We start from the raw sequence: 71,180 nt of genomic DNA, 5'->3' as shown, positions 1-71,180 counted from the left end.
TGATATCGTCTATTAGTGTTCTTTTTGCTTTAATGATGTTATGACCAAAAGAGGCCCCAGTTTTAGATTGCAACTTTATACTGTTTCTGGGCCATATTTATGGTACAAGTCTACCCGTTGTGTGCCACTTCGTATGGTGTATTTGGGGTCATTCTTGGTAGGTAGTTGCAGAAATTTAGTGCTTTAGCTGGAGAATACAAATGATTTGAGATATACCATTGCCAAAAATGTAATCAATTTATTAGTAGTGACTAATGTCATTTCAACTGACTTTTTGGAAACTCTTAAAGCTATACGTCAGTGATGCTCTCGCTAATCTCAATTGAACCTACGCGTTTCTCACCAAATGGCATAAGTCAAGATTAGGTTTCAAAAAACCCAATAAAGCATGCAATTTCAACAAACAAAAATGGCTTTAAATAAACACATGCTTACTCTTATATCGAGGAGGAATTAGCACCTCAAAGGTTAGTAATCAAACTGGTACAGCACAAAAACAATTACCAATAAAAAATGCCACGAAAATGCACCATTTGATAAAATATACAAAAGTACATACAAACACCTACAATGGAAAATCCACTAAAGTTGATTTTAAGGGTGGACGTAATTCAAATTTAACAACAGTTATACTATACAGGCTTTCATTTCATCATTGTAATATAAATACTATTTGGAGGTTGATTTGGGTCAGACTGAATCATCAGATTCTTCAGAATCACTCCTGTCAGGCTCCCCTGCATTTGTAAGATTCTCTGGAACATCATGCTTTGGTGCAGGCTTAGGTGCAACTTTTTTGTTAGCACCTCGGGCATTTTCCTCCACTTCTTGTTCAGCGGCTTCTGCATGTGAATCTCAGTCAAGGAAATAACCAAAGTGAAGATTGTTTCCACTATCAAGAAGGCAACAAACTAAATTTTATCCTTTATGCAAACATAGACTCTAGTTATCCCACAAACCCCGTGTCTATAAGTGAGGAAAACAATAAATAAAAGGGTGGTACGAAAAAACCAATAATAATTTCATAATAATTTCAATAACTATCCATTATTTCAATAAAATAATTTAAAGCACAATCATAGATTAAAGATTAAAAAATGAAAACATCACTCATTTGCTGTTTGAGACAACAAAGACGTTTAAGGATATCAAGATTTTCAGCTGTTCCTCGAGCCATGATTTTGAGGAGATCTTTCTCAACACGGGACACAAGCTCAGGCTGGAAAATGAAATATTAACAAAAATGTTAATATGAGATCATATACACATACATATACATATATGGAGGAAGAGAGGTATGTCAATGTTTGTCATGTGAGTGAATATAATACATTAAGATCGGGCTCCCTGCGAAATCTATGCTTGCGAGCATCTCTCATCGGCGGGGTGAGACCATGCCTGTACTCAATTACATCTGGAGCAGCATCACCAGATTCCCGAACCATAATCATCTGTTAGTTGGAGTCATAAAAAATCAGACACACAGTTATTAAGTTACATGAATCAAAGATGTGATTAGGAATGAACAAACTATTTGATTAATGATGCACAACTGACATGACCAATGTCAGCAGTCTTAATCAAAGAGTTATCATCATATGTCTTGTAGGATTCAACAACACAAGGAAGGTCCAATAGAGAAGCTGGGAAGTGTTCATTCCCAATCATAAACGTACCACTCCTTCCATCCTCACTAAATGATAAATCTAATGACTTGTCTTCAGATGAAGAAGGATCAGTTTCATTCAAAAGCCGCTCTATTCTCTCTGCCACATTCGGTGGAACTCTAAGTATGAATTGCTCCTCCATAACTAAAAACATTAGGACATGTCTCAAAACACTAAAATGTAAAATGACTTGATTTAAAAAACACATAATGGAATTGAATTGATTTAGAAGTCAAATCCCATGTTTTGAAATTCAAAAAAAATGATTTAGAATTTAAATCTTTTGTTATTAAATAAAATAGACTTGATTTCAATTCTGCATGTTTCACTTTCACCATTTTAATACAAAGTTATTAACTCGTCGAGTGAAACGATAAACTCCCTCTCTACTCCCAGCATAAAAGTAAACAAGTAAAAAAGCATCATAATTCAGCAACATAAAACTGTAAGACAAGCTGAAAAGTGATAGGTACTGACCTAAAACGAATAAACCCACATAATCTTGGAGTCTTTATTAGAACAACACCAAAGGATTCCATCAATGTGGAAGAACCAAACACACCACACTCCTCTGGTCTTTCGAGAGGACCAGACTTTCCTCACCTATCTCTTTACAGAAATACCAAGAATGACAAAAACTAAAGAAAACAACCTCCCAAAAAGACTTTATAATAGTCTGGCAACACAAACCCAACCCACAAACAATTATAACTGTTTGTCCCTCTTATTTCTTCTAACATAAACTTTTCCTTTGAACCTATCAAAAAGTAATATTCCTGAACAGTTTGTTTTATCTGATACCACTAAGGATATTGATACAAGACTTAAAAAAAGAGTGTACACCATTTTTTCGTTAAGCCCTTGTAGAAGAGATGCATTAATCCATGTTTTAAGAACTCATTTAGGACATAAGCTAGAATGATGATTGCACAATGAACAACAAGAATCGAAAAAGAGAACAAAATATTAACCTAAAAGTCAAAACAAAAAACAGTCAAAGGCAAACCTACAACAAATAGCAGTTGCAACAAAGAGAATTAACACTGTTACATTCATATAAATTACAGAAAGAATTTATTCAGAAGTAGGCTTCCCAATGATAACCATTCCATGATCAAAGATAACATGAAAAATAATTCAGTATCATCACTCGACAAATAAAAGACAACATTGAACTTAAATGAAAAACAACATAAAAATATTTTTATAAAATCATTAGCGCTTTGGTTTTTCATCAATCATAAGTATTAAGCAAATTACCTAACAACAAGCTAGTATACATAATAAAGCAAACCATGAACAAAATGGAGAAAAATGTGTGTCAATGGCATGCATCTCACAATCTGTGGAATGTCAAGGTTCATTGATTCTTGACTCAGGTGCCTCAAACCATTTGTCTGGTAACACTCGTTTATTTTCCTCCATTACCCCTCAAAAAGTTCCTCAATTAGTTACTGTTGCCAATGGATCCAAATTGACATCTCAAGGAATTGGCAAAGGATCCTTATCTCCTTCATTAAACATAAATTTTGTTTTGCATATTCCTCATTGTCCTTATAATTTAATCTCCTTGAGTCAATTGACACGTTCATTAAATTGTTCTATAACCTTTACTGCTACTTCCTTTGTCATACATGAACATGGTACGGGTCGTCAAATTGGAGAAGGATATGAGTCAGGAGGACTGTATTTCCTAAAACCTAACTCTTTTGTTTCCTGCATTTCAACTTCATCTCCTAAATTTTACATGATCGTTTGGGTCACCCAAGTTTGTCTAAGCTGAAGTTGATGGTTCCAAGTCTTAAACACATTCCTGTCTTAGATTGTGAGTCTTGTCAGTTTGGAAAACATGTTAGATCTTCTTATCCAAAGAAATTCGAGACACAATGTAAGTCTATTTTTTCTACCATTCACTCTGATATTTGGGGACCGAGTCGAGTTACTTCCTTTGGTTTTAACTATTTTGTAACCTTCATTGATGAATTTTCTCGGTGTACGTGGGTTTATCTTATGAAAGAGAGATCTGAACTTTTAGTCATTTTTATGTCCTTTGTTAATGAAATTAAGAATCAATTTGGAAAGACAATTAACATTCTCATAAGTGATAATGCTAAGGAATATTTTTCTGCTGCATTTTCTTCATTTTTATCTTCCAAAGGAATTTTACATCAGGCAACATGTTCTCACACTCCACAACAAAATGGCATAGCTGAGAGAAAGAAAAGACATCTCATTGAAACAACACGTTCCCTGATGTTAAATACTAATGTTCATGTTCATCATTGGGGGATGCAATCCTCACTGTTTGTTTTTTGATCAATAGGATGCCTTCTTCATCTCTTGACAATAAAGTTCCTCACTCCGTAATTTTTCCAAATGATCCTCTTTACCATGTCTCTCCACGTGTTTTTGGGAGCACTTGTTTTGTTCATAATGTCTCCCCAGGTCTTGATAAACTTTCTCCCAAGTCTATTAAATGTGTCTTTTTGGGATATTCTCGCATTCAGAAAGGATATAGATGTTATTCTCCCTCCACAAGAAGGTATTATATGTCTTCTGATGTCACCTTTTTTGAGGATACACCTTTCTTCTTGTCTTCCAAGGAGGATCGTTCATCTATTCAAGAGATATTTCCTATACCATCATGTGATCCCTTGGTCATTCCCGCTTCTCCATCTTCAGCTCAAACTCAGAATGCAAAGATATTGTTCAACCACCTTCCTCCTTGCCTGAAGATCCTCGAGACTCAGCTCCTTCTCCATCAGATTCCCAAACCATGGATCCTTCATCCTCCTCGTCCTCTCTTGACTCAAATCAGGCTTGGCCTATTGCTCTTCGAAAAAGTATTCGATCTACTCGTAATCCTTATCCTGTTTATAATTTTTTAAGTTATCATCGTCTGTCTCCTACATATTTCTCCTTTGTTTCCTCCCTTTCTAACATCAAAGTTCCTAATAATGTTCGTGAGGCACTTGATCACCCTGGATGGCGACAAGCCATGATTGATGAAATGCAGGCACTTGACAATAGTGGCACTTGGTAACTTGTACCTCTTCCTCCCGGTAAGAAACCCGTGGAATGTAGATGGGTATATGCTATTAAAGTTGGTTCTACTGGTGCAATTGATCGTCTTAAAGCTCGTCTAGTCGCAAAGGGATATACTCAGGTTTATGGTCTCGACTATTGTGATATTTTTTCTCATGTGGCCAAAATCAATAGTGTTCGTCTATTTCTTGCCATGGCTGCCATTCGGCAGTGGCTACTTCACCAATTGGACATTAAAAATGCCTTTCTTCATGGTGATCTGGAAGAGGAGATATACATGGAGCAACCTCCTGGATTTAGTCGTGTTGCTCAGGGGGAGTCTAAGTTTGTAAATTACGTCGTTCACTCTACGGCTTGAAACAATCACCTCGAGCTTGGTTTGGTAAATTTAGCCATGTTGTGCAACAATTTGGATTGAAACAATGTGAAGCAGATCATTCAGTGTTTTATGGGCATTCTACTCCTGATAAATGTGTTTATCTTATGGTTTATGTTGATGATATTGTGATTACAGGAAATGATGTTGCGAGAATTGTTCAATTAAAGGATCATTTGTTCAACCACTTCCAAACCAAAGACCTAGGTCGTTTGAAATACTTCCTTGGTATTGAATTGGCACAATCAAAAGAAGGAGTCATCATTTCACAAAGAAAATATGCCCTTGATATTTTGGAGGAAACCGGTTTGACAGATTGCAAGCCAATTGATAGTCCTATGGACTCAAATCAAAAATTAATGAGAGACCACGATGTTCCTTTCTCAGATCCAGAAAGATACAGAAGGTTGGTTGGAAAACTAATCTATCTCACCATAACAAGACTTGATCTTTCTTATCCAGTGGGAGTTGTGAGCCAATTTATGCAAAATCCTCATATTGATCATTGGAATGTCATGGTACGCATCCATAGATATGTAAAAGGGAATCCAGGACATCGACTGTTGTATGAGAATAAGGGAAGTACTGAGTTAGAAGGATATTGTGATGCAGATTGGGCTGGTTGTCTGAATGATCGAAGATCTACCACATGATATTGTGTACTCCTTGAAGGGAAGCTTGTATCATGGAAAAGCATGAAACAAAGTGTTGTTGTTCGATCTAGTGCAGAAGCTGAATACCGATCTATGGCCATAGCTACATGTGAACTTATCTGGATCAAACAACTCCTTCAAGAATTAAAATTCTGTGAAAATAAGCCTATGAAGTTGTATTCTGATAACCAAGCAACTCTTCACATTGCCTCCAATCCAGTGTTCCATGAGAGAACAAAACATATAAAAATTGATTGTTGAACAAAAATAAGACTGACAACTGAATGCTGGATCACGTGGCGCAAATTAGATATTCCTATCTTTGTGGGAGATGATGTGTTTGGCTGGACCAACCAGTTGGAAAGATACTTTCATCTCCAAGAAGTATCTGAAATGGAAAGAATGCAGACTGTGATGATAGCTTTGGAGGGGAAGGCCTTGCAATCCCACTTGGGAATCATTCAAATTGGCAGTGGTTCGTCGCATCCAGTCCAACATGTTCAAGAATCCTTTCGAGGTGGTTATTGCCTTAACTCATACTGGTTCGGTTGAGGATTATGTTGAAAATTTTGAATAGTATGCAGGGCTGCTAAAGGGGATTGATCAAGATTATCTTATTGGGATATTCTTGAATGGATTAAGGGATGCTATTAAGGCAAAAGTGATGTTGTATGATCCCTCAACTCTGGCATAATTAATGATGAAGGCTCAAATGATGGAGGAAAAAATCCAAATTATGTCTATAAAGGGAAGGGACCAGTGGAGAATAAAGTTGGGTCGGGTTTCAAAATCAACTGGATAACTAGAAGTTTCTCCAATGACGTGGGAAATTCTATTGTCTCAAGTAATCATAATAGAGGGAAAGGGGGGACCCAGACATAACAAGTAGCATCATTAGTCACCAGGGAGGGTAGCCAACCACATTTACCTAACCCTTGTCTCCTCCACTTACCGAAGACTATATTCTGTAAGTATATCCAGAACAACTGCTAGATACTAGAAAGACCACTCAAGGTGGCTTAGAAGTTCTTGTCAAATGGAAACATCTTCTAGATATTGAAAATGGTTGGGAATTTAGATATTGAGAATAGTTGGGTATCTATTGCCTGCATTCATAAAGAATTTCACCTTGAGAACAAGGTGAATCTTCATGGAGGGGTATTGATAAGTTTGATACAGTTTACAAAAGAAGGAAAAAAGAAAGTAGTTAGTACAGTTGTAATTACGAAACTGTAACAGACTATTATAAATAGTCTTATTAGGAGGTGAACAGGAAGTTCTTTTGGGGCTTTTGGAGGAAAAGGGGAACTAGGAGAGTTGGGGTCCTCTTGAAAGACGTTTGTTTTCTGCTATACTTTGTTAATCAAACATTCAAGAATCTGTCTTGGTATTTTCTGTAACTCTGGGTGTTCTATCAAAATTGCTAATGTTTATCTGCTTGATATGTACTTCTGAATATAGTTCTCACTTAAATTAAAAGGACATGTTTTTATCTTTTTATTTTGATTACATCTTGCCTGAATGGTTTCTGCAAATGTGGCCTTCAATGTCTGAATAAAACCCCTTCACCTCCACCTCAAAAAAGAACGAAAAAAATAATGCAAGAATATATCTTGTCTATATTGTAATTTATTTTAAATTAAAAATATTAGTGATAAAACAAGAAAACAATACGTTGACTGCTTCTATATTTTGTTTATGTATCTTTCAAATGTTAGGCAAGGATCACCGAAGGACACGTGTTGCAAATGCTTATTTCTCCCTGTTTATGGTTATTGGTAATATTCTTGGATATGCAGCTGGATCATACAGTGGTTGGTACAAGGTCTTTGCTTTCACCATGACCCCTGCATGCAATATTAGTTGTGCAAATCTCAAGTCCGCTTTCTATCTTGACATTGGTTTCATCGCTATCACCACTTATATAAGCATCATGGCAGCTCATGAAGTACCTCTGAGTTTTAGTGGGGCACAACCTGTTGAAGCAGCAGCAGGGGAATCGGGTGCTGCTGGAGAAGCTTTTCTGTGGGAGCTATTCGGGACAGTCAGATATTTTTCAACCCCAGTATGGACAATACTGTCCGCTACTGCCTTAACTTGGATTGGGTGGTTTCCATTTCTCCTTTTTGATACTGATTGGATGGGCCGAGAGATTTATGGTGGTGAACCAAATGAAGGCCCTAATTATGATACTGGAGTTAGAATGGGGGCAATAGGCTTATTGCTTAATTCAGTTGTTCTTGGAATAACGTCTGTACTCATGGAGAGGTTATGCAGGAAGCGGGGGGCTGGGTTTGTGTGGGGAATCTCAAATATCTTGATGGCTGTCTGCTTTATTGCAATGCTTATTGTAACCTATCTGGCAAAAAGAATTGGCTATATAGGCAAAGAACTACCACCAACTGGCATTGTGATTGCTGTATTGACAATCTTTACCGTTCTTGGGTTTACACTTGCAGTAAGTTGCTCTATTTCCTGCTAAAAGCCTTTTGTTTGTTCTTTTTCTGCCAATATTGAAGGCACCCTTTCTGTCTCCCATGTTCCTTAAAACAAAAACTTAAATTCTGTCTTTTTGCATGGTTTTAGTGACTCATCATATAAAGTATCTTAGTTCATTTGATTTTGTCTGCATGATCTCTTTAGCTCAAACTGCCTTCTGTTCTCCTATGTACCTTAACATAAACAGTACTATTATGTCTCCTATAGTGTCTTGACTCAAGCTTGGCAGCAGTTTTTAACACAAACTGGCATTTTCTATCTCGAGAATCAAGACATGTCAAAATTTAAAATTTGGACATTACCCCATTAATTGTGCATGATTTTGCCAATATATTATTTGAGAGTTCTGTGTAAGTTAATCTGGCTTCATGGATCAATTATTTCAGATCACTTACAGCGTTCCATATGCCTTAGTTTCCACACATATTCAGTCATTGGGGCTTGGCCAAGGTGAGCAGGGTTGATAGCTTATTCTTTCTTGTGAGTATATTATTGTATTTTATGGCTACTTATTAACTGTTAGTATTTCCAGGATTGTCAATGGGGGTCCTAAATTTTGCAATAGTGTTCCCACAGGTATTACTTTTCGAATTATCCCCTATTTCTTGTTTCTTTTGTTGGATAGGGTGAGGTGGGAGGTTGAGAACCAAAGGAAGTTCTTTGCAATTGCTTGTTTGGCATTCCCAGTAGATTTTGTGAAGAAGAATCTTTCTACTTAAAGTCTAACTCAACTTCACAAAATTAATTTGTAAAGTGAAATTTGCATTCATATGTATCCTATAATTTGTCTATATATTTAGTCAATGTCAGATTTCTAACAAAAAAAAAATCAAACCGAGACAATCAACAAAGAGAAATTAAGAAATGTGGTTGAATTTGTAAATCAGTTTACCATTATAGAGTATTATTATAAAAGTCAGTGAACCTCTGTTGCAGAACACATGGTTATAAAGATAGAGGAGCACTACATTACATTACGTTATTCATTTGAACAAACTACAGCTATCAGCTGTTTACTTCTAACTAATAACTGACAACTGTTCTATGTGTTTAGCCTTTGGATGTAAAACATGATTGTGCATTGAATTTCCATCACTGAGTGATCACATTAAATAATCAGAGTGCCACAAGGGATTGCTTGCTAAGTGAGTCGAGTTTGAATCCATAATAGAGCAGTAGTAGCAGAAGCAAGAATCACATTTATAAAAGCTAATTTCCATTACAAGAGAAGAAATTAAAAACACCTTTTTGTGGTTCCTTCGGCCTTCGCAGCACCAAGTTCTACGTCTCAGCTTATACCGCAACACAGCAGCCTCAATCGATGCCTCGTCAAAATCCAACTACGTCTTCCCAAACGAACCAAAAATGGGGCAATGAAAATCAAATCAACACAGATTAGGTTTCAATTTTAAAGATTTCTAACCATTACAGATTACCATAAACATGAACGAAAAGAAGAATCACTTACCAGATTTAGGGCTCCAGAGAAGAATGATTTACAGCTGCAGAGAAGAGACGATCCAGAGGGGACGTGACTGAAGGTTTCAGACGAAGGCTCGACACGGGAGCTGACTGAAGGTTGGAGAGGAGAGGTGAATGAATGGTTGATGAAGGATTGATGAAGAGGGGAAAGAGAGTTCGAGAGAGAGAACAAGAGTTCTAGAGTTCGAGAACAGAGTTAGGGTTCGAGAAAGAGGGGAAAACGCTTCTTCAGAGTGTGATATGCAGCTCAACATCCAATTAATCAGAAAAAAAAAAATTTTAAAAAATAATTTCCCACATCTGTATATAATATCCGCAGTTAACAACTTCGTTCTAACTGCATACGGATACTACGGGTTATATACGGATATATCCTTGGATAATTTTCCCGCCACCACGCGCAAACTTTATATACAGAATTTATATACGGAAAATTCCGTATATAAATATCCGTATATAATATCCGTATATAAAGCTTTTTCTGGTTTCCGTACATAAATTCCGTACATAATGCCTCATTTATATACGGATATGAATCCGTATATAATTGTCCGTATGTAATTTCATTATTTCTTGTAGTGTTCATTAATTTTGAAATAACCTACAAGTCAGAAAAATAACCTTTAGACCCAAAAAAAACTTATTTGGGGTCATTTAATGATAGAGATGGATTATTTTATGATAAGATTATAAGTATATTTGCCATTGAGAACATAAAAATGTTTTATTCTACATTTATTTGAAGTGTGTCACCTTTTTTTTATACAATAAAATCATATTATACAATTTATACTCCTAGAATAAGGTTTACCTTTTTTCACCCATACCCTTTCTAGTCTTGTATTCTTATTCTTAGGAGCTTGCTCGTTTTTATGAAAATCTTTTTTCTTAAAAAATTGTTTTTCAAAACTTTTATTTTTAGTTGCATCTACAAGTAATTTTTCAAGAATGTCAATGTTAAACATATGGCTATTACAAGATGCACACTCAACCAATACATTTCTACTTTCTTGTAAAATTGAAATTTTGCTATTTAAAGTTTTCACTTCTTCCAAAGATTTTCCAAAATTCTTTTACAAAGCTTTATAATCAAATTTCAATTTTCTATATATACAAAATTTAATTTTTCAGATTTAACACATAATTCTTGAAATGCAAAATGTAATTCAACATAATTATTTGACTCGATAAAAATACTAGAACTACAACCTTTGTTCCAGCTTGATTCAGTTTCTGCTATCAAACAAATGTTAGCTTTTTCATTTGAATCACTAGAGAGATTGATGAAGAGCTTGAATCATTTCCCTCCCATTTCTTTTTCTTGGAAGATTTTCTTCCTTTCTTTTCTTCAATCATTTTAGCACTTAGACAGTCCACTTTGACATTTCTCGATTCTCGATTCTCCATACCCGTAACACCTAAAATTAGAGGAGGATCCTTGATTCTTCTTTTTGTGATTTTTGTGATGTCCTTTTGTAAGAACCTCATATTTTAGAGAAGTGGTGGGGGCATGGTGGTCACCCACCTTTTGCATTATTAGAATGCAATTATTGGAAGTGCATTATTACTGAAGCATAGCAAAGGAGAGGGTCTCTTGTTTTGGCACGGGGGAGAGTAGCTCACAAGGAAGGAAACCATTCTTTCTCTCTCTAAAACTTCATCTCCAAAATTCTCTCACTTCACTCTAGAATTCCAGCACCTTGAACCATAAGAATTCTATTCTGATGCTACCATGGCCTCCACGGAGTAGAGGGCTTCATTTCAACCGAACGTTTTCGTCGTTCCGATCGGGGCAGAGTTCTTGGCTGTAGGATGGTTGTGCTTGGAGAAAACCAGGTAAGGGGAGCTAGATTTGTTTCTATAGATGGTAGGAATATTATGTTTGAGATCATATTATGATTATTTGATGAATAATTTTGTGTTTAGAGTATTCTGTGCAAGAACATATGAGTGATTGTAAGACTATATTGTTGCAAATCTGGGAAAAAGGGGTGAAACAATGGGTTTTCTGGGTTTTTCTGGAATCTGATGCGATTCTGCAGAATTCTGCAGAACGCACGTACGTCCAATTCTGGTGAAATTGGACGTTCGTCCAAATTGCTCAGTGGTCGGTCATGAGCGTTCGGTTTTGGACGAACGTCTCTGTTCGTCCGTAAAGTCAGTAATATATGAGACGCTCGTCCAAATCGTATTAAAATAGTGAATTAATGACTTTTGGCGTTCGTCCTTAACTTAGTATTTTAGTGAAGTCATCTTGAGCGTTCGGCCTTGGTATGGTTGTGATGTGAGCCTTCGGCCTTGGTATTGTTGTAATTATGAGCGTTCGGCCTTGAGTTAGTATTCTTAGGTTTCAATCATTGAGCGTTCGTCCAAACAATAGTCGATTCAATATGACGTTCGGTTTTAGCGTTCGACTTGATAGTGTTGAATTCAATATGGTGCTCGGATTGTAGCGTTCGGCCGAATAGTGTTTGATTGTGGTGCTAAGTGTTAGCGTTCGGCCGAATAGTGTTTAATGACGGTCGGTTTTGGCGTTCGGTCAAATAGTGTTCAAATCTAATATTGTGCTTGTTTTGTAGCGTTCGACCTTATGCTTGATCTTTAACGTTCGTCCCAACAGTGCTCGACAAATTAGTGGTCGACCAAACTAATATGAGCGTTCGGTTCTGTATTCTTATGTAACGAGCGTCAGCGTTCGTCCTTGAGTTATGTAAATTCTAGACGTTCGTCAAAATATTTTCCAGTGATTTAGATATGTTAAGCGTTCGATCTAAATTTGATATTTTTAGGTTTGAATCCTGAACGTTCAGTTTTTGGGTATAAGTGAGCGTTCGGTTTTAAGTTGCTTATTCTTAAGTTTTGAATCTTGAACGATCGGCCTTGAGGTATTAGTGACTATTGAGCGTTCGGTTAAGTTTTGACTTTAGCACCGTTCGGTTAGCTGCTGATTTATGTCGTTCGGTCATGCTTCTTTTAATGTCGTTCGGCAAAGTGACCTAGGGGTTCGACTAAGTATCAAAACGTTCGTCCTAATCGTGTTCGGATTTATAGTGTTTGATTTAAGAGTTCGGTATTGAGATATTAGTGAGTATAAGAGTTCGTTCTTAACTTGGAATTCTTGGGTAGCAATCTTGAGCGTTCGGCTTTAAGTGTTCGGTTTGGATTTTGGACGTTTGACCTTGGTTTAATTGTGATTGTGAGCGTTCGTTCTCGATGATATTAATCGTCATGAAGTACTCGTTAGAGGTATTGTTATGACTACGCTTGCTCTTGAGCGTTCGTCCTTTGGGGCTCGGTTTAATAACATTTGGTGTCCATAGGCAGCGTTCGGTCGTTGATGATGATGGATCCCAGAACGTTCGTCCAGACAGTATCCGAGTTGGAAATAGCGTTCGGCAATAATGTATAAATCCGTGGGAGTATTTTGAAGCAATTATTGAGAATTGTTGGTTATTTCCTTGATCCAATATTGATTTATTTATACATGTTATTGAGAATATGTATGAATTCGTGATTGAGCACGTTTATTCTGTTGGAGGTGGTACATACACTATGTTATTTACTTGTAACTTCGTCTGTCTTTTTTTAGCATTTTTGCTAGTCTCGCGTGAGACGAAGATTCGAGTGTCACCTTCTTCTGCGCGAGGAGGTGAATGTCTCGCCCAATGACTTCGGCTCGTGTTGAGTATAGTGCATTGTTACGCGTAGTATCGATGTTTTTACTCGTTAGTCCTTGAGGAGTCGGGGAGATAGGTCTGAAGTCGCGATGGAAGACGGCTCGGGTCGCCTGTTATTGAGAGCAGGTTATGACGACGAATTACAAGTAAACGACATTAGTTTATGAAAGTCTAGTCTGCAATGTCATGGGTATCGATTTATTATGGAAATTGTTATGGTTTATATGTAATGGGTTTATGATGTGATGCTTCTGGTTATTCGCCTTGCTTGTTGTGGCTGTGGTTTCCAACCGTGATGATCGTACTGGTACGGGAGGGATGATAGTGCAGATAAACGGGATTTGGAATAATACTTCGAGAGAGACGGGAAGTAAAACTTGTTGGATCTATAGGTAGTAGCGAGCGTTCTTATTAGTGACGTTCGGTCTTGGTGTTATTTATTTTCAGGTAGCGAACGTAATTAGGTAACTGTTGATCTTGATGATAGTTGTTCTCAGGTAGCTAGTGTCCGGTCTTAATTTGGTACCCTGAGGTTTAGTTTGTTTTAGTTCAGTCAGTACCTTAGGTGTTCAGCAGAGTACTCTAGGCGTTTAACCCAGACTCAAACGTTCATTATTATAGTGTTTTGTCTTGTAGCGATCGTTCTTAGAGAATGATCTTTATTGGTGATGTTGTTCTGAGGTTGCAATCATTTATGGGGAGTAACCGGCCTTAATATTTGCTGAGGTAACGGTCGATTAATAAGTAGTGATCAGTCGTGATGATGCATGATTCAGGAAGTGATCATTCATAGGTAGTGCTCGGGTCGGATGATGCTTGTCTCAGGTAAGGATCGTTAATAGTTAGTGGTCGTTCGTAGGGAACGTCCAGCCTCGATGATGTTGCCCTCAGATAGTGTTCGTTAGAGGCAGTGTTCGGCGAGATTTGATCTTTGAACGTTCGTTCGAATAGTGTTCGAAATAATAGTAATTGTTCTAGTAGAGTACACTGTCTTAACGTGAAGTCTAAGTACTTGATCTTACTTAGCGTTTGATCTTTTGGTATTCGACCTAATGGTATCCGGTATAATAGTGTTTGGTGTTTAGTGTCGAGCCTAAGTGATCAATTTTAACGTTCGTGTAAACAGTATTCGATATAATATAAGTTCGTTGTTTTAGCGTTCGATTCAGTAATGATATGGTATCTGTGTATATATTGATGTTGAGGGTACTGTAGTACGATGTCCTGGTCTATGTGCCGATTTTGGACATAGTGAGGGGACTAAGGATGGTATCACAAGTGGAGAACCTTCCGTTGAGTTACTCATCAATGTATCATCTGGATGAGAGTCTATTATGTACTGTGTTGATTATTGGGTACTGTAGGATGAGTGTCCAACAGGAATTGTGGTACGATGGTATGAGGATGTCCGACTTAATTATTATATGACATTTGTATTGAAATAATTATGCACGTTTTATAAATGATGTATTGCAGGTTAGCTCACCCTTACTTCGTTTTATATCGAAAAAACCATATTTTTGGCGATGATCGTATAACGTTTTTGTTATACGGGAGCAGTTGAAGGATTGTCGCGTGATCCTGTGCAAATGAAGGAAGAGATGGAAGAACGAATTAGAAGGATTCAATGTTATCCTTGCAGTTACGTCTGAGCTTAAAACTGATGTATAGATTTTAGTATGAGGTTACGGGATGTTACCGTAAATGTATTATTACAATATTTAAGTTTTGAAAAATTTTTTTAAGGGTGAATTTTTGGGATGTTACACCTTTTCTCTTCATAAACTTTAACATTTTCATCAATAGGTCCATATTTTCACAATCAGAGTCATCATCTTCTTTGGAGTTTTTCCTTTTGAAGACCTTGTATTTAAAAACAATATTCCTTTTTCTTCATTGATCCTCTTCTTCATTCAACATTCCAAGTTTAAGCTCGTGCTCCTAAAATACAGGAAAACACTAGAGGAGGTGAATAGTGTTTTTAAAACTCTTTCGCAAAGTAGTGTCTAATGGATTCTAAAAAGATAGATGATTTAACAAAGATGTTTAGACGCTAGTTTTTATGAAGGGCATATAAAGGAAAACATTTTTAAGAAGAAAAGAAATAAATCACGAATTTTATACTAGTTCACTTAACCTGAGCTACATCTAGTTCTTTCTCAAGAACTCTTAAGGGGTTTCACTAATCTTCAAGAAGATTATGCAAGTTTTACTTCTTCAAGTTTACAATAGGTATTCTCACCACTCTTGGTTCACCTAGTAAACGTGACTAGTCCAAACCACTCCTGGTATACAAGCTTTCTAACTACTTCTGGTTTCAATCATAGACAATTGTCTAGACTGTTTAACTCAAATAAGCTAAACACCAAGTATTTTATTTCTCTTCGGAATGTGCAACACAATCAGTCTTATGTGCAAATACAACTTGATAAATATCAAAGAGAAGATAAAAACAATATAATGAAATATGAGATTTTGTTATGTTTCTTTCTCTTGAAAATATAGCTTTAGAAAATATATTAATAGAGTAACAACAAGCTTGTATGGGCATTCAAAGGTTGTCTATATTATCCTTTCTTTTCTTCTCTTCAAGCTTTTGTCTATTTATAGCTTTCTTGAGAGATGACTATTAGACTGAGAGGGTGACTTCATGTATAACAAATAGCCTTTTTAGGTGAGAAGTCAAACTTAAGTTTACTTTGCAGAGATATAGTGTTTTGTCATAACTTTTAGCAAAACGTAGCTTGTACGATGTGTTAGAGCAAAAGTCTTCAAGGGAAACATTCCAAAAATGTTCTTCGTATCTCTCAACGTCTTTTTCTTGGATGTAGTGATTCTGATAAAGTCTTTGTACTTTTGTGATCTGCACAAATATCAAGAATAAGGTTTATAAACATCAAAACACTTTATCGTACATGCTTTTAATATTTTGAGCGTTGATAAACATTAAGATGTATAACATGTTCAAAACATTTTATAATATGTCAATTTATTAATAAATGCATCATTTAGTTAAAGCGTTCAACATATATGATCATCAAATGATGAAAAACATTAGATGCTTTATCAAAAGTTGTTTGAGATATGTAGCGTTGAGCAAGCTTTTGTTAAACGATAAATTTTGTAAACCACTTGCTTGAATAACACTATTTGAGTAAAACATATTTGAAGCTTCAGTGTTAACATTAAGATGGATGCTTTTGTCCATAAAACGCTTGCTTGTAAGACGATGTCCATTTAGATGTTTAGACGTTGTTTGTAAAACTTGTTACACATATCGTCTATTAGATGATTATTTAATAAAGACTCTTTCTATCTCTAGACGATGTTTATAAAACTCTGTTCATCAAACACTATGGTCTAGAAAATGTTATTATAAGCTAGAACAGATGCTACGAAGGATGGTCTGTTTGGTGATAATGGTGCGGAAATGGTGGACAAAGGGGTGTGAAATGTGAAAGCAATGGTTGAAAAGGGAAGAAGACTCAGGACCTAGGGTGGTGTTATCGTGGTAGTGTGGTGTTTGAAGGCTCGAAGAGATGTTTGGCCAACTCTAAGAGGAAGGTGACTAAAAGGGTCTCAGGGTTGCTCTAGTCTTGATCTTAAAATGAGTAGTATGGCAAAAAAAGGGCAGCATAACATTACTAAACATCAAAGATGATTACAAGGGAGGAGACACCTATATATATAAGAAAGAGTGTCTCCTAAAAATCCTAAAAGCATGATTTCTCACCCTTGCACTCATTGGCAAAAAATGAGGCCTTCTAAGGAGTGGACAAGTGTCCACAAATCCTCTCCAATGAGGGGAGGACATGTGGCCACTCACAAAGCACAATCTTCTTCATTCCTAGAGTGTCATGTGGCTACGTACTAAACTTAAATCCTCTCCAATGAAAGCATGACACATGACATATACTTTTCACAAGCCTTAAACAATCCTACCTACTTGACTGAAATACATGGCCTAAAGAAACCTATACTACTTGACCGAATACATGGCCTAAATAAACCTAAACTACTTTTTAACCTCCATGGTGGCCTATGAGAAAGAGCTTGCTTCACCTTGCATAGATGACTCTAGCTTCTTCTTCAAAGTGCTTGGGTCATGGCTAGGGATATCCCATCATATAAGGTTTTGCTTTCTACAAGTCATTTATAGTTATAGTAGGTAGAAATAAACCATTTAACATTGCATCTCAAACACCTCTATCAACAAACTCTAAAAAAATTTCATCCTAACTTTTCAGAAAGGATAATTTGTTCATAATAAGACTTATTAACATACTAAACTACAAGTCTTTCAATATCCTTTTACATTTTTGAGTTCTTAAACTTTCTTTTATCATCATCAAAATATCCTAATCTTTCAGTATCTTCTCTTTTGCCAACAATCTTCCTTTTTTTTTATGATGATCAAAATATGTTTTAAAACTTTTTGTAATATCCTGCAAATACACAACTAAACAATAGAAAAACATAAAATGGTCCTAAAGATATTTCATAGAAAAATTACATGCTTTAATCTTTTTCTCCCTATTTTTTATCATAATTAAAAAAATTCTTTTTGCCAACACCAAGTAGACTCCAGGAGGGAAAAGTGAGTCAAAACGGACAAACATAAAACCATTGTCTTTCCTAAACAAAGTTTTCCTTATATCACTTTCACACATCTTATTTCTAACTAAGATAATGAAACTCGTTCCAAAAATTCACAGTTTTTAACAAAATAAAAACTTTTAGAATTTAAAAATCAAATTCATAGAACAAATATTGTACACAATCATCACTCTTCCGAGCAGCCTCCTCGACAAAGTGAAACACATCGCTCTTCTAAGCAACCTCACTACAAAAAAATTAATATTATGTGGAGGTTTTTATTCGAATTTGTAGGGGATTTTACCCTTTGCAAATTAATTTGTGAGGATTTTTTAAACCTCTGCAGTTAGAGTCGTCACAACCTTTTTGAAGAGGTTTATGATGACCTCTGGTATCAAATTTATATTTATGAAGTTTTTTTTGAAGGCTTTTAATTTCTTTTATTAGTGACTATTATTTTATGGAGGTTTGAAGCTTCCTTTATTTATAATTATCCACGTACATTCATAATTTCTTAATTTAATGAAATATGCTTTTTATAATAAGAAATAAATAAAATATATAAAATTGTAAAATACAAAAAAATTAATCAGAAATAATTTTATTGATGATTTGAGATAAATTACATCCATTGACAATTACACTGTAAGCATAAAAAAAAATACATAATGTTAAATTGAAAACATGGACTAATGTTGTTGATTGTAACATCCCAAAATACACTAATTATTATAATTCAGAATTAATTACAATTAACAGTAAAATAAACAGTCTTTACATTAATAAAACAGGGTTCAGAAGCCGAACGACTTCAGTACAAACATAACGCACTTAAGGCGTATACAAGAAATCTAGAACGAACGGCTTTACAAAATTAAACAGCCGAACGTCAAAAATAAACTAACAACTAAGCTGAAAAGTAAACGAGCGGTCTAAGGCTCGGCCTTGACTTCCACCTCGACAAGATTTTCCTCTTTAATGACGTCTTCCAGAGTGGCCTCGCCTTCTGCTCACATCCACACGGATGATCATTGCAAGACAGGACGAACGTACATAGACAAATGGACAACACAAGAAAAAACGAAAGGGTAAGCTTATATAATTTAATTCATACAATCACCACATACATTCAACATTACAAATCACACAAACAGCATGTAACTTAACATAAGATAACATAGAAATTTATATATATATATACTAGACCGACCATCCGGACTGTATGAATCTGTGTAGTTACAAGCGTCCTTGCACCCGAGTGATGTAATAACTGATACATTCTCACAGCTGCCACTCGAGGTTAGTCCGTTCTTACGTCGCCCATGTTAACTTATGGACTAAGGACCTCCTGCCGTTCCCACACATGACTACCCTCCTCTACATGAAGATGAGTATCACGGAACATCAGGATGGACAGCGAGTCCTAACTTATCCACAGTCATACTTTACCAAATTTAATATTTAACATATCTGAGACGTTCCTCCCTGGAACGCTCGTCCAAAATCCAATATCATAATATCGATTCATATAGTGTTCACACTTTAAGTTATCATCATTCATTATCATTTACATCTTTAGATTGAAATGCATAAAATGACGAACGTTCAGTCCTCTGAAGAATTAGGACGAACGTCCATATAAAGATACTGGATACACAGGAAATATATATAACGAACGTAATTTTCTGTTCGATCAGTTGAATGAACTGACTCGATTGGAAGTATACTGGTACTTAGAAAAATTTCATAATGAAGATCTTGGACCAGATCTAATGTAAAACGGAGGGTCAAGAATACTTAGAATTATCTTTGAAGAAGTTTGCATACCGAAACCGATGCCAGTAATTTAACGAACGTAAGAAAATGAATATTTTAATGCTTGAACGAACGCTATTTTATTCAAGGGTTTATTCAATAATACGAGCGCTTGGTATAAGACCGAACACCGTTTAGGACGAACGCTTGGTATAAGACCTAGCGCGATTTAGGACGAACGCTTGGTATAAGACCGAGCGCTATTTAGGACGAACGCTTGGTATAAGACCGAGCGCTATTTAGGACGAACGCTTGGTATAAGACCGAGCGCTATTTAGGACGAACGCTCGGTATAAGACCGAACGCTACTCATTTCAGTATTATTTCATTTAAGGTGTACGACATCTCTATGCCGAGCCGAACGCTCAAACATAGTAATTTAAATGAGCACGCTCGTTCTCAAACCGAATTCTTCCCAAATGAAAGAATTCTACTCTAAGTCTTTTCAGGGAAAACCGAACGATATAAGACCGTACGATAACGAGCGTAATTTATCATAGGGAGTAATTTACGGTTCAGATTGTTCTTCTATCTTAACTCAATATTTCTCATACAATTCATACTTTATAGTTTCATATCAATATCAATTTCCAGACTTTATACAAATCACATTAATCATTCATAATCATACGTATCAAACTTGATCATACATCACAGCCAACATATACTCTATTCATTCAGTTCATCATCAATCATACATTTATACTCATACTATACACATACATTCACTCGTTCATCAACAGGCATGCGTTATCATCAATCATACAACAAAATATGAATTAAATACATAAGCTTCCCTTACCCGAATCAATGAAGGAAACGTCCTAACACAAGATTTTGGTTTCGTCCAGCTAACGTTATTCTACCCTCAATGCCTCTTGACTCTTCTTAAAACAAATCTAACCACAGAAAAATGAAATCCTTTAGACTACACATTTGCATGCAGCCAAAAAACCTGGTTTCCAGAAAACCTAAGGACGAGCTACTGAAGGAGAACTTACCAGTTTCAGTTCTTGAAACTGTTCGGTCCAATGTGTAGCTCTCAGCTCAGCGAACACTCCTACGGTGCTGAAACGTGATCGGAGAAAGGCTTGGTGAGTTACAGTAGAGAGAAGTTGGGAGGTTCTAGAGAGAAGGTGGAGAAAAATGGAGGTTTGAGCTCAGAGGAAGATGAAGAGTGCGTGCAGGTGAGTGGAAGGGTTTTTCGAAAATCCAATTTTGTTCAATCCACGTTCGTTCGGACGAACGTCTCCCAAGCCGACACCTGCACACCCACTTCTGAATTGGAAGCTTCTCTCGTGACACGTGGCGTGCGTGCATACGGTGCAAAGTGCGTTTTTAATGATACAAAGGAAAGACGTGGTGCGGTTTTCAGTGCACGGCAGAGTGATGTATCAGATTAGGGGGTGGGTTTTTAATGGGATGAGCATTGATGTGGTGTGCATTAATTTGATGTGACAGATAATTGCAGTGTTAATTATATATGGCCTCACATTGAGCTATCAAGATATTGCTACTTAATTGAATAAAATCATAGTTCATCTCTAATTCTTGGAGTCCAATAAGATTATGAAAAGAAACTGGTAAGAAAAGAAAAGAAATTTATGCATTAAATATATTATAGATTTAAAACAAAAATAAATAGATAAATCTACACTTAATTGATGAAATTAGCATTTTAACTTTAGTAGCATTATTATTTAAATTAATATAATAAAATGAATATTTTAATGAAACTATACAAAAATATTTAGATTTAGTTTATTAAATAAAATGGTTAAAATATATGAAAAAATTACACTTAATTTGGGGTTAAATTTGTTTACACAAGATTTTGTCTTGATAAGAGATGTGAGTTATAAGTGATAATATCTTATTTATTAAAATGCAAGTAATCAACTATAAATCTTATCTTACATTTATCTTAATTATCTTTTCAATTTTTACTGAAGGATTTAGAAGCTTATAAAAGGAGACAGATTCTAGAGGGAATGCTCACCCAACTCTTTTATTCGTCTTTATATTCACACATACTATAATTCTTCTCAACTCTTACCTATTTTGAAAGTTAGAAAAAACCTTTTAAATATGGATTTCCTTCGATATTTATCAATAACTTGACGTGTATAAACTCGACTTCTTAAGAATATTATTCTTTCCACCTCGATAAATCACACTTTTTTTTCGCAAAAATAATTATTCATTTAGAAATTAGTATATTTAAGAAAATGTTTAGGAAAGAGTTATATGATTTAATTGTAAAAGTTTAATTATAAATGGGAGATAAATATAAATGTTATAATATTTGTTAACAATTATTAAAATTAGTTTTTAATTACAATCGTTAATATTAAAGCATGGGACTTTTTTATTTTCAAATAAATAAAACATATTAGAATCTGTCACGTCCCATTTATTTTTCTGATGAGTCACCACTCTGCTCCCATAAATGCATCGTGCCACGTGTTGCGATCAAAGAAGTTGTCTCCCAAGTTCGTGGGGCCGTACCAGATCTTGAGGAAGATTGGACCAGTTGCATACGAGCTAGCTTTACCTCCCCAATTGTCCAACCTTCATCTGGTGTTTCACGTTTCTCAACTCCGGAAATACATATCGGATCCCTCGCATATATTGGAGCTGGAGGATGTTCGTCTTCGACAAGACCGAACGCTAGAGATGAAGCCGGTTCGCGTTGAAGACGTTCGTACTAAGTTATACAAAGGAAAGGACGTTCGGTTGGTGAAAGTGGTGTGGGACGACAAGACTGGCGACTCTACTTGGGAAGTTGAGAATGCCATGAGAGACTTATACCCTCATCTATTTCCTGGTAAGATTTAATTTTCGAGGACGAAAATTTTTGTAGTTAGGGGGATTGTCACGTCCCATTTATTTTTCTGATGAGTCACCACTCTGCTCCCATAAATGCACCGTGCCACGTGTTCTGAGCATTTAAAATCCACCCTCAGAGCCCTGCATGCACGCCACTTGTCAAAGTGGAAGTTTCTGAAGTGAATGGTGGGGTGCAGGTGTCAACCAGAGAGACGTTCGTTCGTCTGAATGTGGGATTTGATCAAAAGTAAAATTTTTGGAAAAGCTCCCACTCTCTACGCGCACCTTCTCCCCTTCCAAACTCAGAAATTTCATTTTTCTCCTCCATCTCTCTAGAACCTTTCTTCTTCTCTCTTCTGCAACTCACCATCCTCTTCTCCGATCACATTTCAGTAAACGCAGAACCGTTCCCTGCACCGAGAGCTCCATATTGAACCGAACAACTTCCAATTCTGGTAAGTTCACTTGGACGCTCGTTTCTGGAATTCCTGCAAACCGTATTCAGTTGCATGCAATGGTGTAGACTAAGCCATTTCGTTTTCTTTTGGTTAGTTTTAGTTGGAGAGATTAAGAGAACCGTTGAGAGAGAACCATAATTGGAAGAGTCAAGATCATTCACTCTTTGAACGTTCACCCCAATCCGGGTAAGGGAAGCTTATTAGATTTAATTCTTGTGTTATACTGTAATGTATGAATGTTTTGTGAAATTGATGAGTTATACTGCATGCGCGTTGCGTGTTGAATGAAGTTTGATTTATGATAAGTGGATTTTTGGTGTATGAATATGATATTGAATTGATTGTATGAAAATAATGAAATGTTCTATGGTTGAATTAAACTGAAATGTGAGCTGTATGATGAGATGATGCATGAAAAGTATAGATTTTTGCTATGATATGCTTAATTAAATGTATGAAAGTTATACTGGAAAATGAGTTTACTGTAAGTGAGAAATTGAAAATGAGATTTGTATGATAACAAACGTTCGTTATCGAACGGTCCTTGACCGTTCGGTATTCTCTGTAAATTTTCTGAAAAAGCTGAATCCTTTCATTTGGAAAGAATTCTCGTGGAGGACGAACGCCCTCTTATATATAGCTTTACGTTTGAGCGTTCGGCCAAATGTAAATATCCTGAGTGTTTGTGAGAAATTGAGAAGCCTGAGAATATATTCAAACACTTATTCATATTGTTAAAAATGTAACTTCAACATTATAACTTATGAAAATTCCTATTTCAAAGGTATTGAATTAGCGATGGGTATCGACCCAAAGCGTACGTCCTAAGTGGCGCTCGGTCTTATACCGAACGCTCGTCCTAAATGAGTAAATGATAAGTAGCGCTCAGTCTTTTACCGAACGCTCGTTCTTTCCGTAATCGCCAACCAGCGGAAATAGCGTTCGTCTTAAATTCTCAAAACGTTCGTCCTGAATTGTAATAGCGTTCGTCCATAAACTTAAATAGCGTTCGTCATAAATTTCAGTAAATTTGCGTACCGCGTTCGGTCATTTACTGGCAGGCGGTTATTCCAACTAAATTGTACTTGGTACATCTAGTACTAGTATTTTATCTTCATTCAGTTGAATTGAATCTGAAAGCTTGTCAAGTGAATTATTCTAAGTATGGTTGTTCTAGAATCAGTTCTTCTAATTGATTCAAACTTTAATCATGTTCGTCATGACAGAAGAGTCAGCTTTACTCCTTCATCAATGAATTCCTTCGATCTCGCTCTTGACGTTCGTCCTCGTTATGAAAGGGAGTGAACGTTCGTCTTTTTATGCAAGTGAAACATAGAATGAAAATGTATTTAAGAGGAGGAATTAAGATGTGCGAACACTATGAGAACTGAAATTGTGATTGTGGAATTTGAACGAGCGTTCCAGGGAGGAACGACTCTTGGTTGGAAATTGAAATTGGTAAAGTATGAATGTGGTAAGCTTAGCTGGCGGTTCATCCTGATATTCCGTGAGTGCTCGTTCTCAAGTAGAGAGGAGTATGTCATGTGTGGGAATGGCAGGAGGTCTTAGTCCATAACTGTAACTTGGACAGAACGGACTAACCTCAGGTGGCAGCTGATGAGTATTCCAGCTCTTCCACCTGGGTGCACGGACGTCGTAGCTACACATAATTCATACAGTCCGGACGGTCGGTCTAGTATCAGGATTTTGATTGAGTTAATGGATGAATTGAATGTATGTGTTGTGATTCATTTGATGTATTTGATATGTATGAAATGTATGTTTAACTTGAATTAAATTCAATAAGCTTACCCTTGCGTTTTCCATTGTGTTGTCTGTATATGTGTATCCGTCTTGTCAAATGCAATGATCATCCGTGTGGATGTGAGCAGAGGGAGATGCATCTTTGGAGGAAACACTTGAAGATGGAATCATTGCTGAAGAGAATTTAGTGGAGGTTGAAGTGAAGGCCGAACCATAGTGCGTTCGGTTATATTGTTAGCTTAGTATTGTTAGCGGGCCGTTTTAGAACGAACGCCCTTTTGTCTTGTGTAAATACTATGACGTTCGGTGTCTATTTTTGAAAACCGTTCGTCCTCCTTATCTTGTGAGCGCTCGTTAAATTGTATATGTAAGGTCGTTCGGCCATTCTCGACTATTATCTCTTTTATTATTAAAACTGTTTTGTCATATTAATACCTGTGATTATTCTAAGTATATAGTTGATGACTGTATAATTTTGGGATGTTACAGAATCTCTTTTTTGACGTAGAAAAATTGCCCTGACATTTTCTATATATTCGTTTGAAGCATATATAATAATTAAATATTCTATAATTAAAAAAATTGAAAAACACCGCGCCGAAAAGAAGAGCAATTAAAACTAACAAAAGTTGTATATCCCTAACAATAAATGGCCTAGGCGTTTATTAATTGAAGAAAATGGTTTTATTCAATTAGTGAAGAAAATGGGTTTTCTTTTATTTTTAATCTTACTTTCTATATTTTTTGTTCCTTTGTTCGCGTTATTCGTACTTCATATTATACTATATAATACAATTTATTGCCTTTTAGATTTCATTCCATATTTTAAATAAATTTGCCTTTTAGATTCAATAAGCTGAAAGAAATTAGTTGATTATCCTTATTTTTCATGTTTTATTCATCTAAATGATGAGACTTGTAACATCCCAAAATACAGTAATTATCATAAATCAGAATTAATTACATTTAACCAATGCAGTCTTTATATTAATAAAACAAAGTTCAAAAGCCGAACGGCTTAAGTACAAAAATACAAGTTAGGACGAACGGTTTTACAAAATTTAAATAACCGAACGTCCAATTCACAAACGAACATCTAAAACTAAAAAGGGAAGGCGGACGTCCTACTACTCTGCTTTCACTTCAACTTCAACTAAGTTCTCTTCCTCGATCACGTCCTCCAAGGTGGCCTCGCCTTCTGCTCACATCCACACGGATGATCATTGCAAGACAGGACGGACGTACATATACAATAGACAACAAAAGGAAACGCAAGGGTAAACTTATATAATTTAATTCATACATCAACATATACAGTTAACATTTCTATTCACACACAGCATGTAACTTAACATAGAAATATATATATATATATATATATATATATATATATATATATATATATATATATATATATATACTAGACAGACCGTCTGGACTGTATGAATCTGTGTAGCTACAGGCGTCCTTGCACCCGAGTGATGTAGTAACTGGGATACACTCAACAGCTGCCACTCGAGGTTAGCTCTATCCAAAGTACCCATAAGGAATAGAACCTCCTGCCATTCCCACACATGAACTACTCTCCTCTACGTGAAGATGAGTATCACGGAATATCAGGATGGACCAAGCCAGAATTAGCATAACCACAGTCATTCTTTACCAAATTCCATAATCAATATATATGAGTCGTTCCTTCCTAGAACGCTCGTCCAAAATCCATAATCGTATAATCACTCAATATAGTGTTCACACTTTAAGTTCTTATAATTTATCATCGTTTTCATCTTTAGATTCAAGAGCATAAAATGACGAACGTTCAGTCCTCTGAAGAACTAGGACGAACGTCCAGAGAAAGGTATTGAACGAACGGGGAAGTATATAACGGACGTTACTATCTGTTCGGTCAGTTAAATGAACTCACTCGTCTGGATGTACCCTGGTACTTAAAGAGAATTTCATCATGAGAACCTTAGACCAGATCCAAGGAAAGAAAGAGAGTAAATAACGTTTAGGATTATCCTTGTAGCAATTCGCATATGGAAGACCGATATCAGTAATTGAACGAACGTGAAGAAAGGTGAATATTATTATACTTGAACGAACGCTAGTTTATCAAAGCGGTTATTCAATAATACGAACGCTTGATATAAGATCGAGCGCTATTTAGGACGAACGCTTGGTATAAGATCGAGCGCTATTTAGGACGTACGCTTGGTATAAGACCGAGCGCTATTTAGAACGAACGCTTGGTATAAGACCGAGCGCTATTTAGGACGAACGCTTGGTGTAAGACCGAGCGCTACTTAGGACGAACGCTTGGTATAAGACCGAGCGCTACTTATTTTAAAGTATAAGGGTGTAATTTAGTATTATTTAAATTAAGGTATATGGTATCACTATGCTGAGCCGAACGCTCAAACATAATATTTCAAATGAGGACGCTCGTTCTCGGACAGAATTCTTTCCGAATGAAAGAATTCCATTTTTAAGTCATTTACTAGGAAACCGAACGGTATAAGACCGTACGATGACGAACACAGTTTATCATAGGGGGTAATTTACATTCAGATTTTTCATCTATCTTAACTCAATATGTCTCATACAATTCATACTTTATAATTTCATATCCATCATTAATTCACATACTTTATAGAATTCATCATATTAACAACTCATACTATACATTAATCATCCATCTTTCAATCCATACGTATCACAATCAACATACAGTTCAACCAACAGAAATCATATTCATCCAGTACAACAGTGCTCGTTCAAGCATACTCATTCAGCCCATATACACACACACACATATATATATATATATATATATATATATATCATACCTTCAATCCATATCATGTTTTCATACAACATACAAGTATAAATTAAATTAATAAGCTTCCCTTACCCGGATTTGTACGCAACTTGTCCTAAACGCAAGATTTTTGGCTTCGTCCAACTACCGTTTTTCTACCCTCAATGGTCACTTAAGTTTCTTCAACTAAATCTAACCAAAGAAACGCAGAAGAAATCAGCTTATACCCTTGCATGCAACTGAATCTGGGTTTGCAGGTAATCCCGAAACGAACGTCTAGGTTCGGGGCTTACCGGTTCCAGACTCTGAAGCTGTTCGGTCCAGAATGTAGCTCACGGCGTAGGGAATGTTCCTATGGTTCTGAATGTTGAACGGAGAAGAAATGGATAAGTAACAGTAGAGAGAAGTTGAAGGCTTTCTAGAGAGAAGGTGGAGAAAAATGGAGAAATCAGTTTTGAGGAAGAAGGTGAGTGCATGCAGAGAATGGGAAGGAGTGTTTCAGAAAATTCAGTTCTCTTCCCCAAGTCAAACGGACGTTCTCTCACACGCGGACACCTGTCTTCCACTACTGATTTCAGAATGTTCCAACTTGACACATGGCAGACGTGTGGCAGAGAATGTAAGTGTGTTTTAATGATACTGAGCAATGACGTGGGTGCGTTTTCAATGCACGGCAGAGTGGGTTTTAATTACTCTGAGCAGTGACGTGGTGTGCATTAACTACGATGTGACAGACGTTTTGCAGGGTTAATTATCTAGGGTCTTACAAGACTAATTTTGTTCCAAAAGAAAACTATAACCCTCTATTATGACAATAAAGCTGGCTTTATTAAAAAAAATTGTATAATTAGTACGTATTTTTCCAACACTGAATTATAATTTAAAAATATATTAATAACTTTTCCAAAAATGAGAGAAACATTAAAAAGAACAAATATTTTACTGATAGATAAAATGTAAGGACCGTGCGTCCTTTTTAAAAGAAGGAGATGGAGGGGGGTGACAGCTGCACGTTCGTGATGGGAGAGGGGCTCCACATCCAGCAAGGAATTGGGAAAAGAAGGGAGCAGCTGCACGTTTGAAGGAAATGGAGGGGGCGCACGTTCAGCAAAAGTGGGCAGCAACAGTTGGTGGTGGGTCTCTCCACCTTGAGTGCTCCAGCTAGACTTGGCACTGAGGAATGGAAGGAACGACTGAGGTTCGTCCAGCTGGCACAGTGCATGCTTCTTCTTTCCCTTTAAGAGAAGAAACCATGAATTGAAGGGGTTGGGTTCTGCATCTGGAGGAGTTAGAGAGCTTGCTGCAAGATCTGGGAGAGGAGAAGTAGAGAGCTTTTGGAGTTGGAAGGAGATCCGCACACTGCATTTCAAGATTCAAGGAAGTCTTCAAGAGGTAAGGTGTAAGGCCTCGTAAATTTACTCCGCTAATCATTTATCAAATCACAATAAATGCACTGTTGAGTCACCAGGCTGCTTCCATTAATGCGCACGCCACGTCACTACACTGGGTAATTAAAACCCACTTTGCATTGCATGCACGAGCGCCATGTGTCGAGTTGGAAACTTCTGAAATCAGAAGTGGGGGTGCAGGTGTCAGCACACGAGACGCTCGTTCGTCTGGAATTGGAATGAACAAAAATGATTTTCGAAACTCTCACCTGCACCACTCATCTTCTTCCTCAGAACCAAACTCTCATTTTCTCCCGCTTCTCTCTAAAAACCTCCAACCTCTCTCTAGAAACCCTTAACTTCTCTCTACTGTAATCCTCACGTTTCTTCTCCGATCAACTTACAGCACCGTAAGAACGTTCGTCCAACTGTGAGCTTCATTTTGGACCTAACCAATCCCGATTCTGAAAAACGGTAAGTCTCTCAACTTAGGAGTTCGTTTCTGGATATTCTTGCGAGCCCAGATTCAGTTGCATGCAAGGGTAGGAGTTGATATCTTCTACATTTCTTTGGTTAGATTTAGTTGGAGGAACTTAAGTGACCATTGAGTATAGAAGAGTCGTAGTTGAACGAGTTAAAGTCTTACTCTTAGAACGAACACTGCCATCCAGGTAAGGGAAGCTTATATGTTTAATTTATACTTGAATGTGGTATGATCTGATTTGGATGTATGAAAACGTATGCATGTTGATGACTGAAATGCATGTATGTAGTATGAATGCGAATGTATGATGTATGATGATTGAGATGTGTGATTATGAACATGGATGTTTATGTTGTATGAAGTAAATCTGTATGATGATGTTGAATATGAAGTAATTGGAATGAATGTTATAAAGTTTATAAATTGAAAATCATATGCATTATAAAGTATAAGTTTAAATGTTGAAATCTGAAATCTGTCATGGTTGAAAAATCTGAAACGTAAATCACTCTCTATGACAAATTACGCTCGTTACCGTACGGTCTTATACCGTTCGGTTTCCCTGAAAATAACTTAGAATGGAATTCTTTCATTTGGGAAGAACTCCGCTTGAGAGCGAGCGTCCTCATTTAAATGTCTGAGCGTTCGGTTCAGCTCAGCTGTTTGTAGATACCTTAAATTTTAAAATAAGTAACGTTCGGTCTTATACCGAACGTTCGTTCTAAATAGCGCTCGGTCTTATACCGAAGCGTTCGTTCTAAATAGCGCTCAGTCTTATACCGAAGCGTTCGTTCTAAATAGCGCTCGGTCTTATACCGAAGCGTTCGTTCTAAATAGCGCTCGGTCTTATACCAAGCGTTCGTCATGATTGGTGCTTGGTCATCTACCTAGCGTTCGCATTAATGAAGTGTTTGGTCTTAGATTGAACGCTCGTCCTTATCTTTGATTCCTTAACGAACGTAAATAGCGTTCGTTCAAATATTACAATATTCATCCTCTTACGTTCGTTCACATACTGGCATCGGTTCTTTATATACAAAATTTTACAAAGAAAATTCTAAGTATTATTGACCATCCTTGGTACATTGGATCTGATCCAAGATCTTTATTTTGAAAATTTTCTAAGTATCATTATACCTTCAATAGAGTCAGTTCATTTAACGGACCAAACAGAGAGTCACGTTCGTCCATCCAGTACTTTATTTGGACGTTCGTCCTAATTCTTCAAAGGACTGAACGTTCGTCCTTTTATGCTCTTAAAGTTAAAGATGAGAATGATGATAAATTATAAGATATTACCATGTGAACACTTTATTGAGTGATTCTATGAGTATGGATTTTGGACGAGCGTTCCAAGGAGGAACGTCTCAGATATGTTAAATATTAAATTTGGTAAAGTATGATTGTGGATAAGTTAAGACTCGCTGTCCATCCTGATGTTCCGTGATACTCATCTTCATGTAGAGGAGGGTAGTCATGCGTGGGAACGGCAGGAGGTCCTTAGTCCATAAGTTAACATGGGTGACGTAAGAACGGACTAACCTCGAGTGGCAGCTGTGAGAGTGTATCAGTTACTACACCACTCGGGTGCAAGGACGCTTGTAACTACACAGATCATACAGTCCGGACAGTCGTCTTACTTATATATATATATATATATATATATATATATATATATATATAGATGTTACATGATTTTATATGTTAAACTATGTGCTTGTGTGGAATGATATGTTCATGGCAAGTGTTGTTGTATGAATTAAAATATATAAGCTTACCCTTTCGTTTTTCCTTGTGTTGTCCATTTGTCTATGTACGTTCGTCTTGTCTTGCAATGATCATCCGTGTGGATGTGAGCAGAAGGCGAAGCTACCCTAGAGGAGGTGATCCAAGAAGAAAACTTAGTTGAAGTGGAAGTGAAAGCGGAGCAGTAGGACGTCCGTCTTTCTTTTTGATTAGAGCGCTCGTAGATGTTTAGATTGTAAATGTTAGCTTATTTGGACGTTCGGTTATTTCTTTTGTAAAACCGTTCGTTCTGATTTATTTCCTGTTGCTATGATACGCTCGTTATTTTTGTACTGCAGCCGTTCGGCTCTTGAATTTCAATATTGAATATAAAGACTGTTCATTTTACTGTTAATTGTAATTAATTCTGATTTATGGTAATTACTATATTTTGGGATGTTACATAAGGGGAGCTAGATCTTTTGTTTGATTGTTGATATATATTGTATTTGATGCAAATCTGGGAATTTGGGGATGAAAAATGGGGTCTCTGGGTTTCTGGAAAACCAGATGCGATTCTGCAGAATTATGCAGAAACGCGCGCTCGTCCAAACGGTGCTCGACCAAATAGTGGTCGGCCAAAATTTCAGAACGTTCGGTGTTGTATTCTGAACGTTCGCTCGAATAGTGAACGATAGTAGTACGCCAAATCTGAGCGTTCGTCCATATGGGGTTCGACCATGTGGTCGGCCAATTTTGAACGTTCGGTCTTGATCTGATATTAATGTTCGGTTTTGTAGTAACGAGCGTCAGCTTTCGTTCTGGGTTTGTTTAGTGAAGTGTTCGGCGATCGTTTTCGTGTACTAGAGATTGTAGCGTTCGGTCTTTAATTGGATTCTTAAGTGTAAATCTCGAGCGTTCGGTTTTGCGATAATACTGATTATAAGCGTTCATCCTAAATTGTTATTTTCAGGAAGTGATCTTGAGCGTTCGTTTTGATGAATTAATGATTGTAGTCGTTCGTTTAAGTTGGTATTCTTAGGTTTGGATCTTGAGCGTTCGGTCGTGGTTTAATTCTAATTTTGAGCGTTCGTTCTTGGTTTTATTCTGATTATGAGCGTTGGGCCTTAATTTGATGTCCTAAGTTTGATTCCGAAACGTCAGCACTAAGGTAAAACTATCCGTCTTTGAAATTCTATTATGGCCACATTTAGAGCTCGAGTATGTGTTTTATCTGTTGCCACAAAAGTGCCAATGTGGATATTTTGAATGGCAATGATACATAACGTGATAGAAAAATTTCGGCTCTTTTAAATTGTAAAATATGGTTGTGAAACAAGAATGATATACTATTAGGCTCATTATGGGGATCTTGTGGCCCCTTACATGCTCTATATTCCCTATGTAGCATACTTGGCAAATAAGCCATTGAACTTGTGGCCATGGTGGGGACCCAAGGTAGAGAGTCATAGAGGAAATTATTAGATGGTTGTGCTAAGATGCATATCACATTTTGCTCACATTAGGAACCATGCCTGTGCAATGAAAACATATTGTGCTTGCATGTTTTTTTCTTAGTTTCATACAAAAAGGATAATATTTACTAACTAGTTTGTAGTTCAATTCTTCAAATCCAGAGTCCCAGGATATGCACATACATGTCTGTACTTCTTCATATACATATCATTCTGACGTTTGACATTTTTCCTTAAACAATATGGAGATTCCTAACCCATGGCTTCATTACCTGAGAAATCCACTGTAATCAAGTTACTGTGCCTCGATTGTGTTCTGGCATTTGAAAGATTGCTGGTTATACTGCTAGTTGTTATCATTTATTTAAAGAAGATATATAATCTATCAATTAGCTGTCAAAGAAATATTTTAAAGTGGCTTTTTGTTAGCCTCCTATTGCCTATGAAGTGCGATGACCGTATAACGTATGTTATACAGGAGCTCAGATAAGAATGCAAATGACTATACAGTTGTAGAAGATTATTTTGAAAAGTGAGAGATGGGATAAAGACTTGGGAAGATTTATAAGTGTCATGCACATTAAATGCATGGTTTTAAATTATTCTATAGTGGTATACTTTCATATTTAATCACTGAGTTGTAAATATTAAATAACTATGATGTGGAATATGAAAGAACTTTCTTTTATAGATTTCTGATCAATTAAAATAGAATGATTCTATTCATGATTGTGAAAAGTTTAAATTTTTACACGTTTTTATGAAATTCAAATTAGGGGCATTACAATAATCATTGGGTGGGTGCTTGTTGATATCACAGGGTGTAATTCCAGGTGTAATATTCCTCTGTAATGTATAAAAGGGTAAGTATAGCATGTAATATGACAAATGCTTCCATCTAAATTTTATAGTTTTTATTAATTTGAATTTTGATTTGCATCTTTTTTAATCTAAAATTTTTATTGAAGTAAGCACATTCTTGTCTCTGTCTATTGCAGGAACTTCATGAACAGTAACTCAGTTTATGTGAAGATCATAAGAGGAAGATGAAAAGACATTATAGGCTTTGGTGGCCAAAGGAACTTATATCAAACCAAGAATCATCCCCTAGTATTTTGTTTGGGTGGTTTGTCACCTGTTCACCATCATCATTTGATGTGATTGTAGCCTTTACTTACAGTGAAGGCTTGCTTTCTAGTTCTACTACTAGCATTGAGGTACAAAAATGAATTTGAGTTCACAATTCCTTTTCCTTGCATACAGGTTAGAGTAAGGCACTAGGAAGCACTAACACTTCTATAAATAGCGTTTTGTTATGTCCCACACTTTTTGGACACGACAATTGTCAAACACTCCTTCAAAACATGGTTCAACATGTGTCCAACACTCCTCAATTGTGTCAGAAGTAAACAGTATTTTTTCAGATTAGACACCTCCATACATCTTGGACACCTCTTAGAAACGACCTGAGTATGAATACAAACAGTAAACTGAAATCTATTATTGGTTAAACACTTCATAGACACTATAATTGTACAAAAGTAAAAAGAAATTAAAGAAAACAAATTTTACTTTAAACAATGCAATACTAATTGTTAAGAAGTGATTTTTAAGTCTAATTCAACCTCACAAAACTGACTTATAAAGTGAAGTTTGTATTTACATATATACTCATTGACTTTATTTCTAGTCGATGTGGGACTTCCAACATACCTCCTCACACCAAGGTATTATACATCTCGTACATGAAACTAGACATTAATGGGTGATCCGATAGCGATCTGATAATGGGTGGAATGATATCCCAACAACACAAATCTCGCTAGGATAGGCTCTAACACATGATTCTGATACCATGTTAAGAAGTTAATTTAAACCTAACTCAATCCCACAAAACTGATTTGTAAGATAAGGTTTGCATCCACATGTATACTCTAATTGACGTTATCTCTAGTCAATGTGAGACTTCCAACACTAATAACATTTTTTGAGGTTTGTTTCTATCAAACTTATCTAGTTATTTTAGCTACTAAGACACATGTTTCTTAGTTAGAATTCTATTGTGAGGCTGTTATTATATGGAAAGTGCAGCAAATATGTTTATAAGGAAAGTGTGAAGTATATTAATGTTAAATTTCAATTGAAATATTTATCATGATTATATATATGTATGTATGCATGGATGCATATATACATGTGCGTAGATATATGCATGCATACACATATATATGATATCAGCTTTTGCCATGTCCACTATTTTGGATATTAGCCGTGTCCCGTGTAAGTGTCGTGTCTGTGTTGGAGTCCATGTTTCTTTGGTAAATTAAATTGAATTGCAATAGAAGCAATCAATGTATTGGTTGTATGTTAGAGCTATTAATTGCAGAGGAAATTTTGGGTTTACTTTTTTGTTATAGTCGTCTAGTTACTGCAAGAGTTTCGACATGAGCATTTTTTCTCGTAGAATATTCAGTTTGGTTTGTCGTTGTGTGTGTGTGTGTATTTATGACGTCATTGATGTTGTCGTGTTGTAATTTTTTGACACTAACATGTCCGTTTGGGAATCTGAGCCAACAAATGGAATAACAATACCAGCAATGAATATATTGATTGTATGCTGTCACAACTATTAATTGTAGAGGAAGTTTTGGGTTTCCGTTCGTTATTTAAGTAACAACAAGAGTTTCAAGTTTAAATGGACATGAATATTTTTCCTCTTAGAATATTCAGTTAGGTATCAGTTTTATGGTTAATATTTACCCAAATATTAGGTTCATGTGTGTAAAATTTATTGGAAGATATGTTCACAAATTTGTGGAAAAGCCGTGAAAAAGTTTAATGGTAAAATAAAATGATCTGGACAGGCATTAAATCATACTTGAAATGGTGCATAAGTACTTTGTTTGTGTTAGTTATTAAAATCTTCATTCTTTGACAATATGAATGGGGTCGGAGAAATCCCACTTTTAAGTCCTTGTAATGATTCTCTCCTTCCTACATGTTGTCTTTGGTGGTTTCTGGAATAATCTAGGGTAACAAGAATGACTGACAAAGAACTTCTACTCTCTCTAGGGGATCATTCATGATGCATGTGGGAGAATGCCTTCATTTCTTGAGGATAAGTCCAAGTTCTCTGTACTTGGCCTGTCTGTCACTGACCCTACTGCTAGTAATAGTTTGATGAATGAGATGGAGTATGACAAAAAGAAGTTATCTGAGTATGGCAATGCATTGGAAGAGGGAAGTACAGATACAAAGAATTACTGTAGGAGTTGTCGTTGCTTCCAGTTAGATTGTTCATTGAGGAAAAGTACACAATATGTTCTTGGAAAAAGTAACTGGGTCCTGCTCACATTTGATTCTCTTGAGCATAGTGATCTAGGACTGCAAAGGCTTCCGAATCTGGACCACATTCATTGGAATGGGCAAATTCTGTCACAATATGATGTTCACGTATGTAAGTCATTATTTCTTCTACTTGCCTTTCTGCAAGTACTAGCGCTTTCTGAAGACTTTTACCGCAATCTCAAACAAATATATATGATATTCAACTACTTGTAGGTCATAATTTATGAAACACCTGCTTATGCTGCTCATCATTTCTCATTATGTCATTTGAGTTCGTCGAATGAGCAAGCTAAAGTTTCTGTTAAACATCCTAAGTGGGTCGAGAAGCTTCATAATAAGCAGCAATTCATTGATTTGGTAATGAGTTTACCTTATTCATTTTTGGGTATACAGGTTTTTTTTTTCTTGTTAACCTGCCTTTTTGAATTTTCACCCCAGGATACAGTTATTCTGGAAATTAATTGCACAGTTGCTGCTAAAAGAACTTTTGAGACACACCTGGTCCCAAGATCCTCAAGCCGGCTCTCGATATTTCCTGTGTACACACTTTAACTACTGATGCCTCATCTTTGGCTCACTTTTTTCTTCAAGATCTAATGATTTATTTCGTTACTTTTCAGGCTTGTTGTCATAGGGCATATGTTTTCCAAGTTTTTGGCTTCGTTCTCCACCATGCTTTATATTGTTCTCCAGTTTTTCCAAACGCATTTTAATAATGAATCCGAACCATGGATGTATGTGACATCAGCAAATGTATTCAAGAAAACTGCTTGGATAAATATGCAAATCCGCTGTCAGATATTATATTGGCCAATCGTTCTTCAGAAGAATGCCCTCAGGTAATATTAAATTTTAGGTAAACTATATCACTTTGTGTGATTGGTGGTGGGTTTCAAATTTTGGATATGTCTGGCTTTAATATTTGACAAAGTCATTGTAAATTAGTTTCCATAGAAGACAAGTTTTAGTGGGGGGTGTTAACGGAACCAAACCCATCTAAACTGGTAAAATTTTATTATGTTTCATTTCAGTTTCTTTACAGTAGAAAAAGGGCATAAGGCTCCACCAAGTGGGGTTTGGGGAGGATAGAGGTGTGTAGTCTCAGTAGGTTGTTTCAAGGATTTGAAGCCATAATATCCTGGCCATGATGTGGAAACCTTATAGTTATCCAAGGCTCACCCTTTGTTTCCTTACTGTTATCACATAATTTTGGAGGTTAGATTAAATCATGTGAACTCAATCTATTGTGAATACAATCTGATGGGGTATGGGATTGGAATAACATAACATATAATATTGATATTAGTACTTTTAGGTGTCTTGACTATGGTAGCTGAATCAAGGTTCAAATTGTAAATGTAGGGGGTGGGCTTTTTTCCTATTCATGAATCATGTGGTCTATGATTAATAGTTAAACATACATATTCATTTCACAAGGCACTTGACAGTGCAAATTCATGATAAATAAATAAGAAACATAAGCCTAAAAGCATTTAATAACATATTTAACTTACAGAACAGAACATGTAACATCCCAAAATTATACAGTCAGCAACTATATAATAGAATATTAACATGTATTAATATGATAAAGCAGTTTTAAAAGCAAAGAGAGCAGAGCTCATAAATGGCCGAACGGCCTTACATTTATATACCTAAACTAACGAGCGTTCACAAAATAATGAGGACGAACGGTTTACAAAAATAAACACCGAACGTCCAAATATTTACAACAAACAAAAGGGCGCTCGCTCACAAGTGGCCCGCTATCCTAACTACACTAATTAAAAACCGAACGTACTACTGTTCGACCTTCACTTCCACTTCTACGAGATTCTCCTCAGCTAGGATTTCCTCTTCAAGCGTTTGCTCCAGGGAAGCATCTCCATCTGCTCACATCCACACGGATGATCATTGCAAGGACAAGACGGATATACATATACAGACAACACAATGGAAAACGCAAGGGTAAGCTTATTGAATTTAATTCAAGTCAAACATACATTTCATACATATCAAATACACAATCAACTAAGTCACAATACATACTCAAATTCATTCATTAATTCAATCCAAATCCTGATACTAGACCGACCGTCCGGACTGTATGAATCCTGTGTAGCTAAGGCGTCCGTGCACCCAGGTGGGTAACTGGAATGCTCATCAGTAGCCACCTGAGGTTAGTCTGTTCTGTCCAAGTTACAGTTATGGACTAGACCTCCTGCCATTCCCACGCATGACATACTCCTCTCTACTTGAGAACGAGCACTCACGGAATATCAGGATGAACCACCATCTAAGCTTACCACGTTCATACTTTACAAATCTCAATTTCCATTCAAGAGTTGTTCCTCCCTGGAACGCTCGTTCAAAATCAACAATCATAATTTTATCTCTTACACCATTCGCACATCTTAATCTTTCATCTTATTCACACTTTCATTCTTAGTTCCACTTCCTTAAAAGAATGAACGTCCAGCCCTCTTTGTAATAGAGGACGAACGTTAATACAATACCAAGAAGGCTCGTTCACGAGTAACATAAAACCAACACAGGTTATTAGACGGACTTCATTGCAACTTGAATCAGTTAGATGAACTGACTCTAGTACGCTCTGGAAAATACTTAGAATAATTTAAATTCAATAACGCTAGAGCGAATCCAATGGATAGATACATCACAAGTTGTTTAGATAAATAAACCGAGCACTATTTAATTCAGGAGACAAACCGCCAGTCAATGACCGAGCGCGAAAATAGACATTTAATGAAGTTTTTGGACGAACGTCACTAAAGTCTTGGACGAACGTTACTAGATCTATTGGACGAACACTATTTAAATTTATGGACGAACGCTATTACAATTCAGGACGAACGTTATGAGAATTCAAGACGAACGCTATTTCCGCTTGTTGGCAATTACGGAAAGAACGAGCGTTCGGTATAAGACCGAGCGCTACTTATCACTTACACTTTGGGACGAGCGTTCGGTATAAGACCGAGCGCCACTTAGAACGTACGCTTTTAGATTGAGACTATTCACTGATCCAAAATCATAGAAATTCGGGATTTATATAAGGTGAGATACTTAAAGTTTATGTTTTAATAATTTGACTAAGAGTTCAAAGGGATATTTTCAGGCTTCTCAAATTCTCACACAACACTCAAGATGTTTACGTCTGGCCGAACGCTCAAACGTAATACTATATTTAAGAGGGCGTTCGGCCTCAAGGATAATCCTTTCCAAATGAAAGGGTTCAGCTATTTCAAGAATTTACTAAGAATACCGAACGGTCAATGACCGTATCAATAACGAACGTTCATTTTCATAGAATTTCATATTCCAATTCAACTTACAGTACACACATTTTTCAGTATAAACTTTCATACATCAAATTACTCATATTATAGTACAAAATCCATACTTTTTCATGCATCATCTCATCATACAGCTCACTTTTAATTTAATCAAACCATAGAATATTTCATCATTTCCATACATCAATTCAGATCATACTCATATACTCCAAAAATCAAATATCAAACATCATACTGCATACAAATTTACAGAACGCTCATACAGTACAGAACATATAATTCCCAGTACATTCATACATCACAGTAAATCACAAGAATTAAACTTAATAAGCTTCCCTTACCCGGATTTAGTAGTGTGCGTTCGTTCTTCAGAAAAATCAGATTCCAGTACAATCTCTTCTACCCTTAAAGTTCAACTCAAAACTCCTTAAACTAAAAATTACAGAAAACCAATATTGGTTCAGAGAAGGTGCATGCAAATTCAGAATGAGGCTTGCATGTTGATAATGAAGAGTAGTTGAGGACGTGAAACTTACCCGTTTCAGAATCCAAAACCGTTCGGTTCAAGATGAAGCTCACGGTGCAGGGATCGTTCTCACGGTGTTGAAACGTGAACGGATCAGAGAATGGTGAGTTGCAGAAGAGAGAAGGAGAATGGTTTTTAGAGAGAAGGTAGAGGATTTGGGAAGATCAGAAATTTTGGGGAAGAAGATGAAGTGTGCAGAAGAATGGGAAGAGTTTTCCAGAATTCATTTTCTCTTCCCAGGCAGGACGTGCGTCCATTCTTCTGCTGCCACATGGATTCCACTAACGGTTTAGAATGTTCCAAAAGTGACATTTGGCAGTTGCATGTAGAGTTGTGTGTGTGTGCGTTTTTAATGGCACTGATCACGTGTCACAGTGCATTAATGGAAGCAGAGAGGTGAATCATCACAGAAATAATGAGACGTGACAGAACACATTATACAAAATATACATTTTAGTAAAATGTGTTATTGGTGTGCCAGTGGTGGCCCATATCCACATCAGTGAAAAGCATGGTAGTTGAATCGCCAATCGTATTTCGTATCAGAGAGCTTAAATTTTGAATCGTGAATTGTAGGATTCATAAGCATTAAAAAATGTAAAATATACTTAAATATATAAGATACATAAATATGCAAAATGCATTTATTAAATTAATTTATTATATACATTTTTACCTTAAATATACATGTTTTATTATTATATAGCATGGTACTGTGTGAATAACAACAATGCCTCAATGAATGAAATTTGAATTTTCACAAACCTAGAATTCTGCATTTCAATTTCCTGTTTCTCTGATGGTCACCACGACATTCAAATTTTCACAAACCTAGAACTCCCGTGGGAGCCTCCTCTGCCGATGGCTCCTCTTCCTCCTCCTCCTCCCTCTACCATTGTCGCTTCTAGTGCCTCGCTTGCCACTCACTCCCCTCTTGCGACAACGAATGAAGCAGAAGTGGATCCTGGCAAAAAGCAATCCAGAACTCGACCGACTCAACTCACTTATGTGGAAATCTTCTCTTCCTCAAAACGATGGCGAAGACACTTTTTCCTTGTTCATTGGCTCCAACGAATAAGAGGTGAGAGGTGAGAGTTGAGAAACCAAAAAGAAATTAAGGATTTACAAACCAATGGAGGTTGGTTTGTAAACCAAATTAGGGTTTTTACAAACCAAATTGGACAACCCAACCCAAAAACCCAAATTTATGGAGGTGCGGTTCAAGCCACAATTCCCAATCCAAAACGGGATTAATGTAATTCGAAGAACGAATTGTGATTTGATGACGATACTAGAGCAAAAGCAATTCTTCATGTGATTCGTATCATCGCTTTTGAGAATCACATTATTTTGTGTGGATCTGAATCGTTCGGTACTTACTACTTGAGCATAGCCATTCTATTTCCTCCCTCCCGTTAATTCCTTCCCCTGTTCTACTTGGGTTCCCCTTCCTCTCCCTTAATATTTCAAACCCAATACATTCACGTGCAGGATTTCTATTATGCTTCAATTGCATATATAATATAGGAGTTTTTGCAGCTTGTAGTTTGTTTTGCTTTGGATATTGTATTTATCTTTTGGTAAGATGTCTTACATTGATTGGGAATATGGCCAGAGTATTCCTTATAAGCCTTGACCAATCTTCCTCTCTTGAGCTAGCTTTTAGGAGTACCTATCGGTCAATGTTATGATATCAAGGTTCTGTGATTAAGTGATCTAGAGTTTCTGAGGTGTTTGTGTGTGACCATGCTTTAAACCCAAAGGGCTCTTGTACGAGGGAGTTGGTCTGAATTATAATGTAAAACAATTAATGTGTCTTCACCTAAAAGGATTTTGTTTCTTATCATTGTATCTATTACACATTATAAATAAGGTTTAATCCTTTTCGACATCCTTATTTGTGTACGAATGTCTCAGATGGGTCCTCGTTTTCTAAAGTGTATCAAAATGGTCCTTAATTTTCAAAATTGATATCAATTGAGTCCTTTCCGTTAAGTTGGCTGGACGGCGTTAAAAAAATTGATGAGTGGATGCTGAGATGACGAACGAACGCTCGTCCACCAGCGAACGAACGCTCGTCGACCTCTTACTGCTGGACGACCGTTCGTTCCACACTGGACGATCGTTCGTTCGGTGGTCAACGAGCGTTCGTTCGCTGGTGGACGAGCGTTCGTTCGCTGGTGGACGAGCGTTCGTTCGCTGGTGGACGAGCGTTCGTTCGCTGGTGGACGAGCGTTCGTTCGCTGGTGGACGAGCGTTCGTTCGCTGGTGGACGAGCGTTCGTTCGCTGGTGGACGAGCGTTCGTTCGCTGGTGGACGAGCGTTCGTTCGTCATCTCAGCATCCACTCATCAATTTTTTTAACGCCATCCAGCCAACTTAACGGAAAGGACTCAATTGATATCAATTTTCAAAATTAAGGACCATTTTGATACACTTTAGAAAACGGGGACCCATCTGAGACATTCGTACATAAATAGGGATGTTGAAAAGGATTAAACCTTATAAATAAATATACTTGTGTGTACTTGTTAGGGATTCTGAGAATAATTCCTATCCAGCTCTCGTTCTAACTCAAACACCACAATCAAGAATAGGAGAAGACAGAATAGAATGAGTGGTATTCACAACAAAGAATCACGAATACAATGTAACTAGGAGCTTAACCTCCTTCACCAGGTACTGAGACCGGTCTACACAAACAAAACTATCCAACCACCCCCTGAAACACTAAGGGTCCTAATATATAGGCCCCTTTTCCCGCCCTCTCACTTAACTGATTAGCAGTTAAGTAGTTACGTGTTCTGTTTCCCCTTCCTCCTCTCATAGACTCTTCATGTCCTAACATTACTTCCCCCCTGGAGATTAACCTTGTCCCCAAGGTTAAAGTCGGGAAACTGCTCCTGCATCACCACCCGATCCTCCCAAGTAGCGTTCTCCACTCCTTCATTCTGCCATTCAACTAAAACTTGCTCGCGTGGGTTTCCTTCTTGTTGCTGGACCCGGCTACTGATCACTCTGCTTGGCCAACATGTGGGTCCATGTACTTGTAAGTCAGTTGGCAATTCCTTCTCCACTTGCTTCGTTCCTATTGCTAGTTTGAGTTGGGACACGTGGAACACGGGATGTATTCTAGCATTCTCTGGTAACTGTAGCTTAAACGCCACCTCCCCTATCTTCTGAAGTACCTTAAATGGTCCGTAGTACCGTGCTGCCAGTTTTGGGTGTAGTCTTACCGGCATAGAAGTTTGTCGGTGTGGCCTAACTTTTAAATGCACCCAATCATCCACCTTGATGGATACGGGTCTCCTTTTACGATTGGCTTGTTTCACCATCATGTCTTGCGCCCTCTCCAAATGAAACCAGAGTTGCTGCAAGGCTTCATCCCTCGTCTGCAACTCTTGCGCAACTGCCTCTACCATGGTCTCCCCTGGGATGAATCTGGTGATTGCTGGTGGTGTCCTGCCATAAACTACTTCAAATGGCGTACACTTGGCCGCTCCTTGATAACTGGTGTTATACCAATACTCGGCCCAGGGAAGTATGGTACACCAGTTCTTTGGCTGCTCCGAACAGAAGCAACGTAAATATCCTTCCAGTACGCGGTTAAGTGTCTCGGTCTGTCCATCGGTCTCGGGGTGGTATGCAGTACTCATCTGGAGACGGGTTCCCTGCATCTTGAACATTTCTTTCCAAAAGATGCTGAGGAATAAAGGGTCGCGATCACTTACTATCGTTTTTGGCACCCCGTGCAACTTAACAACCTCCTTTACAAATGCTTCAGCTACAGTTCGCGCCGTGTATGGGTGTTTGAGAGGAAGGAAATGACCATATTTGCTTAAACGGTCCACTACTACGAGGATGGCGTCATTCCCTCTGGATTTCGGTAGTCTCACAATAAAATCCATACTGATGTCTTCCCAAATCGCTTGGGGAATCGGTAATGGTTGCAGCAGACCTTGGGGAGATGCTGAAAGGTACTTATGTTGCTGGCACACTAGGCATCTAGCCACATACTCCGTCACGCTCTTCTTCATCCCAAGCCAGAATAACGATTGGGCCATCCTCCTATACGTTCGGTACACCCCCGAATGCCCGCCCGTCGGGATCGTATGAAACTCAGCGAGCAGTTTTGGGATCCACTCCGACTTCGCTGCTAGGACCAGCCGACCCTTGTAATGTAGCCGCCCATGCTCAATCGTATACGCGGGATGCGTGTTCGGGTCCTTGGAGATGTCCTCCTTGATCTTCTGCAGCTCGGCGTCTTCTTCTACCTCCCTTATTACCTCTTGGAAATCTCGCCAGTACGGTCGCACTACTCCCATTAATTCGACCTCCCCCTCTTCTGATGCCGATTCATCCTCTTCCGCTCGCTCCTCCCTTTCTCTTTGAAATAACGCATCAGCTACTACCCGGTTCGTGGCCCCTGTTCTGTATACGATGTCGAAGTCGTAGCCAAGCAACTTGGCTATCCAGTGTTGTTGGGCCTGCGTCGTCACCCTCTGTTCCAGCAAGAACCGTAAGCTCTTCTGGTCCTATACACTACAAACTTCCGCCCCAATAGATAGGGTCGCCAGTGCTGTACTGCCATCGCCACCGCCATGAGCTCTTTTTCGTATATTGACTTCCCCATATTTGCACCCGACAACGCTTTGCTATAATACGCTATCGGCCTCCTCCCCTGTGACAGAACCGCTCCAAGTCCTCCGCCAGACGCATCGCATTCCACCGAGAACGGCTGCGTGAAGTCCGGCAATGCCAGCACCGGCGCCGTCGTCACCGCAATCTTCAACTTCTCCATTGCTTCCTTGGCCGCCTCTGTCCACACAAAGTTTCCCTTTTTCAACATCTCTGTGAGGGGTTTCGCTATCTTCCCATAGTCCCGAACGAACCTTCGATAGTACCCTGTCAAACCCAAAAACCCCTATAATGCCTTCAGTGTTTTGGGTTCTCCCCATGCGACGACCACCCCGACCTTTTCTTTATCCATCTTGACCCCTTGCTCCGTGATGACGTGCCCTAGATAGCGGATTGACCTCTTTCCAAACTCGCTCTTCTTCCGATTGGCCACCCAGTTCTGTTGTTGCAGACGGTTCATCACTTGCTTCACATGCTCCAAATGTGCCGCCCACGTCGTGCTGTAAATCAGAATGTCGTCAAAGAAGACGAGCACGCACCTCTGGAGGTATGGCCTGAATAGGTCATTCATGGCGTTCTGGAAAGTGGCGGGGGCATTGGTGAGGCCGAACGGCATCACCAAAAATTCGTAGTGCCCCGAGTGCGTTCGAAATGCTGTTTTCTGAACGTCCGCTTCGCTCATCCGGATTTGGTGGTAACCGGCCTTGAGGTCCACCTTCGAGAAATAACGTGCGCCTTGGAGCTCGTCCAACAATTCTTCAATCACTGGGATCGGAAACTTATTAGGGACGGTGGCTCTGTTCAACGCTCGGTAATCTATACAGAACCTCCAGCTACCATCTTTCTTTTTAACGAGTATGACAGGGCTGGAGTAAGGGCTTACGCTCGGCCTTATAACACCTGCATGCAGCATGTCCGACACCTGTCGCTCAATTTCTGCCTTCATGACGTGTGGATAGCGGTAGGGGCGTACATTCACAAGGCTGTGCCTTCTTTTAAGACGATCTGATGCTCCTCCTTTCTATTAGGTGGCAAGCCCTGGGGTTCCTGAAATACCCCTGAATAATGCCCCATAATTCCCTCCAACTCCTCTTGTTGTTCTTCTGTGATCTCGTCTTCCTCTCTAAGCTCACTCTCCACACTCCACACCAAGGCCCACGCATCAATCTCGCTCAACTTCAACAATTTCTCAGGTTCGACCACCCTCCGCTCCAACGTCGGATCGCCCTTAACGACCACCCTTCCTCCGGCATGCTTGAACGCCATAGTTGAATCTCGCCAGTTGAGTGTGATTTCACCCAGCTTGGCCAGCCACTCGACCCCGAGAATCATGTCAACCCCTCCTAGCTCGAAAAGATAAAATCTCTCTTCGATTTCAACGTCGCCCAGGCCCACTTTCACCTTTGGACAACACCCTCGGGTTCCCTTCTTATGGTCGTCTCCCAAGCTCACCTGGTAGGGTAGGGTGTCCTCCTGTTCAAGCTTCAACTCTTCCACCAATTGCTTGCGGACGAAATTATGATTGGCACCGCTGTCAACCAGTACTGACACGTTTCTCCCCTTGACTCTGCCCTGCAGTTTTAGCGTCTTCGGTTGCGTCAGCCCTCCGGCCGAAAACGCTGAAAGCTCCATGCCCGAGCCCTCCGTTTCGGCTTCAATCTCCTCTGTATCTCCCTCTTCATCTTCGGCGACCAGCACCACTCTCAAACTCTTTTCCAGGCATTGGTGGCCCGGGCAGCACCACATCTCCCTTCCTCTCTCCGCTTTAAAAACTCTGGGTAGGGCATGTTGCAAAAATTTCGTCCCCGGTTGTCTCCTCCGCCGAACCCGCCCCTTCTTTCCGATTCCTTCCTCGATGCTCCGTCCGGTCTCGCCGACCCCACACTCTCTGTCGTAACGGCTCTCCCCGGCATACTCCTTGTCGTCTCGGCTCTTGCCACCACTGCCCCACTGCTGGCGGATCGCCCCCATGATTGCTGGTTCTTGGCTCCCGACCACCCCAACAACCCTAATCCCCGAAGCGCCTCCTCCACTCCGCGCGCGATTCTCACTGCCGTCATCAGATCACGTGGGTCATGGGGCCTCAATTGACACCTTAACTCCTCGCGCAATCCCGCCAAAAAGTAACCCAGCAACTGCTTATCGGAGAACTCCTTCGTCTGTCCGGCTAACGTTTCAAACTCCCTCACGTACTCCTCTACCGTGGACGTTTGTTTGATCGCTGCCATTCTTTCAAAAATTCCGCCTCGGTGCCTACTCTCGAAATGGATCAACAACGCCTCCTTGAGGCCCTCCCAAGTTCTGTTACTCGCCTTATCCTTCCAGAACTTGAACCAATATCCGGCGCTTCCCTCCATGCTAATGTGTGCTAGTTCAACCTTCTCCTCCTCTGCTACTCTTTGAATCTCGAAAAATTTCTCCGCTCTGCTGATCCAATTCAAGGGGTCGGTACCCTCGAAAATGGGTAATTCCACCCGTCGTCTCCAATTGGGTAAACTCCCCGATCTCTCCCCCTCACCATTCCTATCCCCCTGATCAACGCGCTGGTTTTCCCCATTGTGGTTTACGGACCCTTGACTTCCAGCGGAGCCTTCCTCGGTTTGCCTGTTGCGCACCCCCATCGCCCTTATCAGTTCTTGAATGTCTTTGCGCATGGCCATACATTCTTGCCGATTCGCCGCGGTTTCCGCTTTCATCCCATCCACCGCCATTTCGATGTGCTCCAATCGTCCCTCAACAACGTTCATTCTTCCCTCCATAGCACCTTCTCTCCTCCGCACGGATCCGGCAGGTCGGACCACTTTGTTAGGGATTCTGAGAATAATTCCTATCCAGCTCTCGTTCTAACTCAAACACCACAATCAAGAATAGGAGAAGACAGAATAGAATGAGTGGTATTCACAACAAAGAATCAAGAATACAATGTAACTAGGAGCTTAACCTCCTTCACCAGGTACTGAGACCGGTCTACACAAACAAAACTATCCAACCACCCCCTGAAACACTAAGGGTCCTAATATATAGGCCCATTTTCCCGCCCTCTCACTTAACTGATTAGCAGTTAAGTAGTTACGTGTTCTGTTTCCCCTTCCTCCTCTCATAGACTCTCCATGTCCTAACAGTACCCATCACATAAAATTCATTATACTTCTGTGTTACCAGAGCAGTATCATCCTTTGTGACCTGTTTTGTTATTAATTTTTTCATCGTGTTATTCTGAGGCTAACGAGAAGTGAACCCAAATCCATGCTTTCCATATCGACTTGCTACTCATCAGTAAATATTTTAGAAATCATGTATGATTTCTAGTTTACACTCTTTTGCATACTGTCACCTCTCACATCGAACACACAGTTTCTTGCTGTTGTCACAGTTCGTTACTTGTGACATTCTGGTGAGTCTTTTTTGGTCATTGCTAGTGTTTACCACCAACATTTTTCTGGCAAATACTATTTATACTGGACATTATTCTGGCTGGTTTCTTTTTCCATCGAGGTTTTTCCAACCAACATTACTGTTCGGCGCCCACTTTTTGGGTGAGTTTTGTTTTTCTTTGAGAGCTTTTCCCGGCCAGCATTGTCACCACTGGCATTGCGTTGTTATGGATGACTATTTTTCCCCCATCTGAAAGTCATTATGCCCTCTTAGCATTTTTTGATTTCCAACAACTGTGATAGGATATAATGTGTGCAGAATAAAAGGAAATAGATTTGGAATTAGTTATTAGTTGGTTGGGGGGCCTTAATAAGAAGGCAAGGAGGTCTTGTGTTAGGGGAGCTTTTGGATATTCATTGTGTTGACAGGAGGTTGTTCTTGTGGAGGGAGAGTGCTCCCTTGAGAGTTGGGTGCTGTACAATGTACTCTGGATTACAAGAATAATATACAGTGTTGTTTTGTGTGTGTGCTGTTTTGAGTGATAGATAGACTTCTTGGCCAAAGAAGTCTATCAAATTGGTCTGACCTGATCAAAGGTTGTGGAGCAAGATTGAGGGAAAACTAAACGCGCCGGAAGGGAGGATGGATGGGCAAATGAATGCACTGGAAGGGTGGTTTGACTCGATGGAGACGACGATGGAGGAATTGAAGGCCAAGATGAGAGGGATGCGCCAAGAACTTAAAGAAATCAACAAAATTCTTGAAAGAAGAACTTGGAACCAGGACAGGAGTTCAGAAAGAAGTGAGAAATCTGTCATTAAAGGAAAGAAAGAGGGAAAAACAGGTAAGGATGATGTGAAAAACAGTCTGCAAAACATCAAGAAAGGCAAGAAATTCTCTGAAGGAGAGTACTTGGCTAATGATGAAGAGAAAAAGGAAGAGAGATATCCACAGGGTAGTAAACCAGATGAAGAACCACTTTTCCCGTGGGTTGGAGGAGTGGAGTAGTCCACAATTGACGGGAATGACATCCAGGGTCAAACAATGAGGGCAACAGATGTTTTTGAAGTTCAGAACATCAAAGGATCAATAAAGGTACACCCAACAGTCAATACCATGGAAGAAAATGCAGTCCAAGGGTTCAAGACCTGGCAACAAAAATCCAAGAACCTTTCTTGGGAAGATCTTCCAAAAGGCCTCTATAGGAGTTGCAGGGGCAGAGAATGCAGCACCACTTTTGAAAAGTTTGGGGGTAGAAAACAGAGTGCCATTGCTGGAAAATGGGCAACAATTAAACAAGAAAGGGTGGAAGATTACATTCAAGATTTTGAAGTGGGAAAAAACAATAAGGGTGAATTTTATTATGCTATTGATGTGCTGCCTAGTAATAATACATAACATGATGGTTTATGGGATATGGATATTCTTTATATCCATAAAGATATTGGCATTCTTAGGGGAAAATGCACGGAGAGTTTTACTTGAGAGTTTGGCAGCAGTAACTTGTTCTGGGAGTGGGAAAAATTCATCCAAGAATTCAAGATATTGGTGTCACAAGCAAGTAAAACACCAGAAGATCAATTGCATGGATTTTTCTTTGCAGGGCTGCAATCTAACATTCACAATTGGTTGCCACAATAGGATCTAAAGGACTTGATTAGAGATTCACAAAGTGCTTTAATTGTGGGAGAAAGGCCAGCAATGAAGAATCACACTCTCTGTAGGGAAGAAAAAACCAAAATAGAAGGGAGATTTGGAAGAGAAAAATATAGTATGATGGAGGAGGAAGGGGATGCAACAACAAAGAGAGTTGAAGGTGGAGATGCAGCCAAGCAACAATCAATGACATTGGAATTTTGGGATTCCAAATTACTGGGTTCAGAATTTGGTATGCAAAAACCATTCTCATGTCGACCACCACTCAAGCCTCCAGATCTAAATTTGCAAGCAGTAGCCAGTGGTCTCCCTTCATATGATAACATGTTGATGAAGATGACCTATGAGATCAAGTTTCATGGTTCTAACCTTAAGGACAAGGTTGTTTTGCTGCTGGGTGTAATGATATGATATAATGTTATAGGATATAATGTGTGCAGAATAAAAGGAAATAGATTGGGAATTAGTTGTTAGTTGGTTGGGAGGCCTTTATAAGAAAGTAGGGAGGTCTTGTGTTAGGGGAGCTTTTGGATATTCATTGTGTTGACAAGAGGTTGTTCCTAGGGAGGGAAAGTGCTCCCTTGAGAGTTGGGTACTGTACAGTGTACTCTGGATTACAAGAATAATATACAGTGTTGTTTTGTGTGTGTGCTGTTTTGAGTGATAGATAGACTTCTTGGCCAAAGAAGTCTATCAAATTGGTCTGACCTGATCAAAGGTTGTGGAGCAAGATTGAGGGAAAACTAAACGCGCCGGAAGGGAGGATGGATGGGCAAATGAATGCACTGGAAGGGTGGTTTGACTCGATGGAGACGACGATGGAGGAATTGAAGGCCAAGATGAGAGGGATGCGCCAAGAACTTAAAGAAATCAACAAAATTCTTGAAAGAAGAACTTGGAACCAGGACAGGAGTTCAGAAAGAAGTGAGAAATCTGTCATTAAAGGAAAGAAAGAGGGAAAAACAGGTAAGGATGATGTGAAAAACAGTCTGCAAAACATCAAGAAAGGCAAGAAATTCTCTGAAGGAGAGTACTTGGCTAATGATGAAGAGAAAAAGGAAGAGAGATATCCACAGGGTAGTAAACCAGATGAAGAACCACTTTTCCCGTGGGTTGGAGGAGTGGAGTAGTCCACAATTGACGGGAATGACATCCAGGGTCAAACAATGAGGGCAACAGATGTTTTTGAAGTTCAGAACATCAAAGGATCAATAAAGGTACACCCAACAGTCAATACCATGGAAGAAAATGCAGTCCAAGGGTTCAAGACCTGGCAACAAAAATCCAAGAACCTTTCTTGGGAAGATCTTCCAAAAGGCCTCTATAGGAGTTGCAGGGGCAGAGAATGCAGCACCACTTTTGAAAAGTTTGGGGGTAGAAAACAGAGTGCCATTGCTGGAAAATGGGCAACAATTAAACAAGAAAGGGTGGAAGATTACATTCAAGATTTTGAAGTGGGAAAAAACAATAAGGGTGAATTTTATTATGCTATTGATGTGCTGCCTAGTAATAATACATAACATGATGGTTTATGGGATATGGATATTCTTTATATCCATAAAGATATTGGCATTCTTAGGGGAAAATGCACGGAGAGTTTTACTTGAGAGTTTGGCAGCAGTAACTTGTTCTGGGAGTGGGAAAAATTCATCCAAGAATTCAAGATATTGGTGTCACAAGCAAGTAAAACACCAGAAGATCAATTGCATGGATTTTTCTTTGCAGGGCTGCAATCTAACATTCACAATTGGTTGCCACAATAGGATCTAAAGGACTTGATTAGAGATTCACAAAGTGCTTTAATTGTGGGAGAAAGGCCAGCAATGAAGAATCACACTCTCTGTAGGGAAGAAAAAACCAAAATAGAAGGGAGATTTGGAAGAGAAAAATATAGTATGATGGAGGAGGAAGGGGATGCAACAACAAAGAGAGTTGAAGGTGGAGATGCAGCCAAGCAACAATCAATGACATTGGAATTTTGGGATTCCAAATTACTGGGTTCAGAATTTGGTATGCAAAAACCATTCTCATGTCGACCACCACTCAAGCCTCCAGATCTAAATTTGCAAGCAGTAGCCAGTGGTCTCCCTTCATATGATAACATGTTGATGAAGATGACCTATGAGATCAAGTTTCATGGTTCTAACCTTAAGGACAAGGTTGTTTTGCTGCTGGGTGTAATGATATGATATAATGTTATAGGATATAATGTGTGCAGAATAAAAGGAAATAGATTGGGAATTAGTTGTTAGTTGGTTGGGAGGCCTTTATAAGAAAGTAGGGAGGTCTTGTGTTAGGGGAGCTTTTGGATATTCATTGTGTTGACAAGAGGTTGTTCCTAGGGAGGGAAAGTGCTCCCTTGAGAGTTGGGTACTGTACAGTGTACTCTGGATTACAAGAATAATATACAGTGTTGTTTTGTGTGTGTGCTGTTTTGAGTGATAGATAGACTTCTTGGCCAAAGAAGTCTATCAAATTGGTCTGACCTGATCAAAGGTTGTGGAGCAAGATTGAGGGAAAACTAAACGCGCCGGAAGGGAGGATGGATGGGCAAATGAATGCACTGGAAGGGTGGTTTGACTCGATGGAGACGACGATGGAGGAATTGAAGGCCAAGATGAGAGGGATGCGCCAAGAACTTAAAGAAATCAACAAAATTCTTGAAAGAAGAACTTGGAACCAGGACAGGAGTTCAGAAAGAAGTGAGAAATCTGTCATTAAAGGAAAGAAAGAGGGAAAAACAGGTAAGGATGATGTGAAAAACAGTCTGCAAAACATCAAGAAAGGCAAGAAATTCTCTGAAGGAGAGTACTTGGCTAATGATGAAGAGAAAAAGGAAGAGAGATATCCACAGGGTAGTAAACCAGATGAAGAACCACTTTTCCCGTGGGTTGGAGGAGTGGAGTAGTCCACAATTGACGGGAATGACATCCAGGGTCAAACAATGAGGGCAACAGATGTTTTTGAAGTTCAGAACATCAAAGGATCAATAAAGGTACACCCAACAGTCAATACCATGGAAGAAAATGCAGTCCAAGGGTTCAAGACCTGGCAACAAAAATCCAAGAACCTTTCTTGGGAAGATCTTCCAAAAGGCCTCTATAGGAGTTGCAGGGGCAGAGAATGCAGCACCACTTTTGAAAAGTTTGGGGGTAGAAAACAGAGTGCCATTGCTGGAAAATGGGCAACAATTAAACAAGAAAGGGTGGAAGATTACATTCAAGATTTTGAAGTGGGAAAAAACAATAAGGGTGAATTTTATTATGCTATTGATGTGCTGCCTAGTAATAATACATAACATGATGGTTTATGGGATATGGATATTCTTTATATCCATAAAGATATTGGCATTCTTAGGGGAAAATGCACGGAGAGTTTTACTTGAGAGTTTGGCAGCAGTAACTTGTTCTGGGAGTGGGAAAAATTCATCCAAGAATTCAAGATATTGGTGTCACAAGCAAGTAAAACACCAGAAGATCAATTGCATGGATTTTTCTTTGCAGGGCTGCAATCTAACATTCACAATTGGTTGCCACAATAGGATCTAAAGGACTTGATTAGAGATTCACAAAGTGCTTTAATTGTGGGAGAAAGGCCAGCAATGAAGAATCACACTCTCTGTAGGGAAGAAAAAACCAAAATAGAAGGGAGATTTGGAAGAGAAAAATATAGTATGATGGAGGAGGAAGGGGATGCAACAACAAAGAGAGTTGAAGGTGGAGATGCAGCCAAGCAACAATCAATGACATTGGAATTTTGGGATTCCAAATTACTGGGTTCAGAATTTGGTATGCAAAAACCATTCTCATGTCGACCACCACTCAAGCCTCCAGATCTAAATTTGCAAGCAGTAGCCAGTGGTCTCCCTTCATATGATAACATGTTGATGAAGATGACCTATGAGATCAAGTTTCATGGTTCTAACCTTAAGGACAAGGTTGTTTTGCTGCTGGGTGTAATGATATGATATAATGTTATAGGATATAATGTGTGCAGAATAAAAGGAAATAGATTGGGAATTAGTTGTTAGTTGGTTGGGAGGCCTTTATAAGAAAGTAGGGAGGTCTTGTGTTAGGGGAGCTTTTGGATATTCATTGTGTTGACAAGAGGTTGTTCCTAGGGAGGGAAAGTGCTCCCTTGAGAGTTGGGTACTGTACAGTGTACTCTGGATTACAAGAATAATATACAGTGTTGTTTTGTGTGTGTGCTGTTTTGAGTGATAGATAGACTTCTTGGCCAAAGAAGTCTATCAAATTGGTCTGACCTGATCAAAGGTTGTGGAGCAAGATTGAGGGAAAACTAAACGCGCCGGAAGGGAGGATGGATGGGCAAATGAATGCACTGGAAGGGTGGTTTGACTCGATGGAGACGACGATGGAGGAATTGAAGGCCAAGATGAGAGGGATGCGCCAAGAACTTAAAGAAATCAACAAAATTCTTGAAAGAAGAACTTGGAACCAGGACAGGAGTTCAGAAAGAAGTGAGAAATCTGTCATTAAAGGAAAGAAAGAGGGAAAAACAGGTAAGGATGATGTGAAAAGCAGTCTGCAAAACATCAAGAAAGGCAAGAAATTCTCTGAAGGAGAGTACTTGGCTAATGATGAAGAGAAAAAGGAAGAGAGATATCCACAGGGTAGTAAACCAGATGAAGAACCACTTTTCCCGTGGGTTGGAGGAGTGGAGTAGTCCACAATTGACGGGAATGACATCCAGGGTCAAACAATGAGGGCAACAGATGTTTTTGAAGTTCAGAACATCAAAGGATCAATAAAGGTACACCCAACAGTCAATACCATGGAAGAAAATGCAGTCCAAGGGTTCAAGACCTGGCAACAAAAATCCAAGAACCTTTCTTGGGAAGATCTTCCAAAAGGCCTCTATAGGAGTTGCAGGGGCAGAGAATGCAGCACCACTTTTGAAAAGTTTGGGGGTAGAAAACAGAGTGCCATTGCTGGAAAATGGGCAACAATTAAACAAGAAAGGGTGGAAGATTACATTCAAGATTTTGAAGTGGGAAAAAACAATAAGGGTGAATTTTATTATGCTATTGATGTGCTGCCTAGTAATAATACATAACATGATGGTTTATGGGATATGGATATTCTTTATATCCATAAAGATATTGGCATTCTTAGGGGAAAATGCACGGAGAGTTTTACTTGAGAGTTTGGCAGCAGTAACTTGTTCTGGGAGTGGGAAAAATTCATCCAAGAATTCAAGATATTGGTGTCACAAGCAAGTAAAACACCAAAAGATCAATTGCATGGATTTTTCTTTGCAGGGCTGCAATCTAACATTCACAATTGGTTGCCACAATAGGATCTAAAGGACTTGATTAGAGATTCACAAAGTGCTTTAATTGTGGGAGAAAGGCCAGCAATGAAGAATCACACTCTCTGTAGGGAAGAAAAAACCAAAATAGAAGGGAGATTTGGAAGAGAAAAATATAGTATGATGGAGGAGGAAGGGGATGCAACAACAAAGAGAGTTGAAGGTGGAGATGCAGCCAAGCAACAATCAATGACATTGGAATTTTGGGATTCCAAATTACTGGGTTCAGAATTTGGTATGCAAAAACCATTCTCATGTCGACCACCACTCAAGCCTCCAGATCTAAATTTGCAAGCAGTAGCCAGTGGTCTCCCTTCATATGATAACATGTTGATGAAGATGACCTATGAGATCAAGTTTCATGGTTCTAACCTTAAGGACAAGGTTGTTTTGCTGCTGGGTGTAATGATATGATATAATGTTATAGGATATAATGTGTGCAGAATAAAAGGAAATAGATTGGGAATTAGTTGTTAGTTGGTTGGGAGGCCTTTATAAGAAAGTAGGGAGGTCTTGTGTTAGGGGAGCTTTTGGATATTCATTGTGTTGACAAGAGGTTGTTCCTAGGGAGGGAAAGTGCTCCCTTGAGAGTTGGGTACTGTACAGTGTACTCTGGATTACAAGAATAATATACAGTGTTGTTTTGTCCAGTATTCTGTGTGTGTGTGCTCTTTTGAGTGATAGATAGACTTCTTGACCAAAGAAGTCTATCAAACTGCCTTGTTCTCTGTGCAGTTTGTCTTTCCTACTAACTGTATATTCTATGAACAGTTTTTTCTTTTCGGCAACTGTGGAGTTCTCTGAACATATTTGCTTTTTGGGAAATGCCATGTCTCTGATATTTTTCCATTGCAGCAGCCGTTGCTTTATTTGAGCAATTTTTTCTTTTTGGCAACCTTGTGTCAACTATCCAATTTTTCTCTTCGACAGTCCTCATGTCCTTTAACCGTTTTTAACAAGCTTCACTTGTATATGTACATATGTTTCAACTTGAGGGAATGTTAAAGATATGATTCGAAAGGATGGACCATATTGAAAATTAATTGTTGCTTTGATAGAGAGAGACATGTCCAAAAAATATTTACTAGCTTTGGCATTATTTAGTTTGTCAACTTTGGCAAGCAATTGACTAACATGTTTACTAAGTCTCTCAAGGGTGTTGATGACATTTGTAACAAGCTTCTCATAGTCTCTAGCCTGAGGGAGAATGTTAGAGATATACAATGTTTTAAAACTCGATCGTAAGGGGATAAAAAAGGGGGTAAAAAATCATAACTTGAGAGTTATAACTTGACTAGTAAGAGTTACTAGTATATGAAAATTTTTATTCATAAATAGGTGCATCTTTAAAAATAATATACATGATAGTAAGTCTTAAGTAGTGAGGTTCAATACACAATGCAACCACAAATAGATTCATAATTCATAAAATGGTCATGCATAAAACAGCTAATAAATTCATACATTTTTAGTGCAAACTTTCCAGGCAAATCTTTTATATTAAACACAGGATAATCATCCTCCTCCTCCACATGATCTTCATTTTCATTGATGTCCTCTTCTCCATGACCTTCATTATCAACAATTGCAGGAACCTCTAAATCATCCATCCGTGCAACACCACCACCTCTACTAGCTTCTTCATCTTCTCCTACTTCAACTAATATGTCTTGATCTGAAGCATCCAAACTTGAATTTTCTTCATTTTTCTCCATAGTGCAATCATCATGAGGAGCAAGATCATCAATGTAAATAGTCTTTTGTTTTCCTAACATCCTTCTTCAATCTTCAATTAGTCATCTCAAACACCACATCATTCATGGTCTTTTGCTGTACACGACTTCTTTTCTTGGTGTGGAATAAAATTAACGCATCCTACTGGTCTCTAAAAAATAATTATAAAATCAATTTCATAAATTTAAATTCTTACACTTTAAAAAGCTCTCCAATTATACTCAACCGAATGAACTACAAGTCAAACTCAATACTCCAATTGCATACCTTTGAAATTCCGGATGTTCATCACCGTATGATTCCCCATCATTGTGACGGAGATTTGGTTTTTAGTGCATGTTGAGTTATCGAACTACCAAAAAAATCCAGATTTGCTCTTGATACTCTCAATTTGAGCATCAATCTTAGTAAACTCATCAATGTCTTCCACCAACCTATCCAATCAGTCATACATTCCACGTTTCACCTCATAATCATCTTTAAACTCGACATCATAGTGCAACATGGCATTAAGGTAAATAGCCTGTAGCATGCAATGGAAAATGCAGATGGTTGTCCCATTTTTGAGCAATGATTTCCCAAAGGGGAGTATAGCTAAATAAGATAAAAATACGTAAATTAACCTCTAAAACGAAGTCTATAATTCTAAAAATATAAATTAGAAAATCAAATATAAGTGAAGGGTAATTAGATATTATCACCTTTTACTAACTTCGTTGAAAAGACTTTGTATCTTCTGTTAGCAATATCCATTTCTTCATAAATAAATTCCATGACTAGTTTTTCATTTGAATATGCACAACACCTTAATTAGGGGAAGAACATCCCTCATGCAATTCAAAATATTTGTGCGAAATCCCTTAATATCAATTTTTCCACAAACCCTCCATCTCTAGTCTTTACAAATTGACTAGATTGCCACTTCTTTGATGTGGACATCCTATTAAGTGATTCTTCATTTTCATTCAAGCATCCCAAAGTCAAATAGGAAGTTTCAAAATGATTATCGGCATGCATCTTTAGTAGATTTGTACGAAAATAAGACTTGTTCTTGAATAGATGTAGATTGTGATTTTTTTACCATGGACTATTGTCTCATGATGGAGTTGTATTTCTTCTCAAAATCTTCCACATTAAACAAAGTGGTGGGCTGTACAAGGTGTCCAATATAACTTTGGTCTCTTTTGCATTAACAATTCTCCAGCTGCCTTGTAATTTGTTGCTTGGTTACAATTTGGATCACATTCTCTTCCCCAACCTCCTCAACACCATCCATCATCCTATAAATTTTTTCAGCTGTATTGCATATATCAGAAGCGTCAATAGGCTTTGAAAAGACAGTCCCTTTGGACTATTTACCAAAAAACTAACTATAGTTTTTCTCCTTCTATCTGTCCATCTTTATGCATCCATTTTTCTTCCAAAATAGTTTATGTTCTTCCAAGATCAGATTGTCCTTTTCAACCTGTTACTTCAAATATATCACCTTAATCTCATGGTATGATGGTGACTTAAATTCAGCACCGTGTTTGGCAACCAACTCAAGCATCCTCTTGAGCTCTTCACTTTTTGCTACACTAAAGGGAATAACATTGTTGCAGGGTCAGTCCTTACACCAATCCCACTAACTCTTATAGGAGCTTCACCGAAACCACTTGATGCCATTTTTTCCCTTCAAATTCTATATAAATCTGAGCTCCCAGCAGAGCAACCAAGGCAAGTGAAACAACAAAAGGAACAAAGGCAAGGAGCTAAACAAAAAGTGGAACAGAGTTTAAGCATAGCTGATCGCAAGGGCAGGCAGCAAGCGTTGGCGACTGCAAGGGCAGAAAGTGCTGACGGCTGTGATGGTTGGGATGGCTTGTGACTTTAACAACGACGATTAGCACAAGGGATTGAGGTCAGCAAGCGCTAATGACTACGAGGGTGGTGAGCCAGAGGGACTGTGGTGTCGACAATGGTCATCACTCGTGAAGCCTGAGCCTCATGTAGCTCTCCTCCTTTGGTTCTGGTATTGAAATGTAACCTTGCAGTCTAAAGGTAAGGTTTTTCTTGGGTTGGGTTGGCCAATTTTTCTTATTGAAAATGGGCCATCAAACCCTAATATCATAGGAACAAAAAGGACCAACACAACCCACGATCCTTTGATTCAGTGACCTCCTTGCATACTCGCTTTGGTCTGTGCCGCTTCCAATCCGTCCTCCGTGTTAGCTTGCTTGGTGGTCCAAACTCACATCGTCCGAGTTTCTGATTTTACTTGCAATTTTAACAACACTGGATATATGAGTTGATTAAGTTCAAGATATGATTTATTTATTTTTATATTAAATAGGGAGATATGATAGGGAAATATCTTAACCAAATATTTCCATTGTTAGATATTGATTTTGTTTTAAATTATTCTTGCCATTGAATAGTATCTTTTTGAGTGTATTAAAATATTTTGCAAGGTATTTATTAGCTGAACCACACCTAGGAACTATGGTTTGAAACTGAACCTCACCTAGGAACTATGGTTTGAAACTGAACCTCACCTAGGAACTATGGTTTGAAACTGAACCTATCCCGGAACAGTGTTTTGGTTTGTGTATTTCTTTAGAAACTCATTGTTTGGTCCCATTTTTGAATTTCATGAATTGTGAAAAATGTTTTAGTTTGTACTTAAGTCTTAAAGCTTAATAAGATGTACCAAACTGAACCTTACCAGTAAAAACCTACTTTTGGTGTACCTCTTAAGCCTAAAATGATATGGTTTAGTCTGAAACAAATTTTATTGGTTGAAATTGAAAACCTTACCACACAAAATTTGTGTACCTCTTAACTATTTTTTCATAGTTTATCTTGGTCCTTTTCACGGGGCCATCTTCTGATAAATATAAGTTAATTTATCTAATAAATTATATGTTTATATTCTAAGGCAATTATTTACTATTCTTAAACTTATATAACTTTTGTTCTTGATTTTATGTTTTCTCCATGTTTAATACGGTTCTTTTGTGTTCAAGGTCTGAGTCATGTGTTGAATATGTAGAGAAAGCTGCAATGCATAGGCATTCTATGTGGTCAACTTTGGTTGTTGATATTCTCCTTGGAAACTTGGTTGGCTGGACATTTTTATATCACAGAGAACCAATTTGCCTTTCAGTTTTGAATTTCATGCATGGATTTTCAACGTTTTTGCGCTCTGGATGTGTGTGGTTAATGGGAAACCCTGCAGGATTCAAATTGAATGCTGAGCTGGAGTACTTGGCATGGTTTCTTTGAATGCAGTCCAGATATGGTCAACACTCTGGATCTTTGTGGGTTTCGTCTTTAATTATATTATTCAAGGGCTTTCTGTTTTAGGAATCCTTTGTGGATTTACTGTACCTGCCGCTTTGATCATAGACATGATTGCTCTTGCAACTCTTCATGTTTCAACTCTACATTGGTTCATTTCACTTATATATTCACCACAGATACAGGCATTGGCAGCCTTGTGGCGGCTTTTCAGGTAACAATTTCGGGTATATTTTTTTATTATTGCCATGAGTAAGGAAGTGATTTTAATGAGTATTGTCACGTCTCATTAATTAGGTGATGACTCACCTCTCTGCTTCTATTAATGCACTGTGACACGTGATCAGTGTCATAAAAAACGCACACACACCACTCTGCATGCAGCTGCCAAATGTCATTTTTAGAACATTCTAAAACGTTAATGGAAGACATGTGGCAGCAGAAGAATGGACGCACGTCCTGTTTGGGAAGAGAAAATTGATTTCTGGAAAACTCTTCCCATTTCTCTGCACACTTCATCTTCTTCCCCAAAATTTCTGAATCTCAAATTCTCCATCTTCTCTCTAAAAACCATTCTTCTCTCTTCTGCAACTCACCATTCTCTGCTCCGTTCACGTTTCAGCACCGTGAGAACGATCCCTGCACCGTGAACTTCATCTGGAACCGAACGGTTTTGGATTCTGAACCGGGTAAGTTTCACGTTCTTCATTGTTCTTCCTTAGCCACATGCAAGCCTCGTTCTGAATCTGCATGCACCTTCTCTGAACCAATATTGGTTTTCTGTAATTTTTTAGTTCAAGGAGTTTTGGGTTGAACGTTAAGGGTAGAAGAGATTTTACTGGAATCTGGTGTTCTTCCTGAAGAACGAACGCACACTGCTAAATCCGGGTAAGGGAAGCTTATTAAGTTTAATTCTTGTGATTTTACTGGAATTTGGTGTTCTATGTTTTGTACTGTATGAGCGTCCTGTAAATTTGTATGCAGTGTGATGTTTGATAATTGATTTTGAGTATATGAATATGATATTGAATTGATTGTATGGAAATGATGAAATGTTCTATGGTTGGATTAAACTGAAATGTGCACTGTATGATGAGATGATGCATGAACATTATAGATTTTTGCTATGATATGCTTAAATTAAATGTATGAAAGTTATAATGGAAATGAGTTTACTGTAAATGAGAAATTGAGAATGAGATTTGTATGATAACACACGTTCGTTATCGAACGGTCCTTGACCGTTCGGTATTCTCTGTAATTCTTCTGAAAAAGCTGAATCCTTTCATTTGGAAAGAATTCGCGTGGAGGACGAACGCCCTCTTATATTAGCCTTACGTTTGAGCGTTCGGCCAAACGTAAATACCCTGAGTGTTTGTGAGAAATTTGAGAAGCCTGAGAATATATTCAAACACTTAGTCATATTGTTCCATATGTAACTTCAACATTATAACTTATGAAAAATCTTATTTCAAATGTATTGAATTAGCTATGGGTCTCGACCCAAAGCGTACGTCCTAAGTACCGCTCGGTCGTATACCGAACGCTCGTCCAAATGCATATATGGTAAAGAACGCTCGGTTCTATACCGAACGTTCGTTCCTTCCGTAATTATCAACGAGCGGTAATAGCGTTCGTCCTAAATTGAAATAGCGTTCGTCCAATAGTTCTAGTAACGTTCGTCCAATACTTCAGTGACGTTCGTCCAAAATCTTCATTTAAATACTTATTTTCGCGCTCGGTCATTGACTGGCGATTTGTCTCCTGAATTAAGTCGTGCTCGGTTTATTTATCCAAACAATTTGTGATATATCTATCCATTGGATTCACTCTAGCGTTATTGAACTTAAATTATTCTAAGTAATTTCCAGATCATTCTAGAGTCAGTTCATCTAACTGATTCAAGTTGTAATGAAGTCCATCTAAATAACCTACATTGGTTTTATTCTACTCGTGAACGAGCCTTTCTTGGTACTGTATTAACGTTCGTTCTCTATTACAAAGAGGACTGGACGTTCGTTCTTTTATGGAAGTGGAACTAAAAGTGAAAGTGTGAATAAGATGAAAGACTGAGATGTGCGAATGGTGTAAGAGATGAAATTATGATATTTGATTTTGAACGAGCGTTCCAGGGAGGAACGACTCTTGGTTGAAAGTTGAGATTTGTAAAGTATGAATGTGGTAAGCTTAGCTGGCGGTTCATCCTGATATTCCATGAGTGCTCGTTCTCAAGTAGAGAGGAGTATGTCATGTGTGGGAATGGCAGGAGGTCTTAGTCCATAACTGTAACTTGGACAGAACGGACTAACCTCAGGTGGCAGCTGACGAGTATTCCAGCTCTTCCACCTGGGTGCACGGACGTCGTAGCTACACAGAATTCATACAGTCCGGACGGTCGGTCTAGTATCAGGACTTTGATTGAGTTAATGGATGAATTGAATGCATGTGTTGTGAATTAATTGACATGTTTGATATGTATGAACTGTATGTTTTACTTGAATTAAATTCAATAAGCTTACCCTTGCATTTTCCATTGTGTTGTCTGTATATGTATATCCGTCATGTCCTTGCAATGATCATCCGTGTGGATGTGAGCAGAGGGAGAGGCTTCTCTGGAGCAAGCGCTTGAAGAAGAAATCCTAGCTGAACAAAATCTCGTAGACGTGGAAGTGAAGGCCGAACAGTAGGACGTTCGGGTTTAGTTAGTGTATTTAGGATAGCGGGCCGCTTATGAGCGAGCGCCCTTTTAATTGTGTAAATTCTAGGACGTTCGGTATTTATTTTTGTAAACCGTTCGTCCTCATTATTTTGTAAACACTCGTTAATTAATGTATGTATGAAAGGCCGTTCGGCCATTTATGAACTCTGCTTCCTTTAATTTTAAAACTGTTTTGTCTTATTGATACATGTGATTATTCTAAATATATAGTTGATGACTGTATAATTTTGGGATGTTACATTATTGGTATCAGAGCAGTTTTGTTCTCTCAAGGATGCTGTAGGTTATGAGTGCATTGTGTTGTGTGCTTATTGTGTGTTTAATGAGTTATTGTTTTAACTCTTAGACATGACTAACGTTCGTTTTCTCTGATCCAGAGAACAATGGCGCCTAGACTTCCTCCTCCCCCACAGCCTAACGAACCTGACGCACCCAACCATGCCAGGTTGTTGGAAACTGTGATCGAACGGTTACAACAACAAAATGCTACGTTAATGGAGCAGAATGCAGCTGCTCTAAGGAGTCTTGAGTCCGCGCGAGAAAACTCTGAGTCTACTCAGAGACAATTGATGGAACTCATTGTCACCACCAGAGGCACGCTAGGAGCGTCCTCTTCCAATGTCGTTCACCATACCGAGTGGAGTTTGGAGAGCTTTCTTCAACACCATCCGGCCAAGTTTAGTGGAAAGTGCCTACTGGACGAAGCAGACCAGTGGCTACAGGACATGGAGAGAATTTACAATGCTAAGAGATGTCCAGATGAGAACCGTTTGGCTTTCACGGAGTATTTGCTTACTGGAGAAGCAAGTCATTGGTGGACGAGCGTAAAGGCAATTTTGACGGACGCTCACAGCCCCATTAATTGGGAAGTGTTCAGAGCCAAATTTTATGAAGAATACTTCCCTGACAGCGTGCGGTTTGCCAAGGAAGTGGAGTTTCTTCAGCTAGTTCAGGGAGGGATGTCCATTTCAGAGTATACCAATAAATTCAAGCATCTGGTGAGGTTCAACACGATGGCCACTAGTGAAGAGTGGCAATGCAGAAAATTTGAAAATGGGCTGAGAAGTGATCTGAAGGTGTTGATATCCAGCCTATGCATTCGGTCATTTCCTACCATGGTTGAGAGGGCAAAAGTGTTGGAGAAGAACATGGCCGAAGCCGAACAGCATAAGAAACAACAAGCCTCCAGGGGACCGATCCTCACAAGGCAAAATCTGAACCGGAATAGAACACCGTACGCTCGTCCAGGGCAGTCAAGTGGATCGCAAGCAGTGGTAGTTGCTGGGCAGTCAGGACAATCAGGGGCAGTAAGATGTTTTCAATGTGGAGGACCCCATTATAAGTCAGCTTGTCCTCAATTGGTAGGGGTAAATTATAGCACTCGTTGTAGAAGACATGGCCACTTGGAGAACGAGTGCAATATGGGTGGACGTGCGGTGATGAGGCCTCCCAACACTGGAAGGAATCAGACTAGAGGGGGTGGACGAGCCCAAGCTGTTGGGCGTGTGTATGCGATTACTGGTGCAGAAGCAGCAAGTTCAGGTACACTTATCACCAGTACGTGCGTGTTGTATGGAATGAATTGTTGTGTATTGTTTGACTCGGGGGCGACACACTCCTTCATCTCGAAGGCGTGCGTTGATAAGCTGGGATTAACCGAGAGTGAGATGCCGTTCGACTTGGTGGTGTCAACCCCAGCGGCTGGAGAGGTTAGGACGTCTACCATGTGCGTTAAATGTCCTATTGAGGTAGAAGGGCGTAGATACAAGGTGAACTTAATATGTTTGCCTCTCAAAGACTTAGAAGTAATTTTGGGAATGGATTGGCTGAATACCAATCGCATTCTCATAGATTGTGGAGCTAAGAAGTTAATTTTCCCTAAAGAAGATGAAGAGGAGTTGGGTGTGACGCTCGGCCAGTTGAAAGAAGATATTATGGAGGGCGCGAGTTGTTTCTTGATTATGACGCATGAAGACATAGAGGTTGCGGATAAGAGCTATGAACGTTCGTCCAATAAGTACACTGAAGGACGAACGGTTGTGGACGAATTCCCGGACGTCTTTCCGAATGAAGTGCCTGGATTGCCTCCCGTTCGTGAGGTTGAGTTTACCATTGACCTGGTGACAACCGCAGCACCCATATCCGTTCAACCGTATAGAATGGCACCAGCAGAATTGGTTGAACTTAAAAAGCAAATTGAAGAATTGATGGACAAGAGGTTCATCCGTCCAAGCGTGTCACCTTGGGGAGCGCCCGTGTTATTGGTGAAGAAGAAGGATGGCAGCTCTCGGCTTTGTATTGATTACCGTCAATTGAATAAGCTGACCATCAAGAATAAATACCCACTGCCTCGGATTGACGATCTACTAGATCAATTACATGGAGCGAGCTTCTTCTCAAAGATTGATCTAAGATCGGGTTACCATCAGATTCGAGTTAAAGATGAGGACATTCAGAAGACGGCCTTTAGATCTCGGTACGGACACTATGAGTACGTAGTGATGCCGTTCGGCGTGACGAACGCCCCAGCCGTTTTCATGGACTACATGAACCGCATCTTCAGGCCGTATTTGGACAAGTTCGTGGTGGTGTTTATTGATGATATTCTCATCTTCATTTAAATGCTGTGAAGAGCATGAGGAGCACTTAAGGTTGGTACTTGGAGTGTTGAGAGAAAAAGAGTTGTACGCTAAGTTATCTAAATGTGAATTCTGGATGAAGGAAGTGCAGTTCTTGGGTCACGTTGTATCCGCGGGTGGAATTTCAGTTGATCCAGCCAAAGTACGAGCGGTCTTGGAATGGGAGAGTCCGCGCTCGGTTACAGAGGTTAGAAGCTTTGTGGGACTTGCGGGCTACTATAGGCGTTTTATAGAAGGATTTTCTAAGATAGTAGCACCGTTAACACAACTGACCAGGAAAGATCACCCGTTCGCTTGGACCGATCGTTGTGAATCTAGCTTCCAAGAGCTGAAGCAGAAGTTGACGAGCGCTCCAGTTCTAGTAATTCCGGACACGGCCAAACCTTTTGAAGTCTACTGCGATGCGTCCCACCAAGGTTTGGGTTGTGTACTGATGCAAGAAAGACGAGCGGTGGCGTATGCCTCTCGGCAATTGAAGATACATGAGAGGAATTATCCAACGCACGACCTGGAGCTGGCAGCGGTCGTCTTTGCTTTGAAGATTTGGAGGCACTACTTGTATGGATCCGTTTTCCAAGTCTTCAATGATCACAAGAGCCTCAAGTACCTCTTCGATCAGAAGGAACTAAACATGAGACAAAGGAGGTGGCTTGAGTTCTTGAAGGATTATGACTTCGAGTTGCTGTATCATCCTGGAAAAGCGAACGTTGTGGCGGACGCTCTAAGCAGAAAAGTGGTGCATGTGTCGTCCATGATGGTACGTGAGTTAAGCTTAGTGGAAAGCTTTAGAGACCTAAGGTTGCAGTTTAATTTGGAACCAGACAGCATCAAATGCTGCAACCTTAGGATATCCAGTAACGTGTTTGAACGGATCAGAATGAAGCAACTTGAAGATGAAGAATTGGTGAAGATAAGAAGCGCGCTCGGCACAGATCAAGCAAAGGAATTTAATGCTGGGACGGACGGCCTACTACGTTACATGGGTAGGACGTGCGTTCCAAATGATGGAGATCTGAAGCGAATCATCTTAGCCGAAGGACATCACAGCCGTCTTAGCATGCATCCTGGCATGACTAAGATGTACCACGATCTCAAGCAATCGTTCTGGTGGCCAGGGATGAAGAATGATGTCGCACGCTTTGTGGCATCATGCCTAACATGTCAACGTGCTAAGGCTGAATATCAAAGACCGGGCGGACTACTGCAACCTTTGGAGATTCCCGAATGGAAGTGGGACAACATCTCAATGGACTTCGTGACACACTTGCCACGCACAGTTAGAAATCACGATTCCATTTGGGTGATAGTGGATCGTTTAACAAAGAGTGCCCACTTCCTAGTTGTCAACTTGAAGATGTCCATGACCAACTTGGCCAAGCTCTACATCAAAGAGATCGTTCGTCTGCATGGAGTGCCGTCCAGCATCATCTCTGACCGAGACACAAGATTCACCTCTCGGTTTTGGCAGTCATTGCAAAGCGAACTGGGCAGCAAACTCCAAATGAGTTCAACGTACCATCCTCAGACGGACGGTCAATCCGAGAGAACGATCTAGACGCTCGAGGACTTATTGAGGACGTGCGTACTCGATCACATGGGCGTTTGGGACGAAGTCTTGCTGTTAGTGGAGTTCACCTACAACAACAGCTTCCAGTCCAGCATTGGAATGGCTCCTTTCGAAGCACTTTACGGACGTAAATGCCGCACACCACTTTGCTGGTTTCAAGAAGGAGAAAACGTATTGACTGGACCCGAGCTCGTTCAACAAACGACTGAAAAGGTGAAGTTAATTCAAGAGAGGCTGAAGACGTCTAGAAGCAGGCAGAAGTCGTACGCAGATAAGAGGAGACGACCCTTAGAGTTCAAAGCTGGTGACCACGTTTTTCTAAGATCAAATCCAACTACTGGAGTGGGCAGAGCGTTGAGATCAAAGAAGTTGTCTCCCAAGTTCGTGGGGCCATATCAAATTTTGAGAAGGATTGGACCAGTTGCATACGAGATGGCTTTACCTCCACAGTTGTCCAACCTTCATCTGGTGTTTCACGTTTCTCAACTTAGGAAATACGTACCAGATCCCTCACACATATTGGAGCTTGAGGACGTTCGTCTTCGTCAAGACCGAACGCTGGAGATGAAGCCAGTTCGTGTTGAAGACGTCCGCACCAAGTACCATAAAGGGAAGGACGTTCGCTTGGTGAAAGTGGTGTGGGATGAAAAGACAGGCGACTCTACGTGGGAAGTTGAAGATGCCATGAAGGACTTATACCCTCATCTATTTCCTGGTAAGATCTAATTTTCGAGGACGAAAATTTTTGTAGTTAGCGGGATTGTCACGTCTCATTAATTAGGTGATGACTCACCTCTTTGCTTCCATTAATGCACTGTGACACGTGATCAGTGCCATCAAAAACGCACACACACCACTCTGCATGCAGCTGCCAAATGTCATTTTTAGAACATTCTAAAACGTTAATGGAAGACATGTGGCAGCAGAAGAATGGACGCACGTCCTGCTTGGGAAGAGAAAATTGATTTCTGGAAAACTCTTCCCATTTCTCTGCACAGTTCATCTTCTTCCCCAAAATTTCTGAATCTCAAATTCTCCATCTTCTCTCTAAAAACCATTCTTCTTCTCTCTTCTGCAACTCACCATTCTCTGCTCCGTTCACGTTTCAGCACCGTGAGAACGATCCCTGCACCGTGAACTTCATTTGGAACCGAACAGTTTTGGATTCTGAACCGGGTAAGTTTCACGTTCTTCATTGTTCTTCCTTAGCCACATGCAAGCCTCGTTCTGAATCTGCATGCACCTTCTCTGAACCAATATTGGTTTTCTGTAATTTTTTAGTTCAAGGAGTTTTGGGTTGAACGTTAAGGGTAGAAGAGATTTTACTGGAATTTGGTGTTCTTCCTGAAGAACGAACGCACACTGCTAAATCCGGGTAAGGGAAGCTTATTAAGTTTAATTCTTGTGATTTTATTGTGATGTATCAATGTACTGGAAATTCTATGTTTTGTACTGTATGAGCGTCCTGTAAATTTGTATGCAATGTGATGTTTGATAATTGATTTTAAGTATATGAATATGATATTGAATTGATTGTATGGAAATGATGAAATGTTCTATGGTTGGATTAAACTGATATGTGCACTGTATGATGAGATGATGCATGAACATTATAGATTTTTGCTATGATATGCTTAAATTAAATGTATGAAAGTTATAATGGAAATGTGTTTACTGTAAATGAGAAATTGAGAATGAGATTTGTATGATAACACACGTTCGTTATCGAACGGTCCTTGACCGTTCGGTATTCTCTGTAATTCTTCTGAAAAAGCTGAATCCTTTCATTTGGAAAGAATTCGCGTGGAGGACGAACACCCTCTTATATTAGCCTTATGTTTGAGCGTTCGGCCAAACGTAAATACCCTGAGTGTTTGTGAGAAATTTGAGAAGCCTGAGAATATATTCAAACACTTAGTCATATTGTTCCATATGTAACTTCAACATTATAACTTATGAAAAATCTTATTTCAAATGTATTGAATATATTCAAACACTTAGTCATATATTCAAACACTTAGTCTCGACCCAAAGCGTACGTCCTAAGTAGCGCTCGGTCGTATACCGAACGCTCGTCCAAATGCGTATGTGGTAAAGAACGCTCGGTCCTATACCGAACGTTCGTTCCTTCCGTAATTATCAACGAGCGGTAATAGCGTTCGTCCTAAATTGAAATAGCGTTCGTCCAATAGTTCTAGTAACGTTCGTCCAATACTTCAGTGACGTTCGTCCAAAATCTTCATTTAAATACCTATTTTCGCGCTCGGTCATTGACTGGCGATTTGTCTCCTGAATTAAGTCGTGCTCGGTTTATTTATCCAAACAATTTGTGATATATCTATCCATTGGATTCACTCTAGCGTTATTGAACTTAAATTATTCTAAGTAATTTCCAGATCATTCTAGAGTCAGTTCATCTAACTGATTCAAGTTGTAATGAAGTCCATCTAAATAACCTACATTGGTTTTATTCTACTCGTGAACGAGCCTTTCTTGGTACTGTATTAACGTTCGTTCTCTATTACAAAGAGGACTGGACGTTCGTTCTTTTATGGAAGTGGAACTAAAAGTGAAAGTGTGAATAAGATGAAAGACTGAGATGTGCGAATGGTGTAAGAGATGAAATTATGATATTTGATTTTGAACGAGCGTTCCAGGGATGAACGACTCTTGGTTGAAAGTTGAGATTTGTAAAGTATGAATGTGGTAAGCTTAGCTGGCGGTTCATCCTGATATTCCGTGAGTGCTCGTTCTCAAGTAGAGAGGAGTATGTCATGTGTGGGAATGGCAGGAGGTCTTAGTCCATAACTGTAACTTGGACAGAACGGACTAACCTCAGGTGGCAGCTGACGAGTATTCCAGCTCTTCCACCTGGGTGCACGGACGTCGTAGCTACACAGAATTCATACAGTCCGGACGGTCGGTCTAGTATCAGGATTTTGATTGAGTTAATGGATGAATTGAATGCATGTGTTGTGAATTAATTGATATGTTTGATATGTATGAACTGTATGTTTTACTTGAATTAAATTCAATAAGCTTACCCTTGCATTTTCCATTGTGTTGTCTGTATATGTATATCCGTCATGTCCTTGCAATGATCATCCGTGTGGATGTGAGCAGAGGGAGAGGCTTCTCTGGAGCAAGCGCTTGAAGAAGAAATCCTAGTTGAAGAAAATCTCGTAGACGTGGAAGTGAAGGCCGAACAGTAGGACGTTCGGTTTTAGTTAGTGTATTTAGGATAGCGGGCCGCTTATGAGCGAGCGCCCTTTTAATTGTGTAAATTCTAGGACGTTCGGTATTTATTTTTGTAAACCGTTCGTCCTCATTATTTTGTGAACGCTCGTTAATTAATGTATGTATGAAAGGCCGTTCGGCCATTTATGAACTCTGCTTCCTTTAATTTTAAAACTGTTTTGTCTTATTGATACATGTGATTATTCTAAATATATAGTTGATGACTGTATAATTTTGGGATGTTACAAGTATTGAATATCATAATTTGCTATTTGTTTTATAAATTTAACTAAGTAGCTAGTTTTAACAATTCATTAAGATATTAGCATAAGGGGTCTTTGTTTGCAATTGATAATATTTTGAAACGATTTCAGGAGGCATATACTCAATAAATATAGAGACTAGTGAAGTGATATTATTAGTGAAAAGTTTCCTTTTTCTTGTGGAGAATTATAGTATTATACGTAGACTATCCGTCTTATGTTTGCTATTACGTGTATATCTGAAAGCATGGGCAATGAAAGTTTACTAAATTTGTAGATGACTTCCGACATCTTACTAAGCCATAATATTTGCTCCACATCTCTATAACTCTGATTCATTATCCGTTTTGAAGAATAACTGTTATAGATACACAATTCTTTTGCATACATACTTCCTCTTCCTTCCATATTTTCATGAAGTTGGTTGCTACATTTGTAGGGGTCAAAAATGGAATCCTCTGAGGCGGAGGTTGGATAGCTTTGATTATACAGTGAAGCAACATATTGTTGGATCTCTATTATTTACGCCACTTTTACTTCTTTTACCAACTACTTCCGTTTTCTATATATTCTTTAGTATCGTGGACACAACCATTAACCTTATCTGTCTACTGATTGAAGTATCTATTTCGATTATTCATACTACCCCTTATACTAAGATATTTCTTTGGTTGGTGAGGCGAGGAAGATTCCCTTCTGGAATATGGCTTGAAATTATCGGTTGTCAGAGTAATAGTACCGTTTCTGCACCAAGTATTGATTTTACGGATGAAATGACCTTACCCAAGGATTTCAATG

At 38.8% G+C, this 71,180-nt stretch overlaps 6 protein-coding genes, 1 long non-coding RNA gene and 1 pseudogene across 10 annotated transcripts in view; 6 read left to right on the top strand and 2 right to left on the bottom strand.

The window, feature by feature from the left end:
- LOC148191244 (glucan endo-1,3-beta-glucosidase 4-like) overlaps positions 1 to 281 on the top strand; it is a 5,313-nt gene extending 5,032 nt beyond the window's left edge. For both annotated transcript variants that reach the window (XM_088102547.1, XM_088102545.1), the window contains exon 5: positions 1 to 281. This exon is cut by the window's left edge. In XM_088102547.1, the coding sequence (XP_087958673.1) occupies positions 1 to 44 (44 nt within the window). In that variant the 3' untranslated portion in view covers positions 45 to 281.
- A 233-nt stretch (positions 282 to 514) lies between these two features.
- On the bottom strand, positions 515 to 2,081 carry LOC148191243 (transcription initiation factor TFIID subunit 7-like). Its single transcript, XM_088101783.1, has 4 exons — positions 1,558 to 2,081; positions 1,332 to 1,451; positions 1,150 to 1,219; positions 515 to 848 (listed from the first exon to the last, which is right to left on the bottom strand). The coding sequence occupies exons 1-4, from the start codon at positions 1,873 to 1,875 to the stop codon at positions 691 to 693; spliced, it is 666 nt and encodes a 221-aa protein (XP_087957909.1). The 5' UTR covers positions 1,876 to 2,081; the 3' UTR covers positions 515 to 690.
- A 4,043-nt stretch (positions 2,082 to 6,124) lies between these two features.
- On the top strand, positions 6,125 to 9,033 carry LOC148191242 (sucrose transport protein SUC4-like). 3 transcript variants are annotated; one of them, XM_088101780.1, is made up of 4 exons: positions 6,125 to 6,258; positions 7,460 to 8,199; positions 8,627 to 8,690; positions 8,773 to 9,033. In XM_088101780.1, exons 1-4 carry the CDS (start codon positions 6,135 to 6,137, stop codon positions 8,868 to 8,870), a joined length of 1,026 nt encoding a protein of 341 aa, XP_087957906.1. In that variant the 5' UTR covers positions 6,125 to 6,134; the 3' UTR covers positions 8,871 to 9,033. The 3 variants fall into 3 exon arrangements, with proteins under 3 accessions (XP_087957906.1, XP_087957908.1, XP_087957907.1); XM_088101782.1 differs by lacking the exon at positions 6,125 to 6,258 and adding an exon at positions 6,303 to 6,708; XM_088101781.1 differs by lacking the exon at positions 6,125 to 6,258 and adding an exon at positions 6,718 to 7,128.
- A 13,201-nt stretch (positions 9,034 to 22,234) lies between these two features.
- LOC148191241 (uncharacterized) lies at positions 22,235 to 25,078 on the top strand. The gene is made up of 2 exons (XM_088101345.1): positions 22,235 to 22,637; positions 24,990 to 25,078. The coding sequence occupies exons 1-2, from the start codon at positions 22,235 to 22,237 to the stop codon at positions 25,076 to 25,078; spliced, it is 492 nt and encodes a 163-aa protein (XP_087957471.1).
- Positions 25,079 to 33,766: 8,688 nt separating this feature from the next.
- LOC148191240 (uncharacterized) lies at positions 33,767 to 37,191 on the top strand. Its single transcript, XM_088101343.1, has 6 exons — positions 33,767 to 33,971; positions 35,827 to 36,207; positions 36,316 to 36,459; positions 36,541 to 36,641; positions 36,723 to 36,941; positions 37,134 to 37,191. The coding sequence occupies exons 1-6, from the start codon at positions 33,801 to 33,803 to the stop codon at positions 37,189 to 37,191; spliced, it is 1,074 nt and encodes a 357-aa protein (XP_087957469.1). The 5' UTR covers positions 33,767 to 33,800.
- Positions 37,192 to 56,332: 19,141 nt separating this feature from the next.
- LOC148191239 (uncharacterized) lies at positions 56,333 to 57,183 on the bottom strand (annotated as a pseudogene).
- LOC148191238 (uncharacterized) lies at positions 56,687 to 62,685 on the top strand. Its single transcript, XR_015782843.1, has 4 exons — positions 56,687 to 60,171; positions 60,580 to 60,646; positions 60,752 to 60,845; positions 62,556 to 62,685. It is a non-coding gene; the product is annotated as an uncharacterized LOC148191238 (long non-coding RNA).
- A 374-nt stretch (positions 62,686 to 63,059) lies between these two features.
- Positions 63,060 to 67,608, top strand: LOC148191237 (uncharacterized). The gene is made up of 7 exons (XM_088101342.1): positions 63,060 to 64,218; positions 64,561 to 64,796; positions 65,106 to 65,264; positions 65,398 to 65,502; positions 65,911 to 66,364; positions 66,431 to 66,711; positions 66,970 to 67,608. The coding sequence occupies exons 1-7, from the start codon at positions 63,060 to 63,062 to the stop codon at positions 67,606 to 67,608; spliced, it is 3,033 nt and encodes a 1,010-aa protein (XP_087957468.1).
- Positions 67,609 to 71,180: the final 3,572 nt, after the last annotated feature.

Source organism: Vigna umbellata, chromosome 11 (assembly GCF_029865625.1).
Source record: "Vigna umbellata cultivar VRB3 chromosome 11, Vumbellata_1.0, whole genome shotgun sequence".
Taxonomy (NCBI): Eukaryota; Viridiplantae; Streptophyta; class Magnoliopsida; order Fabales; family Fabaceae; genus Vigna; species Vigna umbellata.
This window is presented reverse-complemented; position numbering and strand designations above follow the sequence as displayed.

Coding starts and splice junctions, on each gene's coding strand:
- LOC148191243 (XM_088101783.1), bottom strand. CDS start 1,875: ATGTGTTTTTTAAATCAAGTCATTTTACATTTTAGTGTTTTGAGACAT. Junction 1,452..1,557: donor AGACTGCTGACATTGGTCAT/GTCAGTTGTGCA, acceptor TCCAACTAACAG/ATGATTATGGTTCGGGAATC. Junction 1,220..1,331: donor GCAGGGAGCCCGATCTTAAT/GTATTATATTCA, acceptor TTCATTTTCCAG/CCTGAGCTTGTGTCCCGTGT.
- LOC148191241 (XM_088101345.1), top strand. CDS start 22,235: ATGAGTCACCACTCTGCTCCCATAAATGCATCGTGCCACGTGTTGCGA. Junction 22,638..24,989: donor ATACCCTCATCTATTTCCTG/GTAAGATTTAAT, acceptor GGATGTGAGCAG/AGGGAGATGCATCTTTGGAG.
- LOC148191240 (XM_088101343.1), top strand. CDS start 33,801: ATGAAAAGACATTATAGGCTTTGGTGGCCAAAGGAACTTATATCAAAC. Junction 36,208..36,315: donor TGTCACAATATGATGTTCAC/GTATGTAAGTCA, acceptor AACTACTTGTAG/GTCATAATTTATGAAACACC. Junction 36,460..36,540: donor AGCAGCAATTCATTGATTTG/GTAATGAGTTTA, acceptor TTTTCACCCCAG/GATACAGTTATTCTGGAAAT.
- LOC148191237 (XM_088101342.1), top strand. CDS start 63,060: ATGGCGCCTAGACTTCCTCCTCCCCCACAGCCTAACGAACCTGACGCA. Junction 64,219..64,560: donor TGCAGAAGCAGCAAGTTCAG/GTACACTTATCA, acceptor TTTTCCCTAAAG/AAGATGAAGAGGAGTTGGGT. Junction 64,797..65,105: donor TTGAGTTTACCATTGACCTG/GTGACAACCGCA, acceptor GGTTACCATCAG/ATTCGAGTTAAAGATGAGGA.
- LOC148191242 (XM_088101780.1), top strand. CDS start 6,135: ATGGAAAGAATGCAGACTGTGATGATAGCTTTGGAGGGGAAGGCCTTG. Junction 6,259..7,459: donor TGTTCAAGAATCCTTTCGAG/GTGGTTATTGCC, acceptor TTCAAATGTTAG/GCAAGGATCACCGAAGGACA. Junction 8,200..8,626: donor TTCTTGGGTTTACACTTGCA/GTAAGTTGCTCT, acceptor CAATTATTTCAG/ATCACTTACAGCGTTCCATA.